The 67,954-nt window shown below is 52.8% G+C and overlaps 4 protein-coding genes across 6 annotated transcripts; 3 read left to right on the top strand and 1 right to left on the bottom strand.

The window, feature by feature from the left end:
• Positions 1-12,589: 12,589 nt before the first annotated feature.
• Positions 12,590-14,826, bottom strand: C1H11orf68 (chromosome 1 C11orf68 homolog). Of its 2 annotated transcripts, none has more exons than XM_066357544.1 (2): positions 14,639-14,826; positions 12,590-13,983 (listed from the first exon to the last, which is right to left on the bottom strand). In XM_066357544.1, the coding sequence occupies exons 1-2, from the start codon at positions 14,752-14,754 to the stop codon at positions 13,224-13,226; spliced, it is 876 nt and encodes a 291-aa protein (XP_066213641.1). In that variant the 5' UTR covers positions 14,755-14,826; the 3' UTR covers positions 12,590-13,223. The 2 variants fall into 2 exon arrangements, with proteins under 2 accessions (XP_066213641.1, XP_066213726.1); XM_066357629.1 differs by having other exon boundaries at positions 12,590-13,980; positions 14,639-14,820.
• Positions 14,827-14,938: 112 nt separating this feature from the next.
• DRAP1 (DR1 associated protein 1) lies at positions 14,939-17,283 on the top strand. Its single transcript, XM_066358321.1, has 7 exons — positions 14,939-15,216; positions 15,453-15,525; positions 15,635-15,728; positions 16,077-16,196; positions 16,305-16,398; positions 16,612-16,700; positions 17,054-17,283. Exons 1-7 carry the CDS (start codon positions 15,175-15,177, stop codon positions 17,157-17,159), a joined length of 618 nt encoding a protein of 205 aa, XP_066214418.1. The 5' UTR covers positions 14,939-15,174; the 3' UTR covers positions 17,160-17,283.
• Positions 17,284-17,420: 137 nt separating this feature from the next.
• Positions 17,421-48,648, top strand: TSGA10IP (testis specific 10 interacting protein). 2 transcript variants are annotated; one of them, XM_066351849.1, is made up of 8 exons: positions 17,421-17,526; positions 40,221-40,354; positions 40,456-41,159; positions 41,272-41,485; positions 43,849-44,019; positions 46,982-47,081; positions 47,288-47,412; positions 48,079-48,648. In XM_066351849.1, exons 1-8 carry the CDS (start codon positions 17,479-17,481, stop codon positions 48,212-48,214), a joined length of 1,632 nt encoding a protein of 543 aa, XP_066207946.1. In that variant the 5' UTR covers positions 17,421-17,478; the 3' UTR covers positions 48,215-48,648. The 2 variants fall into 2 exon arrangements, with proteins under 2 accessions (XP_066207946.1, XP_066207860.1); XM_066351763.1 differs by lacking the exon at positions 17,421-17,526 and adding an exon at positions 39,378-39,527 and having other exon boundaries at positions 41,338-41,485.
• A 2,533-nt stretch (positions 48,649-51,181) lies between these two features.
• SART1 (spliceosome associated factor 1, recruiter of U4/U6.U5 tri-snRNP) lies at positions 51,182-63,981 on the top strand. Its single transcript, XM_066349843.1, has 20 exons — positions 51,182-51,607; positions 53,982-54,039; positions 54,421-54,476; positions 54,968-55,094; positions 55,214-55,319; positions 55,536-55,613; positions 55,719-55,818; positions 55,913-56,055; positions 56,159-56,365; positions 57,002-57,126; positions 57,203-57,342; positions 57,441-57,574; positions 60,235-60,408; positions 60,534-60,644; positions 61,006-61,093; positions 61,638-61,728; positions 61,841-61,976; positions 62,528-62,617; positions 62,724-62,845; positions 62,928-63,981. Exons 1-20 carry the CDS (start codon positions 51,286-51,288, stop codon positions 62,944-62,946), a joined length of 2,427 nt encoding a protein of 808 aa, XP_066205940.1. The 5' UTR covers positions 51,182-51,285; the 3' UTR covers positions 62,947-63,981.
• The last annotated feature ends 3,973 nt before the right edge of the window (positions 63,982-67,954 follow it).

Below are 67,954 nucleotides of genomic sequence, written 5' to 3'. Positions count from 1 at the left end.
CCCCTATTTTTAACTGGATTCTTTGCTTTTGTTGTTGTTATTGAATTTTATGGGTTTTTAAAATGTATTCTGACTACCAAATTCTTATCAGATCTATGAAAATTTACCCCTATGTTTTTGTCTAATAGTTGCATAATTTGGGTTCTTTTATTTAGATTGTTTACTAAATTAAAGTTCAACATACATACAGTAAAAGGCACTCATCCAACATGTTCAGCTCAATGACTTTTTACATATATGTAAACCCATGTATCTACCTCCCTTATCAAGATATAGGACATTTCCAGCAGCTTGGAAGCTCCTTGTGCCCCCCCCCCCCCCAGCACCATAGGTAACCACTAGTCTAACTTCTATCACCATAGATTAGTTCTTTTTTTTAAAGTGGGAAGTGGGAGGCAGAGAGACAGACTCCGCATGCCCCCCCTACACACACCTGGATCCACTGGGCAAGCCCCCTTACCAGGTGATACTCCATCCATTTCCACCTGCTGCTCTGTTGTTCAGCAACAGAGGTATTTTAGCATATGAGGAGAGGCTATGGAGCCATCCTCAGCACCTGTGGCCAACTTGCTCAAACCATTCAAGCCTTGGCTGCGAGAGAGGAAGAGAGATAGAGAGAGAGAGAAAGGGGAGAGGGAGGGGTTGAAAAGCAGATGGTCGCTTCTCTTGTGTGCTCTGACTGGGAATCAAACCCGGAACTTCTACATGCTGGGCCAGCCAACGCTCTACTGCTGAGCCAACCAGCAGGGCCCATCATAGATTAGTTTTTCCTGTTATTGAATTTCATAGAAATGGAACCATAGCCTGACCTGTGGTTGCACAGTGGGTAGAGCATCAACCTGGAATGTTGAGGTCACTGGTTCAAAACCTGGGCTTGCCCAGTCAACGCACATATGAGAAGCAACTACTAAGAGTTGATGCTTCCCATTCCTCTCCCCCCTTTCTCTCTTCCTCTCTACAAAATCAATAAATAAAATCTTATTTAAAAAATGGAACCATACTGGCCCTGGCCGGTTGGCTCAGTGGTAGAGCGTCGGCCTGGCATGCAGGAGTCCCGGGTTCGATTCCCAGCCAGGGCACACAGGAGAAGTGCCCATCTGCTTCTCCACCCCTCCCCCTCTCCTTCCTCTCTGTCTCACTCTTCTCCTCCCACAGCCAAGGCTCCATTGGAGCAAAGTTGGCCCGGGCACTGAGGATGGCTCCATGGCCTCTGCCTCAGGCGCTAGAATGGCTCTGGTTGCAACAGAGCAACGCCCCAGATGGGCAGAGCATCGCCCCCTGGTGGGCATGCCGGGTGGATCCCGGTTGGGCGCATGTGGGAGTCTGTCTGACTGCCTCCCCGCTTCCAACTTCAGGAAAAAAAAAAATGGAACCATACTAAGTTACTCTCTTGGGTTTGGCTTCTTTTATTCAGTCTGTCTGAGGGACTCACCCACACCGTTGGGTGATGCTGAAGCTTTGTCTTCCCTATTGCTGTGGAGTATTCCAATGCATGAATATTCTACAGTCGCTTCTTCCATTCCCCTGATGATGACATTGAGGGCTCTTCCAGTTTGGGGCTGTTATGAATAAAGCCACTGTGAGCACTCTTGATATGTTTGTCCTTAGGTAGCCAACTGCACTCATTTCTTTTGGATCTGTGCCCAGGGGTGAACTTGTTGGGTCACTCACAGGGTACATATTTGGCTTTGATTCTCTCCCACAGTTCTCCAAAGTGGCTGTCGCATTTCACATCCCACCAGCACTGGGTCAGACTTCTCCCAGTAGCCCTACATCTGGAGATGACATTTCAGTTCACTTCAACAAACACCCTCCTCCTGAGCTCTGGCCCCACGCTATCTCTTCTGGATGCCCTCCACAGCCTCCAGCCCCTCCGTCCTTCCCACCGCCCACCCAGCAGCCCGAGGGATACTTAAAATCCTGACAATGTTCACGGAGAATCATTAAAATTCTGACCATTTCACCCTCAGGCTTGGACCCTTCCAAGCTGTGGCACTGTCTGTACGGCTACCCAGGGGGGCTGGAAGCCTGGGAAGGGGTAGGCAGTGCTGGACACACCCTATTTTCTTTTAGGTTGCACATTGATTGGGGGGCTTAGAGGGTCACAAATAACACTAGCATTTTACACTCATGGAGCTCTTATGAACCAGACACAGTTCAAAGTAATTTATTTATCCTCCTCTTTACAACAACCCTATAGAGATAGATAATAATGGTATATTTGTTTTACAGATTAGGGAATGGAAGCACAAAGAAATTAAGCAACTTTGCTAAAAGCCTCCCAGCCAGGATTTGAGCCTACACAGTCAGTCTCCAGAGCCCAAGCTCCTCACTACCTTCTTAATGTGTCTCTCAAAAGAGGCCAGAACCCTTACAATGGCATTCCAGGGTCTTCCAGCCCTGGGCCACCTGCTCAGGGCCCTCCTTCCTCGTCAGCACCTAGTTACCCTCTGTGGCCAGCCCCCTGCCAGACTGGGGGTCCCACCTTCCAACCGGTGAGAGTGCCCAGTGTCCTCCCCCATCCCCTCACCTGGCCAACCCTCTCTCCCTGGCAGGTTTCACTTCCCCCACCACTTCCTCAGCAGGCCTTCCATAAGCTCTCAGCAATCCAGTTCCAGAGCATTACACAGGATCTTACTTAAAAAAAAAAAAAGCCTGACCTGTGGTGGCGCAGTGGATAAAGCGTCGACCTGGAAATGCTGAGGTCGCCAGTTCAAGGCCCTGGGCCTACCTGGTCAGGCACATATGGGAGTGGATGCTTCCTGCTCCTCCCCCCTTCTCTCTCTCTCTCTCCTCTCTAAAATGAATAAATAAAAATTAAAATAATAATAATAATAAAATTAAAAAAAAAAAGCTGACCAGGCGGTGGCGCAGTGGATAGAGCGTTGGACTGGGATGTGAAGGACCCAGGTTTGAGACCCCGAGGTCACCAGCTTGAGCAGGGGCTCATCTGGTTTGAGGAAAGCTCACTAGCTTGAGCCCAAGGTCGCTGGCTTGAGAAAGGGGTCACTCGGTCTGCTGTAGTCACCCCCCTACCCCGGTCAAGGCACATATGAGAAAGCAATTAACGAACAACTAAGGTGCCGCATTGAGGAATTGATGCTTCTCATCTCTCTCCCTTCCTGTCTGTTCCTCACTCTGACTCTGTCTGTCACAAAATAAATAAATTAATTAAATTTTAAAAAAGACCTGCTTAGAGGTCTTTTTTAATTAATTAATTAATTTAATTAATTAAATTTTAAAAAAGTCCTGGCCAGGTAGCTTAGTTGCTTAGAGCTAATTAATTGCCCTAATAACTAATACACCAAGGTGTGGGTTCGATCCCCAATCAGGGCACATACCAGAATCAACCAATGAGTGCATAAATAAGTAGAACAACAAATTTATGTTTCTCTCTTTCCCTTCCTCTCTCTCTAAAAATTAATAAATGCTTTTTTTAAAAAAACCTCCTTAGAATAATTTTTAAAGATTTTGCATTTTGGGGAGATCACATATATAGTGTGGAGAAGAAGAAATTATTTTAAAACATGATTTTTATTTTTTACTTTGCCTTATATTTCTAAATTTGTTATTGCAGTTCTTTTTCAACTATAATCCATTTCTATACTTCAAGATCCAGAAGCTACAAAAAGGTACACAGTGAAAAGCCTCCCTCTTTGTTGTAACCAGTGTCCTATGTATCTTTTTACCCAGAAAGTAGCCTCCTCTACATCCTGTTTCGCTCCTTGCTTCTTTGTTTTCTTATACCTTGGAAATCCTTCTACTGAGTACATATAGATCTACCCCATTAAAAACAAACAAACAAACAGCCTGACCAGGTGGTGGTGCAGTGGATAGAGCGTTGGACTGGGATGCGGAAGGACCCAGGTTCAAGACCCCGAGGTCGCCAGCTTGAGCGCGGGCTCATCTGGCTTGAGCAAAGAGCTCACCAGCTTGGACCCAAGGTCGCTGGCTCCAGCAGGGGGTTACTCAGTCTGCTGAAGGCCCACGGTCAAGGCACATGTGAGAAAGCAATCAATGAACAACTAAGAAGTCGCAACGTGCAACGAGAAACTGATGATTGATGCTTCTCATCTCTCTCCGTTCCTGTCTGTCTGTCCCTCTCTATCTCTGCCTCTGTAAACAAAAACAAACAAACAAATAAACAAAGCAAACCGCCTGACCAGGCGGTGGCTCAGTGGATAGAGTGTTGGACTGGGATGCAGAGGATCCAGGTTTGAAACCCCGAGGTCTCAGGCTTGGGCACGGGCTCATCTGGTTTGAGCAAGGTCACTAGCTTGAGCTTAAGGTCGCTGGCTTGAGCAAGGGGTCACGCGGTCTGCTGTAGCCCCCCCCCCATCAAGGCACATATGAGAAAGAAATCAATGAACAACTAAAGTGCTGCAATGAAGAATTGATGCTTCTCCATCTCTCTCTCTTCCTGTCTGTCCCTATCTGTCCCTCTCTCTGTCTCTCCCTCTGTCTCTGTCACAAAAAACAAACAAACAAACAATCAAACAAACAGCCTGACCTGTGGTGGCACTGTGGATAAAGCATTGACCTGAAATACTGAAGTCGCTGGTTTGAAACCCAGAGCTTGCCCAGTCAAAGCATGTATGGGAGTTGATTCTTCCTGTTCCCCCCTCCCGCCCTTCTCTCTCTCCCCCCCCCCAATTGGCTCTCTAAAATGTATAAATAAAAACAAGCAAACAGGCCTGACCAGGCAGTGGCGCAGTGGATAGAGCGTTGGACTGGGATGTGGAGGACCCAGATTCGAGACCCCGAGGTCGCCAGCTTGAGCGTGGGCTCATCTGGTTTGAGCAAAAGCTCACCAGCTTGGACCCAAGGTTGCTGGCTCCAGCAAGGGGTTACTTGGTCTGCTGAAGGCCCACAGTCAAGGTACATATGAGAAAGCAATCAATGAACAACTAAGGTGTCGGAATGAAAAACTAATGATTGATGCTTCTCATCTCTCCATTCCTGTCTGTCTGTCCCTGTCTATCCCTCTCTCTGACTCTCTCTCTGTCTCTGTAAAAAATAAAATAAAAAAACAAAAAAACAAGCAAACAACAAAAAATATCCAATTACTTTGTTGAGCTATAATTTATTTTATTCTATTTTTATTTTTATTTTTTTTTACAGAGACTAAAAGAGAGTCAGAGAGAGGGATAGACAGGGACAGACAGACAGGAACGGAGAGATGAGAAGCATCAGTCATTAGTTTTTCGTTGTGACACCTTAGTTGTTCATTGATTGCTTTCTCATATGTGCCTTGACCGTGGGCCTTCAGCAGACCGAGTAACCCCTTGCTGGAGCCAGCGACCTTGGGTCCAAGCTGGTGAACTTTTGCTCAAACCAGATGAGCCCACGCTTAAGCTGGAGACCTCGGGGTCTCAAACCTGGGTCTTCCACATCCCAGTCTGATGCTCTATTCACTGCGCCACCACCTGGTCAGGCGAGCTATATTTTATATTCAATAAAACTCACACTTTTTAAATGTACTGTCCATGGTTGGATCTGTGGTGGCACAGTGGATAAAGCATCAACTTGGAATGCTGAGGTCACCGGTTCAAAACCCTGGGCTTGTGGGCTTGTCAGTTCAATGCACATATGACAAGCAATCAATGAACAACTAAAGTGAAACAACTATGAATTGCTCCTTCTCGCACCACACCCCTTTCCTCTCTCTGTAAAATCAATAAATAACATCTTATAAACAAACAAACAAATAAATAAATGTGCTGGCTACATGTGGGACTATTATATACACCGTAGAAGCACGTTCCAATCAAGATACAGTATACTGCCTGACCTGTGGTGGCGCAGTGGATAAGACCTCAACATGGAACTCTGAGGTTGCCGGTTCAAATCCCTGGGGTTACCCAGTCAAGGTACATACAAGGAACAACTACAAGTTGATGATTCCTGATCTCCCCCATCTCCTTTCTCTAAAATCAATCAATAAAGAAAAGATACAGAACACTTCCATCCCCCAGAAAGTTCTCTCAAGCCTCTTTGCAGTGGGGGTGGAGGAGCAGCTTCCTGGCAGAAGAGTATTTGAGGTTGGGGAAACATTCCTGGGGTTGGAGTCAGTGGGCACAAAGGCTGAGGTAGGGGTGAGGGCCTGGGTGTCCCTGTGGTCCAGGGGCGTATGGTAGAATGTGTGCTGGGAGCCTGAGCTGTAGGATGGGCCCTTGAGTGCCAGGCCGAGGTACCTGAGTTGTGCTGGGCGACAAGAGGACCCCTGAGTGGTTTACACAGGTCACCTGTGCTCAGTTTAATGAGGCTGGAGTCTGGAGAGGAGTGGGGGGTGGTGTCTGTGGGAAGGTCTGGGCCTGGCCATGCAGGCCTGGGGGTCAGAGGGAGCCTTTGGGTTGGGCCTATCACCCTGCCCATTCCGTAGATGCCAGCTGAGCACTCACATGTGTCCCTCTGTTGTCCTTGGAGCCACTTGCCACCTTGCTGTGATGGCTGCCCTGTTCCCATGGGGCAGCTGAGCACTCTGAGACCCCCGAGAGGGAAGGGAGCTGCGGTCCTCCCCCTGGAGTGTCCTCCCCTCAGCAGCCACCTCTCCAGCCCAGGGCAGCTGGGGGAATGTCAGAGATACAGCCCCAGCCCTGGCCCACCTCTACTTTGTCAGTTGATCTCAAGTCAGTCCCTTTTCCTCTGGGAGCCTCCGTTTCTGCTTCTGGAAGGCCAGCGGTTTATATACTGTGATTCTTAGACCCAGAGGTTTCAGTGGCGATCCACCCACAGTAGGGCTGGTGCGGTCTGGGGTCCCTCACCCCTGCTCCAACCAGCACAGCTCCGGGAGGCAGTGAAGGACAACAACATGGAGGCTGGAGTTTGATGGCCTTGCTTTGAGTCCCAGCTCTGCCTCTTCCTGGCTGTGTGACCTGGGTCATTCAACTTCTCTGCGTCTCAGTTTCCTCATTTATAAAGAGGCTATGATCATGACTGTGCCTGCTTTGCAGGATCATTGTGGAAGTGGACGAGATAAGGTATGGATGGCACTCAGCATGGGATTGGTACAGTAGAAAGGTAATGTTAGTGAGAATTTTTTTTGTTGCTGCTATGTTTTGTGCCATTACCTCTGAATGGAGGGCATCAAGGGCACGTCTGTCTGTGCCCAGATGGCTCTGCCCGCTCAGCCTGGCCCACAGGTTTCTTGGAGCAACTCCTATTCCCTACAGACCCGGGCCTAGGGCAGTTGGGGCTTGTCACCTAGTTCTTGAGCTCTCCCTAACATCCCAGGCCTGAGGCTCTCCCCCACCCCTGGGCCCAGGGTGCCAGCTCCTGTTCTGGGCCAGGAGGAAGATGAAGTACTCATCCTGGGATGAAAGGCTGACGGGCCTGGGCCGGGCCAGTAAACCACCCCACCCTCACTGGGAGGAACTCCGGGCACCCGTGTAAACTGAGTCATGGGGGGCGAGAAGGTGAGTCATGCTGCTTGTGAGTGGGAGCCAGCTAGGGCAGAATTTGCCTGCGTGGGCTCCTTGGCCATGCCTAATGGAGCCTCAGCTCCCCTCCAACACCCAGCAGGCCCCTGCAGGGCCAGCCTGGCTGAGAATCAGGGGCCTGGAGGCTGAACTCTCAGGGTGCACGCGTACGCCTGAGTGTGCGTGCCTGAGTGTGTGTGGCTTCGGGGTGGGGGGTGGCAGACAGGAAAGGGAGGCTCTGACTAGGGGAGGAAAGGATTGGGGTTTGGAAAGGAGTCAAAGCCCTAGAGAGGAAAATTTTGGCGGGAATGCTTCACTGCCCTCTCCTGGCCTCTGTGGGTTCAGCTGACCCCTCCCCCTCCCCGCCCCCCCAGGAGCCAGCTTTCTCCCTTCAGCCTGGGAGGAGCCAGGGCCAGAGGGTGACAAGTCTGTCCTCTAGGGGTCCCAGGGCCCAGGGACAGAGCTCCCTGTCACAGGGGTGTGTACAAGCGCTCTTGGGAGCTGTGCAGGCTGCTGCCGCATTTCTAGCCTTGACCATGGCCAAGTTCCTTAAGCTCTTTCTGCTGCCACAGACTCCTTTTCCGTAACAGGGGCTGTGAAGACCAAAATGAGGACACACTGTGCCTGGTGTAGAGAGGTCTGGGTTTTTATTTGCTCTTACTATCTTAGCCTGTTTTCTCGGTTAAAAGAATAGGTGAGGGGAGTCTGGTGGAGTAGCTCAGTTGGTCCTCATGTGCCAAAGCTGAGGGTTCAATCCCAGGCCAGGGCACACGCAAGAGTCAACCAATGAATGCATAAATAAGTGGAACAACAAATCAATATTCCCCTCTCTCTCTCAAAAAATATCAATTAAAAAAATTTAAAAACCAAAAAAAAATAAATAAATAAAAACCAAAGGGTGAGGTGCCTGACCAGTGGTGGTACAGTGGACAGAGTGTCAACCTGGGATGCTGAAGACCCAGGTTCAAAACCCCAAGGTCACTGGATTGAGTGTGGACTCATCACCTTGAGCACAGGTTCACCAGCTTAAGTGCGAGGTCTCCAGCTTGAGCGTGGGATCATAGACACGACCATAGGGTCGCTGGCTTGAGGCCCAAAGGTCGCTGGCTTGAGCAAGGGGTCACTGGCTCGGCTGGAGCCCCTGGGTCAAAGCATGTATGAGAAGCAATCAATGAGTAACTAGTGACGCAACTACAAGTTGATGCTTCTCATCTCCCTCCTACCTGCCTGCATGTCTGCCTGTCTCTATCCCTCCCTCTCTCTCTCACTAGAAAAAAAAAAGGAGTGAGGTGTCTCTTGTCCAGCCACCGCTCTGGTTTCAGTCTCTGGTGTTATCTGCAGGGGAGCTGCCCACTGTGCCCTGCCACCCTTCCCGACTCTGTCCCTTTGTTAAGCCTGGGACGTTTCCTTGCCCTGCTGGGAGGCCAGTCATCAAGAAAAGATGGGTTAGCCTGACCTGCGGTGGTGCGGTGGATAAAGCGTTGACCTGGAACACTGAAGTTGGTTTGAATGCCCAGGCTTGCCTGATCAAGGGACATACAAGGAGCAGCTACTACAAGTTGATGCTTCCCACTCCTCCCTTCCTCTTTTCTCTCTCTCTTCTCTCTCTAAAATCAATAAATAAAACCTTAAAAAAAAAAAAAAAAGATGGGCTTGATGGACTTCTGGGCCAGGTGCCCTCAGGTTACTCCTGTGTCTGGAGGATGGATGCACGTCAGAGAAGTGGGGAGTTTCCCTCCTTGGATGAATCAGCTGTGTGACCCAAGCCTTTGTCCCCGCCAGGGCCCCTCCCAGCAGCCAGGAGTGGGGCACAATTGCTCTGCTGGGAAAATCCCCAAAACCTTGCCAAAGCTCTAGCTGAAGCTTTCTCCTGACTCAGCTATTCCTTGTTCTCCCCGATTCAGCGCCCAGCCCCAGAGGGGATCAGGACCCTCCCCATTCCCTGGCCAGCTCCCCCCCAGCCTCCTCCCTGGGACTTGGGGGTTCGCAGAGTGCCAGTGAGAGGTGGTGTGTGGGGGTGTCTCCTCTCTCTGGCCTCAGGCATCCTTCCTGTGGTTTTATAAAAGGGACCAGAGTACAGGGGCTTGTCCAAGTTTACTCAGGCTAGACCACCCTGGACTAGACCACTTCCCTACAACCATGTGGAATGTGCTGTCAGCTTGAGGGGTGGGTCTTGGGGAGCCTTTGGCCTGGCAGGGGAGCGATCTCCATGGCAGGCCTACGAGCGCCTTCCTGTGCAGGCAGGCTTCATCACTGTAATCTCTGTGCTTGTTTTGCCACCAGGAGAATGGGAATCTCAGCCTTGGCTTAGACTCTCTCCCACACGGTTCTGGGGACCCAATCTGTGTGCTTTACAGATCAGATCCTAAGTCTTGTTTGTCTTTGCAGCCCCAAACCCAACAGCATTTTCTTATAGTGAGGGCTCAACAACTCATCAGGTACTCTGGAATTGGATTACCTGGATTCAAATTTTGCCTCTGCCAGTTATGGCTCTGAAACCTTGAACCAATTATTGAACCTCTCTGGGCCTCAGTTTTCTATTCTGCATAATGGGAAGAGAGCCATGCTTAGATGATATAATGCATGTAAATACTTAGCAGTGCCTAGTTCATGTTATGAATAGAATGAGGAAACAGGCTCAGAGACAGGAGTAACTTTCATTCAATCACTCATTTATTCAATAATATTGATTTGGTGCTTGTGCTAGGCCAAGGTCCTATGCTAGACACGGAGGCTACCCTGAGGGATAAAGCGCAGTAACTGTTCTTTTTTTTCTTTAAGTGAGAGAAGGGGAGATAGAGAGACAGACCCCGCATACGCCCTGACAAGGATTCACCCAACTACCCCCATCTGGGATGGATGCTCAAGTCAACAGAGCTATTCTCAGCACCTAGGGCTGATGCTCGAATCAACTGAGCCACTGGAGGGGAAGAGAGAGAGAGGAGAGAGAGGGCAGGGAAGAGAAGCAGATGGTCGCTTCTTATGTGTGCCCTGACCAGGGATTGAACCCAACATTCGCACACTGGGCCAATGCTCTGTCCACCAAGCAAACCGGCCAGAGCCTTGCAGCCACTGTTCTCGAGGGGCCCCAGACACAGATGAGAGCCACAGGTGGGTGGGTATTATGGGAGCCTGGGGTGCACACAGATGGGGAGGAAAAAATTCTGAGAATATGAGCCAGTGTGTGGTAGGTTTAAGTAGACTCAGCCAGGAAAACAGACGAAGGTCAGGTGTACCGGCAGAGGTACAGCGTAAACAGAAGCCCAAGAGTGAGAAAGGCCAGAATGCATGCAGGGAAACCACAGGCAGCTTGATTCTGGAACAAGGGTAAAGCAGGGGTTCAGGGGTTAGAGGATGAGGCGGGAGGGTCTGGCAGGGGCTGGATTCAAGCTGTGCACTCACCTGTTCATTTAATAATTAACGGAGAGGTTGCTCTAGCTAGGCACTGTGCTATGCTCTGGGGACAGGGCTGAGATTTAGACATTGTTTCTGCCTTCACTTAGCCCATATTCTGGGCATGTGGCTTAGGGGCCAATAGGAGATAGATATCAATCAAGTGATTACATAAGTAAACCTTCTCATCCTTGCTGCAGGACAGGTGTTCAAGCACAAGGAACAGCCTGGGGCTCAGGGCTGTGTGCCAGGGGGTGAAGGAAGTGCCAGCTGGCGCCAGTGGGGTGAGCATGAGCAGAAAGGGGTGCCTAGGGGAAGCTGGGACAGTCGGTGGCAGGGCTAGGTCATGGTTGGCTTAGGGGAGTGGACTCTAAATTACAAGCTGGGGAGCCACAGGGCTTTGAGGAGAGGAACACAGGTAGCTCTGTGCAGGAGAGCTGGCAGTAGGGGGACAGAGGGGAAGTGGGGGGGGGGGAACAGGGCAGAGGAGGCCAGTTTCAATGGCTTGGGAGAGTGAGGAATGGGCTAAAAGCAGGGCCATGAGGATGGAGAAGGGATGAGTGTGCAAAATGCTTAGTTATGGAGAGAACCAGGTGGTGCTGACACCACTTGGGGATCTTTGTGGGACCCATGAGGGCCTGGCCAGCAGCCCCACAAGCCTTGGCGCACTTTGGTCAAGTGCAGAACACTGGCAGTATGAGAAAGGCAGGGCACCAGGCTCCAATTCAGAGAGCGCCCAGCAATGGGGACTTCCCGGGGCCGGGCTGAGGGGGGACTCAGACCTGGGGAAGCTGGGGGGGGGGGAGGAAACTGCTGGGAGAGGCAGCTGGGGAGGGGGCCAAGCCAGCATCTCATGACTCATCCACTTCCACCCAGTCAGCCCAGTGGCATCTCCGCTCCCCTGCTCCAAATTCCGATTTGGTGAGGCTGCTGAAGGCTGAGTCAGCTCCGGCACGGCACGAGAGCAGTGTCTCAAGGGGTTTCCTGCCAGACACCCTGGCTTCCAACCACGGCCAAGGCCAGGCACTGGGCTGAGGGTGCAAAGCCAGGCTCTGAAGCTACAAGTCTCAGCCGAGTGCGGTGGCCCAGAGGGATGTGAATGACTGTGCCTGGTGGGTGGGTTGTAAAGGGATCACACTCCACCTGAGGAGGAGACAGGGACTGAGGTGCAAGTCCTAGCTCCGCCTGGCTCACCACATGGCCCTGAGGGAACAGCCTTCCTGTCCTGACTTCAATTTCCTTGACCACAGAATGGTGCCAAAATCTCCTTCTCAACAGGTTGTGACAATTCAACAATGCATCTGGAAGTGGTCTGCAAATGGTCCAGTAGCTCCCATGAGTCAGGGCGGGGGAGAGGTGAGGAGAAACAAGAGGGCTTCCTGGCCACTTACGACTGTGCAGGCTGCTAGCTGCACAAGGACCTCCAGCCCATCATGTTCATCAGACCATGCGCTCTCCCCCAGGAACGTCAGGACCAAGAGGGTGTTCTCTAATAGGCATAAATACACCGTGGGCTGGTAGGAGCCTCTTGGACTTGGGTGGGCCAAGCCCCTGGATTTAGGGGAAATCACCGAGAAACTGATTCTGATTCTTGGGATGGAAGGGAAGCAGGGCTGGCTTTGCAGAGGCTCTCAGAGAGGTTCCTAGCCTTGGCAACGAGGTGCATCTTATTACTGGGGAGAGTGAGGAGGGTCTAGTTAGGGCTGAGGGGCAGTCTTTCCTGGCCTCCCTCAAAGCAGGTGACAACCAACACAGTGTTTTTAAGAAAACACTCAAGACACAGACCCAAGCTGGGTTTTATTGAAATGCCAACAGCAGGCATGTGACACGTAGTGAAGGAAGGGAGGAAGGTGGTGCAGGTAGTGAGGTGACAGGGAGGGGCAGACCCCATGTCCATAGTCCTGGCATCCCCTTTCTTTGCCAGGGACTGAATAGATACAATCACTGCTCCCTCCAAAATAAAGGCATGCTCACGCCGGTAGGGCCTCGCCACCCTGGACTGCAGAAGCTCCAAGAGAGGGACCGGAAGCACTAAGTTTCGTCTCTTGTGAAGGAGAAAGAGAAAAGGGAGGGATGCAGGAGGGGGAGGTACACCCAAGGATGAAGGTGGCTAAGGAAGGTTCTCCTCCTGGGTGTCTGCACCCAGACTGAGGTCCTGGATGGCAGAGGGGAGCAGCAGCAAAGAGAAAGGCTGAGGGGCCGGCCCTCACAGAGTCAGAGCCTCCAGCTGATGGGGACTTGAGTCAGCCCTAACAGAGGGCAGAAGTTCAAGGGGATCGAAGACGCAGGCAGTTCCAGAGTGACCTAGTTCTCAGAGCTGGGGACTTGGCCTCCTTGGGACAGGAAGGAGGAAGAGGAGAGAATCCACCCCTAGCAGGGGGTGCAGAGAGTGGTCTTCTACAAATGGCCCTACTAGGTCAGTTCCACATTGTTGGCGCGGTCTAGCACACGGGAGCCACGAGAACTGCCCCCCAGCTGGAAACGGCTCTCATAGAGAGTGGGGCAGAGGTGCCAACGGTTGGCTCGGTAGATGCCCAAATAGGTGTAGACGTCAGGCTTGTAGGTGAGCAGACACTTAATACCTGCTGCACGGATGGCTGCATCTGCCTCCAGCACACCCAAGCGGTCCGTGAAGTCATCTGTGTAAACACAGATGACCTGGCGCCCACCCTCCTTGGCCCGTGGGCTCACTTTGGCTACCTGAAGCCGGCCCTCGACCACAGCCCGAGCAATGCCAGCCCAGGCATGGTCCAGCTTGAAGCCAGGTGTCAGGTGCATCAGCCACTTGCCCGAGAGCACATGGTGGGTGATGGCCAGCTGGCGTAGGGTACTCGGTGTGATGGACCGCCCACTGGTCTGCAGCGCCTCCCAGGCTGCCTGCAGGCCCTGCACGTCTCCGGAGTTGGGGATGTAGCCCTGCCCATATGCTGCAATCCAGCCCACAGGCTCAGAGTTGGGCGAGCTGGGGTCCCCATAGCGGGTAACTTGGGATGGTGGGTACTTGGCCAACCAGGCATCCAGCTCAGAGGCAGGTGTAGTGCGGGCATCAAACACCAACCAGGGGTCCATGTCAGCTGCCATGGCCTCGGCGGCAAGGTGCTCAGCAGTGTAGCCATCCTCACGGCCGCCTGGAGAGTCCTCCTCCTCCAGCTCCTCACCTGGCTCTATCCTGCTATGAGGGAACCGAATTAGGGTTCATAACCAGGCACCACACTAAACTCTGTGGCCTTGGGTAAGGCTTAACGTCCCTGTGCCTCAGTTGCCTCATCTTCACCATGGATAACATTTGTTCCTGGCGTATAGTGCTGTTGACAGTTAATTGCCCGAGGTGGAAAAGCACTCCCTGAGTGTTGCTGCTAATGTTATTACCACCCCTCTTACAGACAGAAAGATGAAGCTCACAGAGAAGGGACTTACCCAAGGTCACACCAGTAAGACAGGGCCGAAATGTGAATTTAAGTGTGGGAGCAACCGGCCCAGCTACATCTCCTGGCCCCGCCAATGACTGGCAGATATCCCGAAAGCTGGCATTTAATGCAGGAAGGCGCAGGAGCCCTCATTCGTGCAGCACCGAGGCAGGCCCTCCAGGGCCAGGCCTCCTGGGCGGGCGTTACCCGGCCCACTTAAAAATGAGCACACTGAGGCCTAGAGAAGGCAATGACGGGTCCAAGGCCAACGAAATGGGGCGATGCCCGGACTCGGACTCCGGCTAGTTAGAGCCTACCAGAGGGTCAGTTTCCGGCCTCGTCGTACTCCCCGCCATTAGCTCCCACAGCCAGAGCTTGACCCCCGCCCGGCCCTGCTATCTCCCGCCGCCCCACCATCACCTTCGGCCTTCGCTGCGCTCGGCACCGGTCCAGCCCCGGGCCCGGTTCCGTTCCTGCCGGGACTCCGCGCCATCGCCGCGCCCCGCCCCCGCCACGGCTGCAGCCGCCGCCGCCATCTTAGCGCCCCGCCGCCTCAACAACAACTTTATAGACAAGCTGCCGCGCCGGGGGCGGGGCCGGCCAGGGAAGAGGCGGGGCCTGTGGGGGCGGTGCTGACCTCGGGGGCGTGTTCAGAGCGAATCGTGTGGGGCGGGCTTGCCGGGGGCGGGGCTAACGTTCGCTCCTGTGGCCTGAGAGACCCGCGGGAGTAGTGGTGCTGCCCCGACTGAAGCGTACCGCCCGGAAGGCTCCGAGGGAGGGCACTCGGGCCCTGTGGCGTCCCTACCGGCGGCGCTAGGACCCGGTGGGGAGCGGCGGTGGGCGGAGCGGGCGGCGACAGGACCCGGGGGAACCTCGGCGGGCGGGCGGCGAGCAGGCCCGGGGGCCGGGAGGCTGCGGGCGGCGGCTCTGGGCCCGGCGCGGCGAGAGAACCGGAGATGCCGAGCAAGAAGAAGAAGTACAACGCGCGGTTCCCGCCGGTGAGCACGTGGTCGGGTCCGTGAAGAGAGAGCCCGTCTCCCCCGAGGCTCGGGCCCAGGCCCCGCCGGGGGGCGGGCGCATCGCGGTGTTCGGGGGGCCCAGACGCCCCGCCCCCTTCCGTGCCTTCCCCACGTCGGTGCCCCCCGCCCCCTTTCTTTCGGGATACCCCTCGCTTTCCCCGGCATCGTTTTCTGGGACTGAGGCGACGGGACCCGAGATCTCTGCTCCTCCCCAGGCGCGGATCAAGAAGATCATGCAGACGGACGAAGAGATTGGAAAGGTGGCGGCGGCCGTGCCTGTCATCATCTGTATCCTGTCGGGTGCTGGTCGCGTTGAGGGACGTGGGGGAGGGAGGCAGCCGGGGTTGCCTTGTGTGGGCTGGGGCCCCACTCCTGTGTTCTCCTTGACGCCCTTGAGCCCGGGCGCTAGAACTCTTCCTGGAGTCGCTTTTGAAGAAGGCCTGCCAGGTGACCCAGTCCCGAAACGCCAAGACCATGACCACATCCCACCTGTGAGTGGCCGTGGAGTTAGATGGAAGGGCCCCGTGGGGCTCTGCCCTAGGAGTGGACACACTTAAGAGAGGCTGTGGCCTATGTAGGCGGTTGGCAAACAGGTCCTGGGGCCGGGAGACTGCAGGTGGGAAACTGCTGGGAGACCATTAAGGCCTTAGAGGCTGGTAGGTGTGAACTTGGAGAAAAGGGGTCCAGTGTTATAGTAAAGGGACAAGTTCGGATGGTGGAGATGGGGTGGAGGTTTTCAGACTCCATTCTTCTGACATGCAGAGCTTCTTGCCGCCCCCTTCTGAGAGCCCAGATATCTCAGCTTCTGCCAGATGCCAGCCCCTCCCCTCCTCTTTCAGGAAGCAGTGCATTGAGCTGGAGCAGCAGTTTGACTTCTTAAAGGACCTGGTGGCATCCGTGCCTGACATGCAGGGGGATGGGGAAGACAACCACATGGATGGGGACAAGAGTGCCCGCAGGTGGGGAGCCAAGGCCAAGTGTCCAGGTGTAGAGGGCCAAGGCCACTGGGGTTCGAGGTGGCTGGGGGGTGGGGAAGGAGCAGGGAGATGGACTGTACCTTCTCTAAGGGGCCGGAAACCAGGCAGCAGTGGCCGGAAGAACGGTGGGATGGGAAGCAAAGGCAAGGACAAGAAGCTGTCGGGAACAGACTCAGAACAGGAGGTGAGTGAGGCCCCCCAGTCCTTGGTCTTGCCCCTCCAAGCTGGCTGGAGGCCTGACCATCCTCATCTGTGATCTTTTTATATTGCGGCTTCTTTGTTTATAAACGGGGGCTGTGGAGGTCAACCTCCTGTCCCTGCCACTCCCAGGGGTCTAGGCTCTCCAGTGATGGCCCCATGCCTTTCTTGTCATCTCTGACTCCTGCCTTGCTCCCAGGATGAGTCTGAGGACACTGACAGTGACGGGGAAGAGGAGATGCCACAGGCTCCACCTCAGGCCAGCCACCCTGCTGCCCACTTTCAGAGGTGAGCGGCTCAGTGGCCCAGGGGGTGGGGGGGCAGCATACTTGTTCTCCAGGCTTCTCTGCCACTTGCTTCTGTTGATTGTGGCGGATCTGGGGAGTGGGAAGGGAGGAACTGAGGAGGGCTTAAAGATAGGAGACTGTGCTCTCAGAAGGCCCCTTCTTCCCCTGGGGAGGGCAGTGCGTGGGGCCTGGGCGGGGCTGTGGCACCTGCTCCAGACCCTTCCCTTTTCTGGGCTTGGCCCACCTTTGATAGGGAGGGCGGTGGGCCCGGAACTGCCTGCGTTGGGAGCGGGGTGGGGCTCAGTGGGTGCTGGAGAGTGACCTGATCTTCCTCTCCTGCTTTCTGCCCTGCAGCCCCCCAACACCTTTCATGCCCTTCACCTCGACTCTGCCTATGCCCCCAGCACCCCCTGGCCCCTCAGCACCTGATGCAGAGGACGAAGAGGATTATGACTCCTAGCGCCCTCTGCCCCCCAGGCCACACCCCCTTTTAGTTTGTTTTAGTTGTTTTGGGGGGAGGAGAGAGGATAGAGTTGTTCTTAAATTTATTAAAAAAATAATAATAAAAGGGAAGGTCAGTTGTCTGTTCCAGCCTCTGTCCAGGGCTTTGTGGCCACATTCCCACCCATCCACCTGACTTCCCCCTACTAAGTGGTGGGCCACAGTGGTTGAGTGAAGAGAGGGGCTGGAGGCCATGGATTTGCCAGGGCAGGACCAGGGGTGCTGATGGAAGGAAGGTGGGCCTGATGGAAGGAGTGGTATAGAGCCTGAGCCAGCAGATGCCAGCCATGCTGGGGGACAGCCTATATCATGCTGTGCAACCCTGGGTAGGTTCCTACCCTTCTCTGAGCAGCCTCTTGTCTCTCTGATGGATATTGCAGAGGGATAGTTGAGACAAATAATAGGAACTGTAGAGCTATACCTGGTGCTGTGAAGGGCGCAGAAGGGGTGGTGGGAGCAAGGGTAGATGAGATTGTGGAGGACCTCAAAGGCCAGCTTGTGAACAGTGCAGTGACACCGTCCCTCGGTCTGTCCACATCCAAACTGAGCAGACCCCACAAGGCAGATGTGCTTTCAGGGGGTGGTGGCCCGGTGAGGCAGGCAGGGGGCCTGGGGAGCAGTGGGCAGATGACGTCCATGTTGACAATGACGCAAGCACTGATGGCTGACTGGACACGCGCTGAGAGGGAGTGAACCCTCGAGGACTCAGGCTTCTGGCTGCAGCACCTTGGCTCTTTTCTGGCTGGGGACCCAGGAGGAAGAGCAGGATTAATCTGAGCATCACAAGTTTGGCTGTGATGAATTTGGGGTGCCTATGAGGAGAGGTGTGGAGTGGGCGTTTGGACATAGGGGCCCAGAGAGTAGGTGGCCTCGCTTCGGAGAGGGGGCGGTCCACCAGAGGAGACTGAGGAACAGCCAGACCCAGAGCCCACAGGAATGACTGGCAGTGCTCACCCGGGGGTGTCTAGGGGGAGGGAAAGGCCACTGTTGAACGTCAGGACACCTTGCAGGCCTCGGGGAAGCCTTCGCCAAAGCTGCCTCCAAGCTGCCTCTGGGGCTTGGTGGTTGGTGGCCAGGCGGGAGCGCTGGTGGGAGACAGGTGAGCTGAAGCGACACTGCTCGGGACTGTGGAGTCAGGAGAGCAGTCTCTCAGGGGAGATAGAAGTTTTTGTTTCTGATTTCTTTTTTAGATTTTTTTTTTTTTTGTATTTTTCTGAAGCTGGAAACAGGGAGAGACAGTCAGACAGACTCCCGCATGCACCCGACCGGGATCCACCCGGCACGCCCACCAGGGGGCGACGCTCTGCCCACCAGGGGGCGATGCTCTGCTGCGACCAGAGCCACTCTAGCGCCTGAGGCAGAGGCCACAGAGCCATCCCCAGTGCCTGGGCCATCTTTGCTCCAATGGAGCCTCGCTGCGGGAGGGGAAGAGAGAGACAGAGAGGAAGGAGAGGGGGAGGGGTGGAGAAGCAGATGGGCACCTCTCCTGTGTGCCCTGGCAGGGAATCGAACCAGGGACTTCCGCACGGCAGGCCGACGCTCTACCACTGAGCCAACTGGCCAGGGCCTCTTTTTTAGATTTTTATGTATTGATTTTAGAGGGGTGGGGGGAGGAGCAGGAAGTATCAACTCATAGTAGTTCTTTCCTGTATATGCTTTGACCGGGCAGGCCCAGGGATTTGAACTGGTTGCCTCAGCGTTCCAGGTCGAGGCTTTATCCACTGTGTCACCACAGCTCTGACTGTTTCTGTTTTGTTTTGTTTTTTGTTTTTATTTTTTTTAGAGAGAGAGAGAGAGACGGACAGACAGGAAGGGAGAGATGAGAAGCATCAACTCATAGTTTTTGGCACCTTAGTTGTTCATTGATTGCTTTTTCATATGTGCTTTGACCAGGGCACTCCAGCTGAGCCAGTGACCTCTTGTTCAAGCTAGCAATCTTGAGCTCAAGCCAGCGACCTTGTGCTTCAAACCAGTGACCCCTGGGGTCATGTCTAGGCTCCCCTGCTCAAGCTGTAAGAGCCTATTCTCAAGCTGGTGACTTCGGGGTTTTGAACCTGGGTCCTCAGCGTCCCTGGCCCATGGTCTATCCACCGCACCACCGCCTGGTCAAGCTGTTTGTTTTGTAATACGGCAGAAATGCAAGCTTGTAGTGAAGGAGGTATGAAGGGACAGAAGGGGGGAGAATTAGTTGCCTGAGGTGACCCCAGCCTGACTAGGTAGAGTGTGCTGAGTGGGTTTAGATGGGAGGATTGCAGTGTTGCATTTTTATCTGAGCTGTCTGACTTCTGTGGAATAGGAGGCTGCTGGTTGGTGAGGATGGGCCCAGACAGCTGGAGCATGGGGCACGTGGGTCCTGTCTGCCTCTCATCTGCTCGCCCTCTGGGTATAGTGCACCTGCTTTCATTTGGAAAACCATCTCTCTGCAGCGTGTGGAGCAGACCCCACTCCCTGGGATTGAGGGACGGGAACATCACCCTAGCCTGGCAGTTACAGCACCACGTGTTCTGGCCACAGTGACTGGTACAGGCAGGTTGTGACCACTGGGATTTTAACTTCTTTTCTTTTTTTGGTTTTTTTCTGAAGCTGGAAATGGCGAGGCAGTCAAACAGACTCCTGCATGCGCCTGACCGGGATCCACCCGGCATGCCCACCAGGGGCGATGATGCTCTGCCCATCTGGGGCGTTGCTCTGTTGCAACCAGAGCCATTCTAGCACCTGAGGCAGAGGCCATGGAGCCATCCTCAGAGCCCGGGCCAACTCTGCTCCAATGGAGCCTTGGCTGTGAGAGGTGAAGAGAGAGACAGGAGAGGGGGAGGAGTGGAGAAGCAGATGGGCGCCTCTCCTGTGTGCCCTGGCCGGGAATCGAACCCGGGACCCCTCACACCAGGCCGACGCTCTACCACTGAGCCAACTGGGCAGGCCCACCACTGGGATTTTAGATGGGACCATTGAGAAAGGGTTTTGACACAATTGCTGGCTTCCTTGTGGCTTGAGGGACACAGGAAACCCTTTTAAGAGTCCAGGTGAGGGTGACAGTGGCCACACTGGGGTAGCCAGCACCACTGAGTGCAGCTGGAAGCTCCTTCCAAGCCTGAGGGGTGACCTGACTGGAAGCAAGGCCAGCACAATAGCTCTAGGAGGCTCCGAGTCAGTGTCTGATGGCATTTGAGCCCCTGCCTGAAGCCTGTATACCTTGGGCTTCTTAGTCACATGAACCAATAAACAATTTTCCCCCTGAAAGGCAGCTGGGTTTCTGTCACTGGGAACTGACGGAGCTCTAGCTGACAGGGACCACAAGTGGGAGGTGGTTCCTATCAGCCCAGGAGTGGGAGTGGGTTTTTCTAGTCCCAGGGGAGGTGAGCACATGGGCCCGCACAGCTGAGAGCACGTGGTGAGGCCATGAGGAGTTGTGGGGGGAGACCCTGTGAATCTGCTGCTGGGTTCTGTCTAAAAGGTCAGATTCTGAATTGAGAGGGCTTGAATGACAGGGCTGAGTGACAGTTGTGGAAAGTGATGAGGCCAGGGTTCAGGGGGCACCCTGATGCAGGCACAAATCTCAAGGAGGTGTAAAGGCAGGGGTGAGGTTGCCCGGAGCCCCCGCTCCTGGCCCGCTGGTTCACCCTTGGCAGAGTGCTTATGAGCGGAACCTCCAGAACCAGCCCTCCGTTCAACTCCTGGCGTCTTCACTTAAAATAGGTTCTCTAGCTTCTCTGTGTTCAGTTTTCTCATCTGTAAAATGGGGCTAGTTATTACCTATGTTAGTTATACTGTACCGGGAAGACTAGTTATACCTATTAGATAGGGCCAAGAGCTGATGTAACAAACTCAAGATATATGGGCTCAAATACAATGGAAGTTTTTTGTGCTCATACAAGGTTCATAATGGGATTTGTCTGATCACTGGGCAGTGCTTCTTCAAGAGGAACTTAAGGGCTAGGCTTTTTCTATCTTGTGGCCTCATTATCCTCCACTCATAACTTCCAAAGTCACTGTGGAAAGGGAAAGCTCAGAGCCCACGGAGGTTTTTCTGGGCCTCTGTTCCCCTTGTATTGGAACTGCCACAAGATTCTGCCCTGGGGAGGCTAGGAAAAGTGGTTTAGCCAACCTGGGTGACCAACCAGCCAGTTTCTGCTGCAGGACCTCACAGGCCATTGGAAGGGGCCTGGTTTAGCCTCGGCCACATGTTAGGAGTGCAGCCTCCTGAATCAGAGGATGGTGACCCAGGATGGGCCTGGCCTCTGGGTGCCTCCTGGGAGTGAAAAAAGATGGCTCTGCCCTGTGGGCACCTGGGCACTAGGTAGGGGCAGCTTGTGAGCACCCCACCTTACAGAGCTCCACCTGGAAACCAGATGAACTTATTTCTTTATTTTCTATCCATTGAAGAGCCTTGAGCCTCAGCTGCGCCCTAGGATGTAAGTGTGACCAGTGTGTGAAATGAGGCAGCTTCTGAGGCCAGTGTGGGAGTTGGGGACCTTGACCTTCATGTGAAGTGTATCGGCTCCCCGTCCTGCAAAGTGGAGAGCCTCCCTCCCCAGCCCATCTAAGGATTCATGCAGCAAGCATTTATTGAGAACCCAGCATCATTACTCAGCAGGGAAATGACTTGCCACCATCACCCTCCAGAACCCCGAAACGAAGAAGTGTGACATCACCAAGTGCTGGAGAGGAGGTGGCAACTCCCGAACTTACTCTGTTGGTGGGAATGTCATTTGCTGCAGCCATCTTAGAAAGTGATTTCTCATAGAGTCTATTGACATATGCTTCCCTGTGACACAGTAGTCCCACATCCACCACAAGACACGTACAAGGTGCATCTGAAACCTAACATATATGTATAATTTTGTTAACCAGTATCATCCTGATAAATTCAGTTAAAAATATGTTGATTGCCCTCAAATAGAATCAAGCCAAATGCCTATCAACAGGAACATGGGTAAGTCAGTGGTAGAATGCTGTATAAGAGAACAGCAGTAAAGAAGAACGAACCAGTCTTGCTCACAACACCGTGGGTGAACCCTGCACATGTTACATGGAGCAAAAGAAGCCAAACAAGTACAAACTGTTATGTCATTTGTTTACATGAAGTTCTGGGGAGGTGAAACTAATTCACAGTGATGGAAGTCAGTATAAAGATTACTTCAGGGGGCGGAGGTTGCCTGGGATGGGACACAAGAGCCTTCTGGAATGTTCTATAACAGTTTTAAAACTGCCAGTCTATGGATGTCAGCCAGAAATTTCATGCTAGTCCACGAAAGAGTTAACTGATATATGAATTTTTTTTTGATATATGAATATTACAGACCCAATGATCTCAGTCGAATTCACTTATGCTCAGGGTGATTACTGCTTTAGCGGTCCCTGAAATAATTGTTTTCACTGGTTCCCAAATGTAAAAAGGTTGAAAACCACTATTCTATAGCTTTCACTGAGTGGTGGTTTGATACAAAAATATATTAAGCTGCGCACTTAAGAAAAATATATTATGCATGCACTTTTATGAAATCCTTATAAAATTTTTATCTGTCTATTGAGATGCTGTTGCACAGGTGACTCTTCTAAGTGGTGGTGATTATGTGAACAAAATATTCTTGGGGTTTATTTCTGATGGGGAGAGACAGATAATAAAGAAGTATGTTAGATGGTGATACATGACCTGGGAGAAATAACAGTAGGGAGTGGGGAGTCCTGGACATTCTATGCAGGGTTCAGGGGAGACTGATAAGGTGAGGTTGGAGTAAAAACCCCATTAAGGGCCCTGGCTGGTTTGCTCAGTGGTAGAGCATTGGCCTGGCATGCAGGAGTCCTGGGTTCAATTCCTGGCCAGGGCACACAGGAGAAGCACCCATCTGCTTCTCCACCCCTTTCCCTCTCCTTCCTCTCTGTCTCTCTCTTCCCCTCCCGCAGCCAAGGCTCCATTGGAGCAAGTTGGCCCCGGCGCTGAGGATGGCTCTATGGCCTCTGCCTCAGGCGTTAGAATGGCTCTGGTTGTAAAGGAGCACGCCCCAGATGGGCAGAGCATCGCCCCCTGGTGGGCATGCCAGGTGGATCCTGGTCGGGCGCATGTGGGAGTGTCTGACTGCCTCCCCATTTCCAACTTCAGAAAAATACAAAAAACAACAACCCATTAAGGGAGGATGGGCAGTCACAGCTATCTGGGGAGAAGGTGCAGTGGGGTAAAGTCCAGAAGGACTGAGATGTGATTCCATGGGATTTCCTCCCTCTCTCCCACTTCTTCAGGCACCTGACATCCTGCCTTGATGGGGGGTGTCCTGTGGTGCTGGGAGCTTCTCGGGCTTCATGGAGGGGAAGAAGGTAGTCATGTAGGTGTAGGAGGAGCTCCTCCCCCAGACGGGCCCCAGGTGCTGCTAGAGCTGGAGGCCCCAGCGGCTGGGAGAGAAGGGGAGGGGAGGCAGAGGGGAGGGGTGCCATGACCTCCCAGCATCCACTGGCCGGAAGTGTGAGAGCGATCACTGTGTGGTCTCGGTGACCCATGTGGCTTCACCTCTTCACCTCCCCAGGCTTCACCTTCCACAGCCGTGACTGTGTTGTTGATGCCACTCGTGCTTTCTGAGGGTGGGGGGGGGCACAAGCGTGTTGTCCTCTTCTAGGAGAGCTGTTCTCATTACCCACATTCTACAGATGAGGAGACTGAGGCTCTGAAAGTGAGATGAGTGGCCTGAGTTTGCTCATTGGCCCAAAGGGTGTCAAGGGCTTGTACAGGGGTCTGAAGGTGGAGGGTCCAGTGGGTGTGGGTGGGGCAGAGGGTGGAGCTAACAAACTCCCCGCACCTGAGGCTGCACCCCCATCCCTTCTCTTGTATGGTAGGTTTGGCTTCAACACATGGACGGTACCAAGTTCCCACTCTTCTAGGTTGTGAGCTCTGTGGCAGAGGAATGGTACCTGGGTCACAATTGCCTGGCTCCTCCTCTCCTAGGGCACAGCTTTTGGTGCGAGTGACAGGTGGCTCTGGACTCTCTCAGGGGCCTCTTTGTAGCTGGGGAGCGGAGCAGGGGCTGTGTGAAGCTGACTTTCCATCACCAGAGTGAGCTATCTATTGTGAAATCATGTTTTTCCTATTTTGTGTGCATGCACCTGTTCAGATAAGATTCTGCAACCAACCCAGTAATCAGAGAGCTGCAAGGGAATGCACAAGATCCAACAGGACACTCATCAGGTTGCAAGAACAGGAAGTCAGTAGGGAAATGGAAGTCTGGTGTTTGGAGTGGGAATGCAAACTAGCAGGAATGTTTGAAAGGGCAGTTTGGCAGCTAAGTGCCCTGTGGCAATTCTGCTCTTTGGTAAAACCTCTCACAAATAGACATGTCTTAAGCATGGTTTGAGGTGGCAAAAAGTTGGAGGCTGGAGGTATCCGTCATTGGTGAACGCATGACAGATAGCAATGTAGACAAAATATAAAAGCATTGTGTTGAGTGAAAAACAGAAAAAGATCAAGATCTACAGCACAGCAGTGTTTATGGAAACCAAAAACAGATGAACACCACAATCCTGTATATTTCTACTGTTTACTCTATGACCTCAAGCAAATGACTGAACCTCTCTGTGCTTCAGTTTTCTCATCTATAAAATGGGAACAATGCCTGACCTGTGGTGACGCAGTGGTAAAGCATTGACCTGGCACGCTGAGGTTGCTGGTTCGAAACCCTGGGCTTGCCTTGTTAAGGCATGTATGAGAGTTGATGCTTCCTGCTACCCCCTCCAAAATGAATAAATAAAAATCTAAAAAAAAAAACCAACAAACAAAAAAATGGGGACAATAGCAGCACTTCCTTTAGGGACAGGTGATGATGACATGAGATATGACACAAAGTGCTCAGCACAGAGCCTGGCACCCAGTAAGCACCCAGTCAATGGTGCCTCCCATAACTGACAGAAACGGAAAGCAGATGGGAAGGGCGTGTGTAAACACACAAGACGTGGGAGCGGGGGAGCAGGAACAGGATCGGGGAGGGGCTGAAGGGGACAGTCCATATTAAAAGGAGGTATTTTGCCTGGTCTATGGTGGCACAGTGGATAAAGCGTTGACCTCGAATACTGAGGTTGTCCAGTCAAGGCACATATGGTAAGTAACCAGCGAACAACTAAAGTGAAGCAGCTATGAGTTGAAACATCTCGCTTCTCTCCCCTCTCTCTCTGTAAAATCAATCAATAAAAATATTTTTTAAATAAAAGGAAGCTGAGATTTTGATAGGGTTTGAGTTCAACCAATTTGGAAAGCATTCATATCTCTGGGTTTGTTTTCACTGACAGATATTTTCTCTAGGTTCTTAATCACATTTTCCTCTTTTGTGTGTACATTAATTTTTTATTGAGTGCCACATTGTGAATTTTACATTACTGATCTGGATCAATATTGGATTGATCTGGATTTTATTGAATTACTTTAAAGAATGTTGGACCTGTCCTGGCAATTTAGTTTTTTTGTTTGTTTGTTTTTTGTATTTTTCTGAAGCTGGAAATGGGGAGAGGCAGTCAGACAGACTCCCGCATGCGCCCGACCGGGATCCACCCGGCACGCCCACCAGGGGGCGGTGCTCTGCCCATCCGGGGTGTCGCTCTGTCGTGACCAGAGCCACTCTAGCGCCTGGGGCAGAGGCCAAGGAGCCATTCCCAGCGCCCGGGCCATCCTTTGCTCCAATGGAGCCTCGGCTGCAGGAGGGGAAGAGAGAGACAGAGAGGAAGGAGAGGGGGAGGGGTGGAGAAGCAGATGGGCGCATCTCCTGTGTGCCCTGGCCGGGAATCGAACCCGGGACTTCCGTACACCAGGCCGACGCTCTACCACTGAGCCAACCGGCCAGGGCGGCAATTTAGTTTTTTTTTTTTTTTTTTGTATTTTTCTAAAGCTGGAAACGGGGAGAGACAGTCAGACAGACTCCCGCATGCACCTGACCAGGATCCACCCGGCACGCCCACCAGGGGCGAGGCTCTGCCCCTCCGGGGCGTTGCTCTGCCGCGACCAGAGCCACTCTAGCGCCTGGGGCAGAGGCCAAGGGAGCCATCCCCAGCGCCCAGGCCATCTTTGCTCCAATGGAGCCTCGGCTGCGGGAGGGGAAGAGAGAGACAGAGAGGAAGGAAGGGGGCAGGGTGGAGAAGCAAATGGGCGCTTCTCCTGTGTGCCCTGGCCAGGAATCGAACCCGGGTCCCCCGCACGCCAGGCCGACGCTCTACCGCTGAGCCAACCGGCCAGGGCCGGCAATTTAGTTTTTACGTATGTATTAGTTTGATCATTTCAAGGTTTGTTTAAAGCTCTTTTTTTGGGGTGGGGCATTTACACAACAAATTTATTTCCTCACTGTTCTAGAGGTTGGAAGTTCTGGATCAAGGTATTGGCATGGTTGGTTTCTCCCGAGGTCCCTCTCCTTGGCTTGCAAATGGCCACCTTTTCCCTGTGTCCTCTTCATGTGGTCTTTTTTCTGTGTGAGCGCATCTCTGTCGTCTCCTTTAGGATGGGTCTAGAGCAGGGGTCCCCAAACTACGGCCCGCGGGCCGCATGCGGCCCCTGAGGCCATTTATCCGGCCCCCGCCGCACTTCTGGAAGAAGCACCTCTTTCACTGGTGGTCATTGAGAGGAGCACATTGACCATCTCATTAGCCAAAAGCAAACCCATAGTTCCCATTGAAATACTGGTCAGTTTGTTGATTTAAATTTACTTGTTCTTTATTTTAAATATTGTATTTGTTCCTGTTTTGTTTTTTTACTTTAAAATAAGATATGTGCAGTGTGCATAGGGATTTGTTCATAGTTTTTTTCATAGTCCGGCCCTCCAACGGTCTGAGGGACAGTGAACTGGCCCCCTGTGTAAAAAGTTTGGGGACCCCTGTAGAGTAGCCTTTATTTGGGCCTCACTTAGGCCCTCTTCTAGGGCTTGGCTTCCTGGGTTTCCTGCTGGTTTTTCTGTGTATGCAGTGAGAGTTCTCTACTGTGACGGGAGAGAACCTTCTTACAAAGAGTTCTAGTCCCGTGTGAGCTCTGGAAATGATTTGTCTTACAACTCGGCCATCATTGTTCTCCTGACAGGACTCTTGTCCCGCCCTGTGGGGTCTCACCCTCTGCCCGTACAGATTAGATTCCTCCCAGAGCTCAGGGGGAACCCTCCACAAGGCTTGGAGCTTTTTCTCTGTGTAGATTCCTCCTCTTAGAGGTTCTACTCCACAAATTCTAATTGCCTTTCGTCTCTTCAAACTCTGTTCTCCATCTCCTTAACTCTGTTGCTGGTGGCCCTACCAGGTCCTTGTCCCACCCTGAGCACTGCGGGTGGTGGATGGTAATGCCCCAGATGATGGGAGGGGCCACCTCATTTGTTCACTTTCCTTTTCTCGGGTCACAGTCCTGTGCTGCCAGTTTTCTAACATCTGAAAGCAGTTGTTTCTTTTGTTTTGTCTAGTTTCTTAGTTGTCTGTGGCAAAAGGATCATTTCAGTCCAGGTTACCTCCTCGTGGCCAGAATCAGAAACCCCTCTCCTTTGAACTCCCCAATTCCTTGGTCCCTTTTGCAAGGTTCTTCCCATGCTCTGATTTGAATTATAATTGTGAGTGCATGTTGTATCTCCCCCACTGGACTGTGACCATCTCAGGAGTCGGGGGTCTTGTCTTATTCATGTCTGCATCTGCAGGGTGTCTCAGAGAGCCTGGCACATGGTAGAATGTGGCAGGCATGTTTGGTCTGCCCTGCCCCTCTTTCTTCAGGCCACCTCAAATCACCTTCCCGTATTAAAAAAAAAATTATTGATTTTATATAGAGAGGAAGAGACAGAGAGAGAGAGAAAAAGAGATAAGAACATCAATCTGTTTCTATATGTGCCCTGACCAGGGATCGAACCCACAACCCTTGCATATCATGATGACATTCCAACCAAACGAGCTATCTGGCCAGGTTTCACATCCCCATCTTTAGAGAACTGCTACCCCTACTCCAACCAGGTGGTACTGCCAGGACTGCTGTCAAAGACAAAGTCCCCTTGGTGCCAGCTCCTGTGACTGGCCCAGAGGTGGCCACAAGACTCAAAGCAGGACATGTCAGGGTCCTTCTCTGGGGTTTTTCAGCCGAAAATGGGAAGAGTCCTCTCTCCACCCTGGTGGCAAAAGTCCAAGGACAGCAGCTTGGCTCTGCCTGCAGCCAACATCCCCATCAGACAGAATGAAGCAGACACACGGAGATGGAGATAAAATGCGCACGCACGCACGCATGTGCGTGCACACACACAAACACACACACAGAAGCAAAAGGACTCCAGTTCCTCCATCCAGGCAAGAGTGAGGTCAGCAACATCCCTCACCTTTTTATGATTTAGTAAAGTAAGCTAGTCATTTATTTTATTACTTTTTGGCTTAATTCATTGCAAACCAAAGAGACCTGACTACTAGGCATTTTCATACATTTTTGAATGAGTGGAATTAATCTGCTTACCTGCCTCCCGATGCAGGTAAATTTGCTTCCAGTGAGAAAAAGGAAGATAAAGTAAAAATAGAAATGGAGACTCAAGAATATGAAAATATAATTAAAAGGAGAAAATGAAAATCAGGAGAGCACGGCCTGACTGCTTGTGGTGCAGTGGAGAGAGTGTCAACCTGGAATGCTGAGGTCCCAGGTTTGAAACCCTGAAGTCACAGGCTAGAGTGCGGGGTCACCAGCTTTAGTATGGGATCATTGACACGATCCCGGGCTCGCTGGCTTGAGCCCAAAAGGTTGCTGGCTTGAAGCCCAAGGTCACTGGCTTGAGTCCAAGGTCACTGGCTCAGCAGGAGCCCCCCACCCTCAAGGCATATATGAAAAAGCAATCAATGAACAAATAAGGTGCCACAAGTATGAGCTGATACATCTCATCTCTCTTCCTTCCTGTCTCTCTCTTTCTAAAAAAAAAAAAAATCAGGAACAAGAACATAAATATCTAAGGTGCTCTATTGATTGACTATCATTTGGCTATAAGCTTCCTGGCAGCCTAAGCCAGTGGTTCTCAAAGTGTAAGCCAGGGTGCACTGGTGCGTCCTAGAACAGTGGTCCCCAACCCCCGGGCCATGGACCGGTACGGGTCCATGGGCCATTTGGTACCAGTCTGCAGAGAAAGAATAAATAACTTACATTATTTCCATTTTGTTTATATTTAAGTCTGAACAATGTTTTATTTTTTTAAAATGACCAGATTCCCTCTGTTACATCCGTCTAAGACTCACTTTTGACGCTTGTCTCCGTCACGTGATACATTTATCCGTCCCACCCTAAAGGCCGGTCCGTGGCCCAAAAAAGGTTAGGGACCACTGCCCTAGAAGATTTCCAGGTGCACCCTATGGTATTCCAAAGAAATATGTGCCTGTTGGGGACCAAAAACCAGCAAGGTTTTTGGAGTTTAGATTTTTGGGGAACAGAGCTGTGGGGAATTGGCTATAAGCTGACAGTCTGCCCAACCCCTCACCTCATTTGCCTGATTAGGTTGCAAAAGGCTGTTAAGCTGTGGTGCTGGATTGTTTACACTACCCCCCATGTACCCCGGAAAGACTGGAGGCAAGTTTCTTCTATCCTTTGTTTGGTGTAAAGTTAAGATGATGTGTATGGTGGGGGTTTTCTGCACTCAACACAATTAAGAGTAAAAAGAAAGGAATTCTTTAATGTATTGATGAGAAAATGAGAGTTTGCCTATCAAATATCTGCCCAAACATTGAAGAAATCGCTAGGACACATCAGGCTCATGTTTCTCATAAACACAAGAATGAAAAAACAACACACTCGCGCCAGGACCTGCCAAATTTACTAAATCTTACTAAGAATGTATCTATATATATAAAAAGATAACTTTTTGTCATTTTTAATTTTTTAACCCCCTTTTAAAAAAATTATTTATTTATTTATTTACAGAGACAGAGAGTCAGAGAGAGGGATAGTTAGGGACAGACAGGAACAAAGAGAGATGAGAAGCACCAATCATTAGTTTTTCGCTGCGACACCTTAGTTGTTCATTGATTGCTTTCTCATATGTGCCTTGACTGCAGGCCTTCAGCAGACCGAGTAACCCCTTGCTCAAGCCAGCGACCTTGGGTCCAAGCGGGTGAGCCTTGCTCCAACCAGATGAGCCTGTGCTCAAACTGGCGACCTTGGGGTCTCAAACCTGGGTCTTCTGCATCCCAGTCTGATGTCCTATCCACTGCGCCACCGCCTGGTCAGGCTTTTAACCCCTTTTTTACGAATTCTATAAAGCATAACTCAAAAAATGTAACAAAAATGTTTTTTGATGTCAGAATAAACTTAGTTTTGTCGTATTTTATTTCATTTACCATAAAAGCACATTTGGACTTTATATATTTTTTCTTTAATATTTGACTTAATTATTATAACATATTTCTCAGAAATTTGTATATATAGTACACCTACAATTATTTGTAGGATTTTAAATGCACCCCAACTTCAAAAAGTTTGAGAACCACTGGCCTAAGCAAAAAAAAAAGAGACTTAGGGCCTGACCTGTGGTGGCGCAGTGGGATAAAGCGTCGACCTGGAACACTGAGGTCGCTGGTTCGAAACCTTGGGCTTGCCCGGTCAAGGCACATATGGGAGTCGAAGCTTCCTGCTCCTCCCCCTTCTCTCTCTCTCTCTGTCTCTCTCTCTCACTGCTCTCTCTCTAAAAAATCAATAAATAAAATAAAAATAAAAAAAAAAAAAAAAAAAAAAAGAGACTTAGGAACCTCGCCCCTCCTCCCAGCCCCAGGGAAACAGCCTACAAGTTCCCAGGGGGAAGAAAAGTTTTCCTAGACTTCAGGTAAATTTTTTCTAAACTTTTCCTTTGGGTTCCAAAGAAGTTTCAGCCGGGGCTGTGGGACGGTGCCCATTTAGGTGAGGCCGGCCGCAGCCGGCTGCAAGAGCCAGAATCTGTAATGAGCCTCCAATGTCGGATCCCTGGGATTCGGGCCTAAGGAACAACTAACGTTGCCAAAATCAGTTGTTAACTGCCAACCTTGCCTCGACCTCTCCGTAGCTCAGGTCGCTGTCGGTCACTCCCCCTCTTTGAAACATTCTCCTCTCAGCTGGCAGCCTCACCCTCTGGGCTCACTTCTTACCCGCTGGCCTCTCTTATCTGCTCTCCCTGGCAGTGTCTCCCTGACCTCTCCTGACCTCCATGGTGGCAGGCCCGGGCTCCGTCTCCAGACCTCTCTCTCCTCTTTTCTCCTCTCCGCCTCCCTGGCCCATGCCCTGCAGACCCTCGCCTGGGCAACAGCCCCTCTTTTTCCACCCTGGCCTTCCGGTTTAACCTCCACAGCAGCCGGAGGGCTCAGCCCACATCACCCCCTCAGAAATCCTCTGCTGTGATGGCTGCTTGGACTGAACAAGATTCATGGGATATAATAAAATATTACTTTTGTCACCCAATGTCCCTCTAAACTTCCTAAGGGAACTTCTTTCTCTGCCCCTAAATGACATCCTGACTTTCTCTCTCTCCTTTATTAAAGATTTTATTTATTAATTTTTAGAGAGAGAGAGAGAGAGAAAGGCGGTGGGGGAGAAGCAGGAAGCATCAGCTTATAGCTGCTTCTTGTCTGTGCCTTGACCTGGCAAGCCTGCGGTTTCGAACCAGCGACCTCAGTGCTCCAGATCTACTCTCCATCCACTCTGCCACCACAGGCCAGGCAAAATCATGACTTTCGGTGTCCTGTTTCCCCACAGTGCTTTGATTACCTGAAGTCATTGCACAGATCCTGTGAGGATGCCCAGCTTTGTGTAGGAGCTAAACCTCTAAGCTCGATGCCCTAGTGCCACTTCCACAGCAATGTGGCCTCTGAGGCCAGGTCCCCTGCTCCCCAGCAGGAGAGCCCCCTGCTGGGCAGGTGCAGGGTGGCAGCCAGGAAGCGGGTGCACACTTTTCCTTGATCCTGTGTCAGATAGCATCTTGCTTTCTGGGTGGCAACTGTTTAAGGTAGCCCCCTTGATGGGCCACCCCCTTGAGCGCAGCTGCTGGGAAGCATGCAGGGCCTCCCTTTCGGCTGGGCTCTGCTTTTCTTTTGACTTTTCATATTTTTCTTTTGGTGTTTCATATTTTTCTGAGATGGCATTCACTTTGATTAAGTTGTTGAATTTACTAATATACCATTATTTGTAATATATTTTGATATTTTTAAATGTTATGGGGCCTCAGAGGTCAGACCATGTGGGACACGAAGGCGATGGGAAGGACTCTGGGTTTGGCATAAGCAAAATGGGCCGAGTGACGGAGATGGGAAGCTGCAACACAGCTCCAGGATGGAATGCATATGGAGCTCCAAGCCCAGTGGCTGCCGGCCAAGATCCGAATTTTAAAGAAAATAGATAGAAACCATTTGCCACTCTTGAAACCCCTGATCTACTTCAAGTTAAAGGAATGGAGGGTGAATTCTGGACACATGCTGTGGGGCCCCCCTGCCAGATAACAGAAGCCCTCTGGGCAGGACCACTTGCTACCTGCCGCGGGCCAGTTTCCACTCTGATTCTGTGGCCTTTCCGGAGTCCTGTGCACTGCTGACCCTCTGTACTGCTGCGACTTTAGGAAGCCCACCTTGAGCTCTCCAAGTGGCCTCCTCAAAGCACTTTTCCCCTGATTTGGGATTATTTTATCATTATTATTATTATTACTACTACTATTATTATTATTTGTATTTTTCTGAAGTAAGAAGTGGGGAGGCAGAGAGACAGACTCCTGCATATGCCCAACTGAAGTCCACCTGGCATGCCCACCAGGGGGCAATGCTCTGCCCATCTGGGCCATTGCTCCGCTACAACCAGAGCCATTCTAGTGCCTGAGGCAGTGGCCATGGAGCCATCCTTAGCAACCAGGCTAATTTTGCTCTAATGGAGCCTTGGCTGTGGGAGGGGAAGAGAGAGACAGAAAGAAAGGAGAGGGGGAAGGGTGGAGAAGCAGATGGGCGCTTCTACTGCGTGCCCTGGCCAGAAATCAAACATGGTACTTCCACACACGAGGCTGACACTCTACTGCTGAGCTAACCGGCCAGGGCCCAGATTTGGGATTAGAAGGCAGCCCTAGCCCATCCCCTGAGGAGAGTGCTGGAAATCAGTGTGACATCAGCTCTTTCCAAATCAATCTCATCACTAAATTTCCCTTTCAGAATTCACCCTCCATTCCTTTAACTTGAAGTAGATCAGGGGTTTCAAGAGTGGCAAATGGTTTCTATCTATTTTCCTTAAAATTTGGATCTTGGCCGGCAGCCACTGGGCTTGGAGCTCCATATGCATTCCATCCTGGAGCTGTGTTGCAGCTTCCCATCTCCGTCACTCGGCCCATCTTGCTTATGCCAAACCCAGAGTCCTTCCCATCGCCTTCGTGTCCCACATGGTCTGACCTCTGAGGCCCCATAACATTTAAAAATATCAAAATATATTACAAATAATGGTATATTAGTAAATTCAACAACTTAATCAAAGTGAATGCCATCTCAGAAAAATATGAAACACCAAATTTGGCACAGAAATATAAAAAGCTTCAGTAGATCAATACCCAGTATATCAAATTCTGCCTCCTACATGAGAGAGCACCGGCAGAAACACTTTTATGGGGAAGTTCCCCCAGACTTCCGAGAAGCAGATGGTCCTTATCTTACACAAGTTGCTCCAGGAGACAGAGGAGAGGAAGCCGTTCAGTTCCTCACATGCCTCTCCCACCAGAAAAGGACAGTAAGAGGAAAGTACAGAGCATTTCACTCTGAATACAGATGTTACACTATTATCTCAGAGAATAAGTGATAAGAACGTGCCCACGTAGGGGTGGAGAAAGGAGTTAAGACATCCAAGCTACAAACCCCTATTCAAGATGTTTACAGAACGATGTCAGTATTAAGGATTCCTGTTCCACAAAGGCTCTCAGAGCTAATGTTGCCAGACAGGTGGCTGCGATCTAGTGAATAAAGAACTCCTGCAAGTCACTAAGGAAAAGACAAGAGACAGTGGTGGTGCAGTGGATAAACGCTGAGGTTGCCGGTTCAAAACCCTGGGCTTGCCCGGTTAATGCACATATGGGAGTTGATGCTTCCTTCTCCTCTCCCCCCCCCTCTCTCTCCCCCTTCTAAAACAAATAAGTAAAATATTAAAAAAAAAAAAAAAAAGAAGCACAGTAGAGAAATGGTCAAGAATATAAGCAACCAATTCAGATAAGAATTGGCCCAAGTGGGCCCTGGCCGGTTGGCTCAGCGGTAGAGCGTCGGCCTGGCGTGCGGGGGACCCGGGTTCGATTCCCGGCCAGGGCACATAGGAGAAGCGCCCATTTGCTTCTCCACCCCCCCCCCCTCCTTCCTCTCTGTCTCTCTCTTCCCCTCCCGTAGCCAAGGCTCCATTGGAGCAAAGATGGCCCAGGTGCTGGGGATGGCTCCTTGGCCTCTGCCCCAGGCGCTAGAGTGGCTCTGGTCGTGGCAGAGCGATGCCCCGGAGGGGCAGAGCATCGCCCCCTGGTGGGCAGAGCTTCACCCGTGGTGGGCGTGCCGGGTGGATCTCGGTCGGGCGCATGCGGGAGTCTGTCTGACTGTCTCTCCCCGTTTCCAGCTTCAGAAAAATACAAAAAAAAAAAAAAAAGAAAGAAAGAAAGAAAAAAAAAAGAAAAAAAGAAAAGAAAAGAATTGGCCCAAGTGGCAAAAAAGGATGTGCTTAAAGGAGTAATCAGAGGATTTCAATTAAAATTATAGTGAGATCTCTCTCTCTCTCTTTTTGCAGGAGAGAGATAGGAAGGGAGATGAGAAGCATCAACTCCTAGCTGTGGCACTTTAGTTGTTCATTGATTGCTTCTCATATGTGCCTTGACTGGGGGTCTCAAGCCAAGCCAGTGACCCCTTGCTCAAGCCAGCAACCTTATGCTCAAGCTGGATGAGCCGGGTCTCAAGCCAGTGGCCTTGGGGTTTCGAACCTGGGTCCTCAGTGTCCCAGGTTGATGCACTATTCACTACACTACCACCAGTCAGGTGTGAGGTATTATTTCATAACCAGCAGGTGACTAAAAATTCATAAGGTAAATCATAGCAACATATGGTGAGGGTGTGGGCAGATGCAACTCCCTGGTTACCTCTTTAGGCATGTAAACTGTTAAACTATAAACAGCCTCTCTCTTGCCTGAACGGTTGGTGGCGTACTGGATAGAGTGTCAACCTGAGGTCCCAGGTTCAGAACCCTGTGGTTTCGGCCTGAGCTCAGGCTTATCCGGATTAAACCTGGGGTCGCCAGTTTGAGTGTGGGATGGTCGCTGGCTTGAAGCCCAAGGTTGCTGACCTGAGCAAGGGGTCACTGGCTTGGCCGGAGCCCCCCACCCCCCACTCAATCCTTGGTAAGTCAGCCACAGAAATTCTCATGCAGAGGTACAAAGACGCTTTGGCACCCATCCTCAGGGAAATGGATTAGTAAAGGTGATGAAGGTAAACTATGGGACACTGGGCAACAGTCAGTATCAACAGGTAGCTTTTAAAAACACAGTGTTCAAAGAAAAGAGTAAGGGGAAAAAATGAGATCTGTAGCATAATACCATTTATGTAAACTGAAACCACAAAGGCACAAATACAAAACTAGCGATTTGACAAGGATCTGTTTATGTTTAAGTGGGGGTGGGGATCAAAGCTAAAGGAGGCAAAGACTAAACCAAAATGAGAGTGTGGCCTGGCATCCACCCACGATTCCTGCATACTGTGAAATAAGGAATACAGTAAACCTAGCTCTGCTCCTGAGGACCGGAAGAGGCGTGCTTAAAGCACCCAGACAGGAAGTTCACAGAAGAAGGGCAAATGGCCCAGAAACATATGAAAATATGCCAATCTCACAGATAATGAAAGGGATGTGAGTTATAGCAACAATGAAATCATATTTTTTCATTTGTTAGATTAACAACAAAAATTATAATACCCTTTGCTGGTGAAGGTGTAAATACTTTGGATGGAAATCTATATTGATTGAGCATCTGGGGGAAGTGATTGGGCATTATTAAAAGGTATATTGCTTAGCTGGCCTGTGGTGGCGCAGTGGATGCAGGGGTCCCCAAACTTTTTACACAGGGGGCCAGTTCACTGTCCCTCAGACCATTGGAGGGCTCCCACATACAGTGCTCCTCTCACTGACCACCAATGAGAGAGTTGCCCCTTCTGGAAGTGCGGCAGGAGCTGGATAAATGGCCTTAGGGGGCCAAATTGTGGCCCACGGGCCGTAGTTTGGGAACGCCTGGATAGAGCATCTACCTGGAAAGCTAAGGTTGCTGGTTTGAAACCCTGGGCTTGCCCACTCAAGGCACACACAACACAAGGAAACAATAAACAACTAAAGTGAAGTAACTGTGAGTAGATACTCCTCTCCACCCTTCTCTCCTCTCTCTATAAAATCAATGAATTTTTAAAAAAAGATATATTGCTTAGCACATTTGCTTATAGGAACTTATGTTTAAGAAATACCCAGTGTGGATCCTGGCTGGTTGGCTCAGTGGTAGAGCGTCGGCCTGGCATGTGAATGTCCAGGGTTTGATTCTGGATCAGGGCACACAGGAGAAGCACCCATCTGCTTCTACACCCCTCCTCCTCTCCCTTCTCTCTCTCTTTCTTCCCTTCCTGCAGCCATGGCTAGATTGGAGTGAGTTGGCTCCGGGCACTGAGGATGGCTCCATGGCCTCCCTTCAGGCACTAAGAATGGCCCAGTAGGCCCTGGCCGGTTGGCTCAGCGGTAGAGCGTCGGCCTGGCGTGCGGGGGACCTGGGTTCGATTCCCAGCCAGGGCACATAGGAGAAGCGCCCATTTGCTTCTCCACCCCCCCCTTCCTCTCTGTCTCTCTCTTCCCCTCCCACAGCCAAGGCTCCATTGGAGCAAGGATGGCCCGGGCGCTGGGGATGGCTCCTTGGCCTCTGCCCCAGGCGCTAGAGTGACTCTGGTCTCGGCAGAGCGACGCCCCGGAGGGGCAGAGCATCGCCCCCTGGTGGGCATAGCGTCGCCCCTAGTGGGTGTGCCGGGTGGATCCCGGTTGGGCGTGTGCAGGAGTCTGTCTGACTGTCTCTACCTATTTCCAGCTTCAGAAAAATACAAAAAAAAAAAAAAAAAAAAAGAATGGCCCAGTTACTGAGCAACAGAAAAATGCCCCAGATGGTCAGAGCATCACCCCCTAGTGGGCTTGCCAGGTGGATCCAGGTCAGGGCGCATGCGGGAATCTGTCTCTGTGCCTCCCATCCTCTCACTGAATAAAAAAGAGAAAAGAAATACCCAATGTGAAACAGCCATTTACAATGTTGTCTCTGCTGCAATGTCTGTAGTAGGGAAGCTGGTGGAAGTCATGTGCATATTTGACAGAAGGGGACAGGTTTAGTACAGAATGATGGTCAGACTATAACACTCACTGAAGGTGGCTCTGCACATACTGACATGGAAAGCTGAGGACAACTTACTATTAAGCAGAAAATGTATGATCTCATTTCTGTTGAGAAACTATATACAGTCATGCTTTGTTTACTGACAGGGTTACATTCTAAGAAATGCTTCATTAGGTGGTTTTGTTGTTGTTGGAACATCACAGAGTGCACTTACATAAATCTAGGTGGTCTAGTCTACCACACACCTAGGCTATGTGGTGAAGCCTACTGCTCCTTGGCTACTAACCCGTACAGCACATTACTGTACAAATCAAGCACAAGAGAAATTGATGCAATCAAGAGGCACGTTATACACAAGCCACATGAGGCTGCTGCTGTCGTATATGAGTCTGGACTTCATGGAACAGGTCAGGACTGAGAAATGCAAACTTGGGGGTAGCTGGGAGGCAGCAGATGGCTTTTAAGGCTGTCAGACTGGATGAGCTCACTTGAGGGAGAGTGAGTGTGGCTAGAAAATAGCTCTAAATGCTCCTTATGAAAATGGTGACCTGAGAAGCCCAGACTTGTCCTCTGCCAAGGAAGTAGCCCAGACTTTGTCCAGGAAATTGGTTGGGTTGGGTTTGTTTTCTGAAAATGAAACACCTGTGTCTTCTACCTGGGGCTCCCGTGGGTGACATTCAGTAGAGGAGGCAGATGGGGGGATGGGATGACCACCAGAAAGAACAGAGTTTACCTATTTAGAGTGACAATAGATGTTCAGCTGCGGCATTATTTAGGCTGTTACTGGTTGTGCTCACTGCAGAGGTGTTACTGGGATGGAGTCTGAGAGCAGATGAGGATCCACAGGAACAGAGGGCTGGGAAAAATATGCTCCCAGGGCATCTGCTGGGATTTACTTTCAAAACCTGTCTCCCTGGGGCCACGCAGTTGGCTAATGAACAACTATTACATGGTAGTTACAGAGCCATGGAATTTAATCCTTAGCACAGCGCTGGGAGGTAGATACAATTATCGCCAGCCCCACATTGCTCATGAGGAAGCAGGCACGGAGAAGGTCTAGGACAAGCGGAGGAGCTGGGTATGAACGTTAACCCTTCTCCTTTCTGCTCTTAACCATCCTGTCGCACTGCCTCCCAATAACGATTGGCTATTATGGCAGCAGTAAAACGGACATTTACTAAGTGCATTGTCTTTGTGATTTCATCTAATCCTTGCAACAAGCCAGTTTTTGCAGAGGGGAGAAGTGACTTACTTGCTCCAGGTTGTAGAGCTGCAGATGAGGCCACTCCAGGGCCTCAGGCTGGCACCATGTACCTGTACGGCTGGTGGTAGTGGTCAGTGCCAGGTGTCCCATGAGGACTTACCATGTCAAAGCTTTTTGGCGCTACTTAGAAGGTTGAGGTAAGATGTAAATATTCCGACTCCCTCCAGAGCTTTCTGCAGACGCTGCTGGCTTGCCTGCTGCCTCCTCCTGGCCTCCCTGCTGTCAGGCCTCCCTGCCGTCAGGCTCTGGGACGGAAAGTGGTTTGAACAAGATCTTGTGAGGGTTGGTTTGGCTTCCCCAGGGCCTCACCCAGGACTGGGAGCAGAGAGGTAGGGAAACACAGGCCAAGCAAAGGCAGGGGCCTCGTGCCAGGTCCACAAGGAGGCTGTGGAGGCCGGAGCAGGGGCGGGACGTAGCCCTGGGTTTCTGAACTCCCGGGCTCTGACCGTTCCTCAGCATCCTGCTGAACTCTCCTCTCTGGAAACACGTTGGCCTCACATACCCTGGCTGACCCTTCCTGTCCCGCTGTTTGCCAGAGCCCTGGAGACTGGCTGAGGAGTGGTTGCCATAGAGATGGTGGAGAGGACAGTTCCAAGGCTGGCAGATGGGAGTGGGGGGAGGGACAGGCACCACTGTGCTAAACACCCACCAACAGTTGGTCAGGACCACACCTGGGAGACTGGGGCAGGAGCCTGGGCTCCAGGCTCCAGAGATGGCCACAGGGCTGCTCAGGCTTCTGTCAGGCACCCCTCAGGTGAGCAGGTGAGGGAGACCCTGTGGGGGACTCCCAGCTGCCCAGAGGCAGGCTGGCTCTCTGGGGTCAGGGGAGGCCAGGGCTGAGGAACACCCTTCAGAAGCCATGAGACTGGGGCAGAGGCCCAGCTGAGAGTCAGGGAGTCTTGAGGGGGGAAGGGGCCGTGGGGAGGCCTGTAAGGATGGGGATGAAGACGAGGATGATGCCAGGGGATGGCTCCTGGGCTTCCGATGGAGTGATTTAGGGGACACTGCAGAAAGAGCAGAGCTTAGGGAAAGATAATGAGTTTCTTCCACCGTGGGTTAGCGAGTCCAAGGCCCTGTGGGGTGCTCAGGAGACCTGTCCCGGGTCCAGAGGCAGCCAGTGCCATGGTGACAAATCTGGGCTCTGGGGACAGATCCAACATGTTCAGATCTTGGCTGTGTGACCTTCATCAAATGATTTTACCTCTCTGAGCCTCAGTGTTCTCATCTGTGATGGCGAGTACCTACCTCACAGGGTTCTTCGGAAGGTTAAATGAGTGAATGTATGAGAGCCCTGAGCACCTCCTGAGCTGTTGCTATTTTAATATTATGAATTGGGGTAGCCATCAGTCAGTTTTAGGGGGCAGCCAAGTTGCAGAGAAGTGGAGGGCCCCCTGGGGGAGGTGTGAGGTGGGCTAGTAGCTGGGCCTCCTCTCCTGTCTTCTTCCAGAAAAGTTTTGGGAGTGGTGATAGTGTAACCCAGGACCAGCGACACAGGTCTCAGAGCACAGGGCAGATGGCAAAGAAGGACCAGACGTCCGGGGGCTGGAACAAGACGGGACATGGCTCTGCTGAGGCTGAGGAGTAAGCAGCTGTGGGGAGGGCAGGGAGGGATGCTGGGTGTCAGCCCCCCTGGGGCTGGTGTCCCGACCCTGACCTCTGCCCCCTGCCCTCTCCCTCCTCAGTCATGTTCCTTCTCGGAAACCCTCCTTCCCTTTCCAGTGGGCCTGGGAGAGGTTCACCACAGATGGCCGGTCTGGCTCCCACCTGGCCCCTGGCCACCATGCCCGCTTGCCCTCAGCAGTTCCCCAGCACCAGTCCAGCCCCAAGTCCACTGCCAGCCTCCTCGAGGACCGCGGCCTCTGCTGGAAGATGAAGGGGCAGAATCTAGAGAGGGGGCAGCAGCTCAGCACCCGGGGCTGTGTCTTCATCGCTCCCAGCCAAGGGGAGGGCCGCAAGCCGGAGCTGCCCAGTGAGGGGAGCCTCCAGCCCCCCGGGGAGAGGTCGGGATCAGGGTCGGAACCCGAGGAGGCTGCTGAGCTGGAAGCCCCAGGTGCTGAGGTGGCTGAGAGAGGTCTGAGCCCTGGGGAGCTGCCCTGGCTCCCGAGGAGGGGTTCAGTCTTGGGGCAGAAACTGTTTGCAGAGGCGACAGAAGAGGTTGAGGAAGAAAAGCACAGGGCCCCCCACAGAGGGAAGACAGGTTCTCAGAGAAAGGGGCCGAAGTCGTTCGAGGAGGCCTCGCAGGAGGGCACACCGCAGTGCCGAGGGGGCAGTCTCAGCTCCGACAACGCCCGAGAAGCACAGAGGAGGAAGGCAAGGGCCATGAAGCTGGAGGGCACAGGGGACCTGGAAGAGCTGCAGAGGCAGTTACAGCAAAACTGGGACTGTGGTGAGTGCCGGGCTCAATGCCTGCGCTCCCCAGCAAGTTGTATGGTGGGGAGAAAGGTTAGGGAGCCAGTGACCCGGGCCAAGAGTTCCGACCAGCCTGGCCTGTGCTCCAGGTGCTGAGTGGGATTGGCCTGTGGGTCAGGAGAGAGGGTCGTCCCTAATTCTCCCACTGTGGATAGGCCCCAAAAAGCATCCCTGGAAGGCCGTGAGGGCTGCTGTCCAAACCTCCACCAGGAGCGGGAAGGTCCATGCCCTGGGAGACGATGAGATGCCCCCGTTTACCAGCTTTCCTAACCGTACCTTCCACAAACGACAGGAGGCCACCAGGTAAGGGGGAAGAGGAGGGCGGGGAGCCGAAGAGCCAGTTCTCCAGTAGACCCTTAGTCATTCATTCCTTTATTTATCCATGCACCATTCTTCTGATTATCCAATCAACCATTGACCCATCCATTTATTTATTTATTTGTTTGTTTGTTTATTATTGAGAGGTGGGGAGACAGAGACAGACTCCTATATGCGCCCCGACAGGGATCCACCTGGCAAGCCCCCTACGGTTTATGCTCTGCCCGTCTGGGGTGTTGCTCTGCTGCTCAGCAACCAGACTTTTCTTAGTACCTGAGGCAGAAGCCACAGAGCCATCCTCAGCGCCTGGGGCCAACTCACTCCAATTGAGCCATGGCTGCAGGAGGAGAAGAGAGAGAGAGAGAGAGAGAGAGAGAGAGGGAGAGAGGAGAGAGGGAGGGATGCAGAAGCAGATAGGTGCTTCTCCTGTGTGCCCTGACTAGGAATCAAACCCTGGACATCCACATATCAGGCGACACTCTACCACTAAGCCAGACAGACAGGGCCCCATCCATGCATTTATTCATCTATTCATCTCTCTGTCTGTCTGCTTGGCATAAGCAATTTTTCATTCACTTCTCATCTTCTATCCATCCATAATTTATTAATTAAGTGATTCATGCAACATATATTGAGTATATACTCATGTGTCTTCAGAACAGAAAGTAAAAAAATTGATCCAAACCTAAAAAGCCCATGGTCCGCTGGAAAAGAGGCAGGAGGGCAAAGCAACAATAATGGCGGTAGAGTTAGGTCACTGTTGTACTTGGGGCTTGAACAAGAGACAATGGGAGCAGAGGGGGAAAACTGGGTGGGGGTGGGGGCTGTTGGCATTGTCTAGATGAGGGATGATAAGGGCCTGAGCCAGGTGGCCCTGGGAATGGAGGGGGGTCCATTTGGAGGCTGACTCAGTGGACCTTAGTGACCAGTTAGAAGTGGCAGGCAAGAATCCATTCAACACCTCTCAATTCTTACCCATCATCATCAGCTTGACACCCCCCGTGCTTCCTTGTGCCCTTGGGACAATGCCCAAATTCCTTGGTAAGGAGGCTCCTGTCTCCCACGCCAGCTGGTCAGAGCAGCTGGAGTGCCCTGTGTTCTCCCTCCTTCCTCCCCGGGACAGCCCTTGTCCCGCATCCTCTCAGCTAACTACATGCATCTCTGAACTCTCAAGTCAGGGGTCCCTCCAGAAAGTCCTCCTCTGTGCTTGCCTCCATCATAGTTCTGGCCACAGCACATTGCACTGGGGTTCTGGGCTGTCTGTCCATCCCTGTGTAAAGCAGGTGACAGATCTTATTGATCCCGGCCCCTCTGGTGCCCTACACAAGACTTGCCACATAGTTGGTGCTCAATAAATATGTGCTAAATGAATAACTGCAACTACCTCTTTGTCTGTCTGTCCATTTTTCTATCTGACCATGATTCGATCATGCATGAACTCACCAATAGTGAGTTTCTATGTTAGGCACTGTTCTAGGTACATTCACTGGTGGTGAATGAATCAGGACAGACAAGGACCTCTGCTCTCATTAGGCTTACATTCTACTTGGGAAGAAGGATAATTCATAAAGAAGTGAACAAGGCCCTGGCTGGTTGGCTCAGTGGTGGAGCGTCGGCCTGGTGTGCGGGGGACCCGGGTTCGATTCCCGGCCAGGGTACATAGGAGAAGCGCCCATCTGCTTCTCCACCCCCCCCTCCTTCCTCTCTGTCTCTCTCTTCCCCTCCCGCAGCCAAGGCTCCATTGGAGCAGAGATGGCCCGGGTGCTGGGGATGGCTCCTTGGCCTCTGCCCCAGGTGCTGGAGTGGCTCTGGTCGCGGCGGAGCGACGCCCCGGAGGGGCAGAGCATCGCCCCCTGGTGGGCAGAGCATCGCCCCTGGTGGGCGTGCCGAGTGGATCCCAGTCGGGCGCATGCGGGAGTCTGTCTGGCTGTCTCTCCCCATTTCCAGCTTCAGAAAAAAAAAAAAAAAAAAAAAAAAGAAGTGAACAAAATGTAAAGCTAGAGCTGGAAATCCCTGAGAGGTAGATGGGATGGGACAGCAGTCTCCTTCCCTGTCATTCAGCAAAGCCCTGATTGACAAGAAGGAACTGGCCATGAAATCTGGGGGAAGAATGTTTCAGGTCAATCTAGGTGTCGTCTGCTCACCTATTCACACCATTCATCCATTCCTTCTTCCATCTACTGATCACATCACCATTTTTTTTTTCTATGCATTCATCCATCTGCCTGCCCCTTAAGCGAAAACGCGTTAGCCTAGCCCCATACTCCCTGACCTGGCCCCTGACCCTCCATGAGGCTCCTGCTCCCACAGACTTCTTCCATCTCTCTTCTTCCCTCTCCCCACCCAAGAAGCCTGCTGCAGGCCTGGGAGCGGCAGCAGCAGGAGGAGCAGCGGCAGGCTCAGATGCGGCGCGCCCGGGAACAGCGTGTACAGCAGCGGGTGGCCCACTGCCTGGCCACCTACGCACCCAGAGGGAGTCGGGGGCCAGGGGCCACCCAGCACAAGCTGGAGGAGCTGAGGTAGGAAGCTGAGCTGTGGAGAGCCTGATGGGGACAGGGCCGGGAGGCAGAGTGTGTCAGACAGAAGGCCCCATCAGCCCCAGCCCTGCCCTTCCCCAGGGCTGTGCCTTCACTGCTGTCCTCTGGCCTGGCCCAGGAGGTAGGCCGGCCACTTAGCTGCATTTTACAGATAGAGAAGCTGAGGCCCAGGAGAAGGGACTGGTCCAGGGCTGCCCAGTTAATAACAATCTCTGAAGCGTCGGATGCTCAGGTTAAATGTTCTACATGCTCTATCACACTTTCAAATATTGTTTTCATGATTTCAAAAGCCAGGCATACTTACTATAAAAATTCAGATATTGGCCCTGGCCGGTTGGCTCAGTGGTAGAGCGTTGGCCTGGCGTGCGGAAGTCCCGGGTTTGATTCCCGGCCAGGGCACACAGGAGAGACGCCCATCTGCTTCTCCACCCCTCCCCCTCTCCTTCCTCTCTGTTTCTCTCTTCCCCTCCCGCAGCCGAGGCTCCATTGGAGCAAAAGATGGCCCGGGCGCTGGGGATGGCTCCTTGGCCTCTGCCTCAGGCGCTAGAGTGGCTCTGGTCGCAACAGAGCGACGCCCCGGATGGGCAGAGCATCGCCCCCTGGTGGGCAGAGCATCGCCCCCTGGTGGGCAGAGCATCGCCCCCTGGTGGGCGTGCCGGGTGGATCCCGGTCAGGCGCATGCGGGAGTCTGTCTGACTGCCTCCCCATTTCCAGCTTCAGAAAAATACAAAAAAAAAAAAAAAAAAAAAAAAAGATATTACCGAAATAGTTGATGTAGACTGTGAACAGCACTGATGACACCACCCCTGCAGACAGCCATTGTTCACGGTCAGCAAAGAGCCATCTGTTTTAGCCTCTTCCTGTACTGTGACCATTAAAAAACAAAAAAGAATAAACACTCCCTGGCCAGGTAGCTCAGTTGGTTAGAGCATCATCCTGATGATTACAACAGTCAAGATCTGGAAGCAGGCCTGACCTGTGGTGGCGCAGTGGATAAAGCGTCAACCTGGAAACCCTGAGGTTGCCGGTTCAAAACCCTGGGCTTGCCTGGTCAAGGCACATATGGGAGTTGATGCTTCCCGCTCCTCCCCCCTTCTCTCACTCTCTCTCCCCTCTCTATAATGAATAATAATAATAAAAAAGATCTGGAAGCAGCCCAGGTGCCCATCAGTAGATGGATAAAAAAGCTGTAGTACATTTACACAATGGAATACTACGCAGCTGGAAAAAAGAAGAAAATCTTACCCTTTGTGACAGCATGGATGAACCTGAGGATTATCATGCTAAGTGAAACAAGCCAGTCAGAGAAAGACAAGTACCATATGATCTCACTTATATGTGGAGTCTAATGAACTGATTTCACTTTCATGTGGAATCTAAATTAAACTGATGAACAAAATAGAAACAGAGACATGGGTACATGGAACAGACTGACAGCTGTCATTGGGAAAGAGGTTTGGGGGACTGGATGATAGAAAGTAAAGGAATTAAGCAAAAAAAGTATATAACACAGACAGGGACACCAGTGTGATGATAGGCAGAGGGGGAGGGGTGGGGACTGGTGGAGGCGGGCGAAGGGGGGAAGTGGGAGGACAGGGGCTTTGCTTGCGGCGCTAGGCGCACGACGCAGTGTGCAGACGATGTTTTATTGAGTTTTGCACCTGAACCTGTACCCCAGTAAATTCAATGGTAAAAAAAAAAGAATCAAGCAGGAAAATGTACATGACATCACGGGCAAGACAGACTGAATGCCAGCTCCTGTTTCCTCCACATCCTGCCCCTTATAACTGCTGTAAGTTCCCTCCTGAATGGAGAATACCCCTTTTTGCAGTAACTTCTGTTCCTGGCCATGGGTTTTTAAGTCTCTCTCTCTCTTTTTCTAAACTTATTGATTTGAGAGAGAGAGAGAGAGAGAGAGGGAGGGAGGACGGGAGAGGGTAACATCAATTTGTTGTTCCATTTATTTATGCACTCATTGGTGGATTCTTGTATGTGTCCTGACTGGGGATGGAACCCCCAAGCTTGGTGTATCGGAACGACTCTCTAAGCAACTGAGCTACACGGCCAGGGCTCCATCTCTTTTCCTTGAATGGAGGAAGGTTCCGTCGCTGGCTCATAGCCAAGGGTCCAGGCTCAGCAAGGCAGTGTCTTCTACAGGGCCCAGCAGACTTGCTGGAGGTCCCAGCACGAGTCAGAATCTTCTCCCCACCCATACTGTCTGTGGGCGCTGCCACCACACGCTGTGGCCTCTCATGTGTGCCTCGCAGGGTTCCTGGACCTGTGTGGGATGTGGCCAGAGGACCCCTCTTGCTGCCAGGAGGCAGACACATTTCTGATGAGTGCATAAACTGGGTTTTGTAAATGGAACTGTGCTACCCCAGTGGAAACTGGATCTTTTCAGGATGTGTTCTATTCTTTGCAACACATTTTTCAGTTCATCTGTCCCATTTTCTAAGCTGTCTGCTTGTAAGAACCACAGCAAAGGCTGACAAGCTTGTCCAATCCCTGCTACAGCCCAGAGCCCAGCCCAGGGCTTTGCTCAAAGCCACAGCCGACAGCCACGGCTTTCCTCACAGGTCCAGTGTGAGAAGTCCCCAGGTGGAGACTCGGAGGGGAGAGGCTGTGCAGCAGATGCCCCTCTCCCTTGGGGGTGGCTGGGAGGACAGGGGAGCCCTGGCGCACAGCCTGGAGACTTCGGCTCAGGGCTCTCTCTCATGTCCCAGCTGTGCAACCTTAGCCAAGACCCTCCTAGGCCTCAGGTGAGTCATGGGTAGAAGGGGAATACCAGTTCCTCCCCCAGTGACCTCAGGAGGCATCCAGGACGAGGATGGGATGAAACGGTTTGGTAAAGGTAAGAATGGGAGAACAAAGTCCTTAGTGAAGATGAGAGGCTCAGAAGCTGGGTCGGGTTGTCTCCATGGTTAGGAGGCCCGTCTCCCCACAGGCGCCAGGAGCGGCAGCGCTTTGCTGAATACCAGGCAGAGCTGCAGGGCATCCAGCACAGGGTGCAGGCCCGGCCCTACCTATTCCAGCAGGCCATGCAGGTGAGGGTGAGGGTGAGCGCTGGCATCCGCACCAGCAGCAACCCCTGCCTGAGAACACGGCTTCTCACTGGCGGAGTGGGTGGGGAGGCAAGGTGGGAGTGGGCCCTCGTAGTCGGGACCCCAGGCTGGGCCCCCTCAGTAATCAGAGTCCCACGTGTCCTCGGCAGCCCTGGTGCAGAGTGGGACTCCCTCACCTCTCTCCTCAGGCCAATGCCCGGCTCAGCGTGACCCGGCGCTTCGCCCAGGTGATGTCGGCACTGGGGCTGGAGGAGGAGCAGCTGCTGGCTGAGGCAGGAAAGGGGGAGCCAGAGGGCACCTCCAGGAAACCCAGGTGAGGCCATCTAGCTGGCTCTGCCCGGCTGTGGGGGAAGGGTGCCATCACCAGGACTTGGGCCCTGCAGGGTCTCCTCCGACTGTCTCCCTGTCCCCCTTCAACTTGGGCTGGAAGGCCAGGGAAAGGCTGAGGGAACTCCATGGGCAGCCACACTGACCCACCCTGAATCTAATCTTAAGCCCTGCCCTGTCCACCCCCCATCCCCTCTATGACCTGGAAGACTTCACTCTAGCATTCAGCAGATACTTCCCCAGGCTCTGTCCTCTATGTCACCTGAGGAAGATGGAGCCAGGAAACTAAAGACCAGAGAGAGACAAGATCTTTCCCAAGAACACAGGAGTGAATAAGCAGCAGAGCCCGCCTGGGAATCTGTGGCCATCTGAGTGGCCACACACCAAGCCTCCATTATGGGCTGGTGCTATGGCGGTCATCCCATGCATACTGTCCCTTAAGCTTAAGAGCAACCTGTAGCAAAGCAGGGATTATAATACCTAATTCACAAGAAGGGAACTGAAACTCAAAGTCATTTCTTCAGGGTAGGAGCCAGATTTGAACCCATATCATCGACAATGGCCTTTCCCCCTCTTACACTCAGGCCTCCTTGGGTGTGGGGCGGGGGAGCTGCAGCGCCCAGTGGCCTCTATCTTTGCCTTCATCTTTAAGGAGCCACAGGTCAATGAGGAAGAGAATGGAGCATTTTTCTCAGAGCTCCCCAAGGACAGAACCCACCTGCAGCCAGCCTGAGAGAAAGTCCACTCCAAGCCCAGACCAGGAATCCAGTCCCTTAGATAAAAATTAAAGGCTTCATGGAAAACACAGTGTGGGGTCTCTGGCAGTGGTAGTAAGTGGCTGCGGGTTGGGAGTAGGAGGTGGCAGGTGGGTAGGCAGGTGTAGCTTGCCCCAACCCCCAGGGGCTGTGGCTGGTCCAGCTGCCAGCACCCAGACAGTACACACAGCCTCGTGTCTGCTCCTGAGGAGGGGGGGGGCTCTCACAGAGCAACGCTGCGACTTCCCCCACCCCCAGTCTCGCATATGTGCTAGAAATTCAAGAATGAATAGGACAGATGGCCTTTGCCTTTGAGAACTTCCAGTCTGATGGGAGAGTCGGGGTACACTTTTAAAGGGGCACATACATCGTACCACAGCAGATGGACAGCAGAGGGGCGACCAGATGGAGCAACTAGGGCAGGCGTGGCCAACAGTTTTTGCCCCTGGGCCAGATTAGAAAGAAAACTTTTTTCATGGGCTGGATGAAATATTAAAATTAAAAAATGTTAAATACAAAAATGATTCGTTTAAAAAAAGTTTATTATGTAATTTGTTTATGAATAAATGTGAGTGAAGACAAATTTTAATATACAATATTATTTTAATGAAAATATATTTTAATAAAAATATAATTACAGCCTGACCAGGCGGTGGCGCAGTGGACAGAGCATCTGAGATGTGGAGGACCCAGGTTCGAGACCCTGAGGTTGCCAGCTTGAGCACGGGTTTATCTGGTTTGAGCAAGGCTCACCAGCTTGAGCCCAAGGTCACTGGCTTGAACAAGGGGTCACTCAGTCTGCTGTAGCTGCCTGGTCAAGGCACATATGAGAAAGCAATCAATGAACAACTAAGGTGCCGCAACAAAGAATTGATGCTTCTCCTCTCTCTTCCTTCCTGTTTGTCCCTATCTGTCCCTCTCTCTGTCTCTGTCACAAAGATAAGTAAATAAAAGAGCACAGAGCTAGTACAAAATAATAACTTAAAAAATAATTAGCCTGGGCCCTGGCCGGTTGGCTCAGTGGTAGAGCGTTGGCCTGGCGTGCAGAAGTCCCGGGTTCGATTCCCGGCCAGGGCACACAGGAGAAACGCCCATTTGCTTGTCCACCCCTCCCCCTCTCCTTCCTCTCTGTCTCTCTCTTCCCCTCCTGCAGCGAGGCTCCATTGGAGCAAAGATGGCCTGGGCGCTGGGGATGGGTCCTTGGCCTCTGCCCCAGGCGTTAGAATGGCTCACATTGCAACGGAGCAATGCCCCAGAAGGCAGAGCATCGCCCCCTGATGGGCATGCCAGGTGGATACCAGTTGGGCTCATGCAGGAGTCTGTCTGTCTGCCTCCTCCTGCTTCTCCCTTCAGAAAAATACAAAAAAAAAACAAAAAAAAACTTATGCGCACACACACACTTGTGACAAATTTTGCACCTACTTTCAGGGAATTCAGAGACACACAGAAGCTCTTTGGAGCTCCTTAGCAGTTCACAGAACACAGGATAAAACTCCCAATCCAGCTTTGGATGGATGGTTCATTTGGTTAGGACACTTTCCCAGAGCACAGAGGTTGCCAGTTTGATCCCTGATCAGGGCACGTACAGAAACAGACTGATGTTCTTGTGTCTCTAAAATCAGTAAAACAGCCCTGGACGGTTGGCTCAGTGGTAGAGCGTCGGCCTGGCGTGCAGAAGTCCAGGGTTCGATTCCCGGCCAGGGCACACAGGAGAAGCGCCCATCTGCTTCTCCACCCCTCCCCCTCTCCTTCCTCTCTGTTTCTCTCTTCCCCTCCAGCAGCGGAGGCTCCATTGGAGCAAAGATGGCCCAGGCGCTGGGGATGGCTCCTTGGCCTCTGCCCCAGGCGCTAGAGTGGCTCTGGTCGCAGCAGAGCGACGCCCCGGAGGGGCAGAGCATCGCCCCCTGGTGGGCAGAGCGTCACCCCCTGGTGGGCGTGCCGGGTGGATCCCGGTCGGGCGCATGTGGGAGTCTGTCTCTCCCCGTTTCTAGCTTCGGAAAAATACAAAAAAAAATTTTTTTTTAATCAGTAAAACAAACATTAAAAAAAATAAAATAGCCCTGGCCGGTTGGCTCAGCGGTAGAGCGTCGGCCTGGCGTGCAGGAGTCCCAGGTCCGATTCCCCGGCCAGGGCACATAGGAGAAGCGCCCATCTGCTTCTCTACCCCTCCCCCTCTCCTTCCTCTCTGTTTCTCTCTTCTCCTCCCGCAGCCGATGCTCCATTGGAGCAGAGATGGCCCGGGCGCTGGGGATGACTCTGTGGCCTCTGACTCAGGCGCTAGAATGGCTCTGGATGCAACAGAGTGACGCCCCAGATGGGCAGAACATCGCCCCCTGGTGGGCATGCCGGGTGGATCCCGGTCAGGCGCATGCGGGAGACTGACTGCCTCCCCGTTTCCAGCTTCGGAAAAATGAAAAAAACAAACAAAACCCCCCCCCCAAAAACAAAAAAATAAAATAAAATAAATAAAAACGCAATCCAGTCCAATAGCTCGGTTGGTTAGAGCGTCCCCCAAAACGAAGAGGTTGCTGGTTTGATCCCCATCAGGGCACATATAGGAACAGATGGATGTTTCTGTCTCCCTGCCTCTCTCTCTCCCTAAAATGAAATTAAAAACAAAACAAAACCCAGTCCAGAAGGCAGCATTTACTTATAACACTGGTTGGAGGGGCTTGGAGGCTAGGCTGCGGAACTCAGGGGTCTCGAGGAGAGCATGCTGGGTTGTCCAGCACCGAATGGAGCTTGATCCCAGGGAGTCCATTAAGGAGGAATCCTTACTGAGGCGACGGGAGCTATCCACAGAAAGTCAGTGAGATAGTGAGCGTCCCGCGGAGGGGGGTGTGCAAGCAGGCGGAGGCCGGGGAACGCACGCGCAATCGGACCACCGGCTCCCAGACTTCCACCCAGCCCGAGACAACTGCGTTGCGCAGGCGGGGTCCATGCCGGCCTTCCCATGAATCTTTGGGGCGGGCTTCTGAGAGAAGACGGAAGCAGCCGCTCTTGATTTCCGGCAATACGACAGCGGCTGCTGAGCGACCCGGAAGTTTTCCCATCTTACGTCTTCGGGGCTCGGTGGCAGCCGAGCTCGGGGCGCACTTACCACCATGGGGTCGTCAAAGAAGCACCGTGGGGAGAAGGAGGCGGCCGGGACGACGGCAGCGGCCAGCACCGGGGGCGCCACCGAGCAGCCGCCGCGACATCGGGAACACAAAAAACACAAGCACCGGAGTGGCGGCGGCGGCGGCGGCAGCAGCAGCGGGGGCGAACGACGGAAGCGAAGCCGGGAACGAGGGACCGAGCGCGGGGGCGGGCGGCGCGGGACCGAGACCGAGGTCCGCAGCGGTGCGCACGGACGGGAGCGCAGTCAGGCCGAGCCCTCCGAACGGCGCGTGAAGCGGGAGAAACGCGATGATGGCTACGAGGCCGGTGAGGGGCGGGGCTTGCGCAGGGGGCGGGGCGCGTGGCCGGGGGTCCCGGGGAGGCCCAGGGTCCCTGGGAGTGGAGGCAGTGCGGGCCCGGTACTTCAGGCAGAGGCACGCAGGCTGTCTTTGTCAGCACTTATTTAAAAGTCTTCTTGTAAAACAAAACAAAACAAACGAACAATTTTCCTTATGGGTATTTAGGGTTACAGATTGTTTTCTTCTACTAAGCTGTGTGAAGGCAGAGATTTTGTTTTCCTCAATTGGCCCATCACAGGCCTTCAATAAGTGCAATGAGTGAGTGAGTGAGGGAATGAATGAATGGAGCGCTACTGGCGTGTACAGAGGGAAGGTAAAACCTGGTATTGGGCGGGAGACTTGAAGCTGTACAGTGGGAGGTCGAACACGAAGGGCCCTGTAAATCCTGTTAAGAAATTTGAACTTTGTCCTGGGGGTAATAGAGAGGCATGGGTTTGAATTGGGAAGTGAGTGGATTATATTTGCAAAGATCGCTGCATTAAGAACTGGGTCAGGGATAGTCAATACTGGAGACCAGGTGTGGCCTGCCCCAAGGCAGTGGTAGTGAGGTGGAGAGGCTTGGACAGATTAAAGAGGTAGTTTGCAAGAGGAATTAGACTTGAATGAGGGTGGGAAGGAAAAGAAGGACTTGAAGATGACTGGAATTTTGGCTTGAGCAACTAAGTGTGTGGTGGTGTCCACTGAAGTTGAGGCACTTGGAAGAGAAGCAGACTTTTGAGGCAAGGATTCAGTTTTGGAGAGTGTGGATGTGACATGCATAAGAAACCTGGGAGAAATCCAGGGTTTGGGCTGGATGGAACAGTTTTAGAAAGACAAGTATTTTTAAAAATTGATTTTTAGTCCATGGCCATTTATCTCAGTTGGTTAAGAGCATCATCCCCAAACAACAAAGTTACGGGTTCGATTCCTAGTTAGGGTATGCACAGGAAGCAACCAAAATTTTTTTGCATGAATGAGTGGAACAACAAATGCTTCCCTTTCCCTTCCCCTCTCCCTTCCTCTCTCTGTCTCTCTAAAAATCAATAATAGTTAGCCTGGCTGGATGGCTTGGTTGGTTGGAGTATCCTTTTGGAGCACAGAGGTTGCTGGTTCGAATCCCCAGTCAGGACACATACAGGAGCAGCTTGATGTTCCTGTTTCTCTCTAAAGCTTCTTTTAGAGAGGAAGGAAGAGAGAGAGAAACATCGACTTGTTCCACTTATTCATACTGTTTGTCATTGGTTGTTTCTTGTATGTGCCCTGACCAGGGTTTGAACCCACAATCTTGGTGTGTCAGGACCACGATGCTATAATGAACTGAGCTGCCTGGCCAGGACCAAGATGAGTATTTAGGTGATAAATGAAATCCCCTGAAATAGTGTGGAGTTAGAAGCCAGGATCAGGAATAGAGCCTGAGAAATACTAATGTTTTACTAATAGTTGGAGCAAAACAGTACAGAAAAGGAGATATAATAGCCAAAAAAGCAGGAAAACCGTAGAATCTTGTGTTGTGGGATCTGTGGGCAAAGAGTATTGTTAGAAGAAGGAAGTGATCAAAAGTGTCCCACACCACAGAAGATCAAACAAAACCAGAGCTGGGAAGAATCCATTGGATTAAGAATAAGTAGGTTCTTGACTTTGGAGAGAGCCTGGAAGGGTAGGAATCCAGGGTCCAGGTGGAAATAAAAAAAGAGGAGGCAGGCTATGTGGTAGCGGCGGGTTGGGGGAGCTCCATCTGAGGGTGCCTAGCTTCTGTCTGTGTAGTCAGTGAGGTTAATGGATTGTTTGTGAAGTGGATGAAGGAAGTTTGCAATGCTTCTTTATCTCTGTGTCCCCAACATCCAATACAGAGCAGGCGCCAATAAGCATTTCTTGACTACGTGAATCACAGAGGACACAGTCATGCTGCCACACGGTTTCTGCCTTGTAGGGAGTAACAGACCCGGAAACGACTGACCCTGCTGGGGAGTTTGGGGCAGAGCAGTTCATTCTGATCAATAATTGATCAGGACTTCATGAAAGAGGTGGCATTTGGATAGGACTTTGTCAGCCAGGGTGATGCTAGAGAGGGCGGTGTGGGTCGAAAATAGAATACATGAAACGGAAGAGGTAGCAAAGTGTGTGATGCAGGAAGTTGGGCATTTGGGGTCAGGAAAGGAAGGGATGCAGGAGAGGTGGGCTTCCCAGAGACTGGGACTCACAAGGAAGGAGTTAGTGGGGTGGCAGGAGGCTGCTGTTTTCCGGTGTCTCAGCAAGGCCTGGTGCTGGTGAGGGGCCCTCGTCTTTGGCCCTAAAGCTGGGGCCAAGGCTATGACTTCTTGGCTTTGTGTTCAGCACCTGAGCCGTACTTCTTGTTGTTCCAGCTGCCAGTTCCAAAACTAGCTCAGGAGATGCCTCGTCGCTTAGCATCGAGGAGACCAAGTAAGTACTGGGTCCTTTGTCTCCTCTTTTTCTTCTGAAACAGGCAGGTCGGGAGCTGCTGCTGAGGGGGGCTTTCACACACTGAGGCATTCTGGTTGGAATTCGAAATGCCACATAAATCACACTAGCCAACCATCTGAGTGACAGGAGAGGACACGAAGTCCCAAGACGAAGGATGGCATCCACTGGTTAGGGGCAGGCCATGCCTAGCACCATTTTCCCTGATTTAGGGGATAGTGCCCTTCCCAGTACCCTGGACTGCCTGGGACAGGTCCTGTGTTTGGGACCCAGCGCATCCTGTTTTCACCCCAGTGTATCTAGAAATGCATTTGGTGCCCCGTTTTTTTGACAGCTCCTAACACTGATTTCTCTTGTCCTCAGTAAACTCCGGGCCAAGTTGGGGCTGAAACCCCTGGAGGTCAATGCCGTCAAGAAGGGTGAGTGCGTGGCTGAGGGTGTGGGTGAGGGAGGGCGTTTGGGTGGAAGACAGTGGGCTAGAGCGCAGGCTCAGGACATTAGTGAACTTGTGTGTGTGTATGTGCTCGCTGATGGGCGTGGAGTGTCTTGCTTTCAGAACGTCACTCAGTTTATTCTTTAAGTTTGACAGTCGGCATTGCCTCCTCACTCTGCTTGTGAGGTAGCATTAAGTGGGCTGAGATATGTGCTCTTGCTAAAAACTGATGGGGCTGTGTGGGTGTTGCATTTTTTTACAGCAGGAGTTGAGGGTCTTTGGAAAGCATGGAGGGTCCCATTGTGCCGTGTGGGGACGTGGGAGTGTGGGGTAAAGTGGGAGTAAGGAGGTGAAGGGTCCTTCCCCCTCTCCGGGCCCCATCTGGCCCCCTGAGCTGGAAGGGGCAGGGTGAGTGGCTTCCTCCTCTCCCCACCAGCCATGGGCAGGCATAGCCTCACATCTGGGCCCCCCTTCCAGAGGCGGGCACCAAGGAGGAGCCTGTGGCAGCCGATGTCATCAACCCCATGGCCTTGCGACAGCGAGAGGAGCTACGAGAAAAGCTGGCGGCTGCCAAAGAAAAGCGCCTCCTCAACCAAAAACTGGGGTGAGGGGTCCCCGATAGAGTGGGCAGCGAACGGGCCCAAGGAGGCTGCCGTGAGCTCTGAGGTCGGGGTCGGGGAGCAGGAGTAGGACTTCTGAAGGTCACTTGTTCTCTCTCTTCAGCAAGATAAAGACTCTGGGGGAGGACGACCCCTGGCTGGATGACACTGCGGCCTGGATCGAGAGGAGCCGGCAGCTGCAGAAGGAGAAGGACTTGGCAGAGAAGAGGGTGAGCATGTGGGTGGCCGGGCGTTGCTCCGTGCCTCCAGGGGCCTGGCGAGGGCTAGGTTCAGAGGGCCAGTTCTGTGGACAGTGGTGTCTGCTCTCAGTCCTTAGCGGCTTGCCTGCAAGGCCTGCCCTGTGCACTCCCAGTTGATAAAGCCCTGTGTGTCTTCGGGTGGTCCTGAGTGGCCCGAGGTCATAGGCCGTCGCCCTTGTCCCACAGGCCAAGCTGCTGGAGGAGATGGACCAAGAGTTTGGTGTCAGCACTCTGGTGGAGGAGGAGTTCGGGCACAGGCGCCAGGTGAGGCTGCTGGGGCGGTGGGGTGGCGGCAGCACTGCTGTCCGTGGTGCTGGAGTCCCCAGGTCCGGGCTCCTGACTCAGCTGGCCCTTCCCCCGCCCTTCTAGGACCGGTACAGCGCTGGGGACCTGCAGGGCCTCACGGTGGAGCATGCCATTGACTCCTTCCGAGAAGGGGAGACCATGATCCTTACCCTCAAGGACAAAGGTGGGCTGACCTGGGGTTCCCTGGGTGGGGCCGCAGGCGCCCCGAGCGAGCCAGGAGCATGTGTGAGCGGGTGCTGCTTCTGCCCTGCCCCCAGGTGTGCTGCAGGAGGAGGAGGACGTGCTGGTGAACGTGAACCTGGTGGATAAGGAGCGGGCAGAGAAAAACGTGGAGTTGCGGAAGAAAAAGCCTGACTACCTGCCCTATGCAGAGGACGAGAGTGTGGACGACTTGGCACAGGCAGGCGGGCAGCGCGGTGGCTGGGGCGGGCACCTTGGCAGCGGGGGCTCTGTGGCCTTTCACGAGCCAGGCTGGCTCCCAATCTGTACCTCTCGCCTTGCAGCAAAAACCCCGCTCCATCCTGTCAAAGTACGACGAGGAGCTGGAGGGCGAGCGGCCGCACTCCTTCCGACTGGAGCAGGGTGGCATGGCCGACGGCCTGCGGGAGCGGGAGCTGCAGGAGATCCGGGCCAGGCTGCGGCTGCAGGCGCAGTCCCTGAGCACGGTCGGGCCCCGGCTCGCCTCCGAGTACCTCACGCAGGAGGAGATGGTGAGCCCCGGGGCCACTCCCCTCGCTTGTCAGGGCAGTGGTGCCTCCCTCCTGTCGCAGTGAACTGAGGAGGGAGATCTAGTCTTCAGCGATGTTCAGTCCTTGTGGAGGCACCGGGAGGCAGCGGGTGTGCGCAGAACGGGCTCTGTGAGTCACAGGGACCCGTGTTTCTGTCCAGGCTCTTCCACGGAGCCAGCCTGTGCTCTGTGGGAGTCATTTAACTATGAGTCTGAGGTGCCCCTTGTGAAATGGGGAGGGCAGGAGCCACCTCATAAGGGCCATTTCAAGGGTTAGTGATAGTTTGATAAGTGGTGACCTTATAGCTCGTATGGGGATTTTGCATTTGGCATGACTGAATACAGAAGTAGACAGCTGCCTTAGGAGATTACGTGGCTCAAGTGGCTGAGAGCAGGACTGTGGGGACACACTACCGAGATTCGCAGTCCCAGCTCTCCTCAGTTGCCGGGTGACTCTAGGCAAAGGTACTTAACCTCTGTCTCAGACTTCTGCATCTCACTGGTGGGATGGTGCACACATCTCACGTCTTATTTCTGTGTAAGAAGGGTTCATTTGGGGGGCTTGTGGCTGTCCACCTTTCCCCTTCTTCCTTCATGTCTCCTGCCCTCCTCCCCGCAGGTGACCTTTAAAAAGACCAAGCGGAGGGTGAAGAAGGTCCGCAAGAAGGAGAAAGAGGTGGCGGTGCGGGCCGACGACTTGCTGCCTCTTGGGGACCAGACTCAAGATGGGGACTTTGGCTCCAGGTGGGCTCGGACACGGGTGGGTGGTGGCTGGGCTGGCCTCGGGGCCCCTGCTCACTGCAGAGGTCTCTGTCCCCAGGATGCGTGGCCGGGGTCGACGCCGAGTGCCCGAGGGAGATGAGGAGGCCCTGGAGGAGGAGGAGGAGGAGAAGGAGCCCGCACCTCAGCCCCCACAGTCAGATGACACTCGAGTGGAGAACATGGACATCAGTGATGAGGGTGAGGGGACCCCAGCCTGCTGAGGGTCGGCAGAAGGGGCAAGGAGAAGAGCCCGGGGTCCCGTGTGTGACCTGAGCCGGCATGTTCTTTTCCACCAGAGGAGGGTGGAGGCCCACCGCCTGGGGACCCGGCAGTGCTGGAGGAGGACGAGGCGGAGCTGGAGCTGCAGAAGCAGCTGGAGAAGGGGCGCCGGCTGCGGCAGCTGCAGCAGCTGCGAGATAGCGGCGAGAAGGTGAGGGCCTTGGGGCTGCGTGCGGGCACGGTGGGGGGGGCTCAGCGGGATGGGACAGACGCCTGTGGTGACTGTGCTTGTGAGCACGTGCCTCTGTGCCCTTGTAAACTGCACTGACACTACAGTCTCGACTTTTTGTTTTGTATCACGTTATTTGTGGAATTCTGCAGTGTTTACACTATGATAATTTTTTTTTAACATTTTATTGATTTTAGAGAGGAAGGGAGAGAGAGAAACAGGAACATCAATTTTTTTCCTGTTTGTGCCCTGACTGGGGTTTGAACTAGCAATCTCTGCACTTCAGGACAATGCTCTAACCAACCGATCTATCTGGCCAGGGCCAGATACTATTATTTTAAATGACATATGCAGCCTGGCTAGATAGCTTGGGTGGTTAAAATGTCCCAGTGCACAGGGGTTGCTGGTTCTCTTCCTGCTCAGGACACATACAGGAACAGGTTGATGTTCCTCTTCCCCTCTCCACAGCCCCCTTCTTCTCTGACTCTAAAAAAAAATCAATAAAAGAAAAGACATGTATTGTTAGCTATAACTCTTTTGGGTTAATGATGATATTCATTAAAAAATAGGCCCTGGCCGGTTGGCTCAGTGGTAGAGCGTCGGCCTGGCGTGCAGATGTCCCGGGTTCAATTCTTGGCCAGGGCACACAGGAGAGGCGCCCATCTGCTTCTCCACCCCTCCCCCTCTCCTCTCTCTTCCCCTCCCGCAGCCAAGGCTCCATTGGAGCAAAGTTGGCCCGGGCGCTAGGGTGGCTCCGTGGCCTCTGCCTCAGGCACTAGAATGGCTCTGTTTGCAACAGAGCAACGCCCCAGATGGGCAGAGCATCGCCCCCTGGTGGGCATGCCGGGTGGATCCTGGTCGGGCGCATGCGGGAGTCTGTCTGACTGCCTCCTCGTTTCCAGCTTCGGAAAAATACAAAAATAAATAAATAATAAAGGTAGTCTGACCAGGCAGTGGCATAGTAGATAGAGCATTGGACTAGGATACAGAGGACCCAGGTTTGAAACCCCAAGGTCTTCAGTTTGACCGAGGGCTCATCCGGCTTGATTGTGGGCTCACCAGCTTGAGCACAGGGTTGCTGGCTTGAGCATGGGATCATAAACATGACCCTATGGTCGCTGGCTAGAGCCCAAGGTCACTGGCTTGAGCAAGGGGTCACTTACTCTGCTCTGCTCCTCCCCCTCCCGTCAAGGCACATATGAGAGGGCAATCAATGAACAGATAAGGGGTTGCAACAAAGAATTGATGCTTCTTATCTCTCTCCCTTCCTATTTGTCTGTCCTTATCTGTCCCTCTCTCTGTCACCAAAATAAATAAATAAATATTGTATTCCTGAAACCTATATACTCATATTGATCAATATGACCCCATTAAATTTAATTTTTAAATAAAAAAAAAAAGTGATGTAAGTGCAGGCTCCCTCTGGAGCATGCTCACACCTTCCCCTTTCTCTCAGACATGAACTTCCTTCTAAATTCTGAGGGTCCCATGAGACTTGCAACCCGGGAAGCAGTGGGCTGTGACAGCTTGTCCTGGGCTCAGCCTCTGATCCCGTCTCCAGGCCCCTTTTCTCTGGACTTTTCAGTGAGCCCACAGCAACTCAGCTTTAGCTCACTTCTGTCTGTTACTTCTCAGTGAGTCCATTGAGCCTACCGCGTGGCTCACTTCTGTCTGTTACTTCTCAGTGAGTCCATTGAGCCTACCGCGTGGCTCACTTCTTTCCTGTTTCTAGAGGCCAAAGCAGCCTCTCTCCTGCCCACGCTCTCTCCTGTTGCTTCTTCTATCCTAAGCCCTTCCTTTGTTTTACTGTTCCCAGGTTTAATAAATGTACTTTCATAAAGAAAGCAATGTAATGAAATGGAAGGATAGGGATGCAGAAGTGCATGTGTTGACAAGAAACTTTTCTGAAGAGCTTGCTGTCGAGGGTGGAGCAGTAGGGTTATGGGGTTGAGAATTCTTTTCGAAGAGGAGAGGTCCCAGATAATCCTTGTGTGCTGAGGACAGTGACGCAATAGAGGAGACAGAGGGGGTGCACTCGGGAGCGGTGTTGCAGGGCCTCAGCCATGTCAGGGAGGAGGGTGGCCAGAGGAGCCGGGCTAGGCGTCTGCAGCAGGAGGGAAGCAGGGTTTGCGCGCGGTTGGGGCGTTCGGTGCTGGAATCACGTGGAAGTTCTATAGGGAGTCTGAGCACTCTGTGGAGTCAGGGAGGGGCTTCCAGAGGTGATGTTTACACTGACTCCTGAAATGGCAGTTTGTCAAGAGACAGGTGGGTGGCAAGGACGTGGCAAGAGAATCCCTGGTGTGCTCCAGTCCTGGAGGAGGGTGTGAGGCTGAGGTGGTGAGTTGAGGGCCTTTGGAAAAAGGGTTGGCACAGGCCTGCTCCTAAGGGTCATGCAGGGTTTTTGGATATTGATTCAGATGGCAGTAGGGAGCCATTGATGGCTTTGGAGCAGAGGAGTGACCTGGTGAGATTGGTGCAGGTGCAGAGTGGAGAGCAGACTCGGGGAGGACACGGACTGAGAGGGACTGCTGGCAGTAGGAATGGCTTGTCTTGCTGCCACCAGGGAGGCTCTTGGGTTCCTGGGTCTCAATGGAACCCTCCCAGAAACTTCTGGGTTTGCCCACAGCTGCTCCCTCCTCCAGGTGGTGGAGATTGTGAAGAAGCTGGAGTCCCGCCAGCGGGGCTGGGAGGAGGACGAGGACCCGGAGCGGAAGGGGACCATCGTGTTCAATGCCACATCGGAGTTCTGCCGCACCTTGGGGGAGATCCCCACCTACGGGCTGGCTGGCAACCGGGAGGAGCAGGAGGAGCTCATGGTGGGTTTTCAGGCAGGGCCCCCCGGGGGCTGGCTGTGAGCAGCAGTGTTGGCCCCAGTAGTTCTCACTGATGAACCCATGTCCAGATAGGCTGCCTGGGCTGACAATGGCCTTCTCTCCTCCAGGACTTCGAACGGGATGAGGAGCGCTCGGCCAATGGCGGCTCCGAGTCTGACGGGGAGGAGAACATTGGCTGGAGCACAGTCAACCTGGATGAGGAAAAGCAGCATCAGGATGTGAGGAGGGGGAGGCCCAAGACTGGCGGCTGAGGGGCTGGAAGGGCGGGAAGCGCACAGCCTGGTGGGGCTGGGGCTGGGGGCAGATCACGTGGCTCTGGCTCCAGCTCTTCCCCTTCTTAGCTCGGGGACCTCGGGGGCAAGTTACTCGGTGTCTCAGGCCTCGGTCTCCTCGTCCATAAATGGGGACCATCAAGATCATAGGGCTATCCTGGGGATTAAATAGGACATCTTGACACACGGGGCCTGGGCAAGGACAGGACCGCAGTTGGGTATGGCTGGCGGTGGCGGGTGGGTAGGGGTGAGAGGAGTCCGTGGGGCCCACTGCCCACCTTCCTCACCGCCCTGTGCCGTCCCTCAGTTCTCGGCCTCCTCCACCACCATCCTGGACGAGGAGCCCATCGTGAACAGAGGGCTGGCCGCCGCGCTGCTCCTGTGTCAGAACAAAGGTAAGGGGCTCCAGCCGCCGTGAGCCTTGCCGGCCCTGGGTGCCCTGCCAGCGAGGTGCCAGCACGTCTTCCTCCGGTCCCCTCTGCTGTCTTTCCCTCGTTCCCAGTGCTGTGGGCCGCTCCCCCAGGACCCACGAGCAGCTCCTGTCGCACCTGGTTTGGGGGCAGTCACGGGAACTTACGGACTGCTCGCCGTCACCCCGTTTTTCACGGCTTTGCTCACATGTCTTCCTACAAAGCACCATTTATCCCTCAGGGCTGTGTCTCCTGATGAGCGGGGGGACTTGAGCAGTCCAGGCTGTGGCACAGACTCCCTGGCATTAGGATACCAACTCTACCATTTACTTGGTTAGTGGCCGTTGAAGGGCCGATTTCTCTGATCTTTTTCCTTTGTCTGCAAAGTAGGCCTGATGACTTTACTCCCACAGTGTGGCTGTGAGGGTCCCACAGTACCTTCTCTGCTGTTGGGGTATCAGTCCACCCTGAGGCTATGGCTCTGTGTTGGGGTGGGCAGCCTGAAATCTCACCCCCTACCCCTTTCCAGGTCTGCTGGAGACGACAGTGCAGAAGGTGGCTCGGGTGAAGGCGCCCAACAAGTCCCTGCCATCAGCGGTGTACTGCATTGAGGACAAGATGTGAGTGTGGCAGGGGTGGGCAGAAGGCCAGGGCACTGGCGCCAGCTCAGGACTGCCTGGAACCCAGGCAGGGTGGGCAGTGGCCAGCCCTGAGGCTTCTGTTTTGGGCTAGGGCCATCGACGACAAGTACAGCCGGCGGGAGGAGTACCGCGGCTTCACCCAGGATTTTAAGGAGAAGGACGGCTACAAGCCCGATGTTAAGATCGAGTATGTGGACGAGACAGGTCGGAAACTGACACCCAAGGAGGTGAGGGGGCCTCTGAGACCGGGGGGGGGGGGGGTACCACAGGGCCGGGGCTCAGTTTGCCATTGGCTGAGGCCCCTGGGGACATGTTAGAACCTCTGTGCCCCCGTCTCCTCCTCTCTGGTGAGCACAGCAGTCCCCCTCACAGGGTAGGAGGGTCAGACAGGTGCTTCGGCTCCCTTGCTCGCCTTCCCCCTCGGTTTGATCTGCCCTCAGGGCCACCATCCTGGCAGGCAGTGTCCAGGCCCCAGACTGACTCCTGCACTCTCACAGACACCCCCGCTTCGCTGGTGGCCCTTGTCCGCCTTTCCCGCCTCCCATCTCCCATCTGCACACTCCGTGGTGTGGCTGGCCTCCCCACCCTGGGTCCTGGCCTGGCCTCGGCTCAGCAGGTCATCTTCGAATCCTGAGCCCCCAGAGCAGCACATCCACCTCCTGAGCCTGTCTCGCCCTTGTTTGGTCCCCTTCCCACTGCCCGGGTCAGGTGGGTCACCACTGCCCCCTGCCCTGAGGGGCACGGTGGCTCTAATGCTGTTCCTGTCCCGTGTCCCCAGGCTTTTCGGCAGCTGTCCCACCGCTTCCATGGGAAAGGCTCAGGCAAGATGAAGACGGAGCGGCGGATGAAGAAGCTGGACGAGGAGGCGGTAGGTGGCCCATAGGGGCCTGGGGGTGGCTTCCACGTCCGCTGGGGCTGAGGTGGCTGATGGGCCAGGGCTACCCCTGCTGTGCTGACTGGCCCTGACCCCACAGCTTCTGAAGAAGATGAGCTCCAGCGACACGCCCCTGGGCACTGTGGCCTTGCTCCAGGAAAAGCAGAAGGCCCAGAAGACCCCGTACATCGTGCTCAGTGGCAGTGGCAAGAGCATGAACGCGTGAGTGGGCCAGCGCGTGTGGGCAGGTGGGCCGGGGCGGGCGTGCCCGTGCTCCAGCCTCACACCCTTCTTCTCTCTGCAGGAACACCATCACCAAGTGAAGCCGACCTCCCTTCCGGTCCTCTCCCCAGCTTTAATATTAAATAAAGTTCCCTCCTTATTTTTTCCTTCCTGGTCATGATGCACATTCCAGGGTTAGCCCTGGGAGGAGAGGCCGTGTGCTGGGAGGAACGCCAACACCACCCTCAGGCAGGCTCGCTGGCCAGCTGTGTCACCGCAGGCAAGTCACTGAACCTCTCTGAGCCTCTGCCGTTTGTACAGGATGCACTGTGTAGATTAAATGAGCTCCTTCGTTCACTCCCTTGGAATTCAGAGGTGGGCAAGACCTCTCCTGAGGTGGCGTAGTCTGGCCTGTGCTAGGGAGACCTGGTCACCACATGACTGAAGAACCCAGACGAAGGGCAAGAACTAGCCTGGACCCTCCGAGACAGTCTGCCACCCCCAGCCTGGGCAGCAGCCAGCCAGAAGCCAGGGGCGTATCTTCTCAACCACCCCGCCCCCACCACACCTGCCGGTAGCACAGGCCTTGCCCCTTTTTGAAGGTTACACCTTATCCTCTGCGAGGCTGGCTTTCTGGTAGAAAGGAAAGCTGTTTCAGAGACTCAGGGACCTGCTCTCTCCCACCTCCCAGTGCTGCCCGAGTCACTGCCTCCAGGGCAAGGACTGGGCTCTGCCCTGGGCTGTGGCGCCCCATGCCCCTTGCTCCCCAGTACCCCCTCGGTCTGTGTGGAGAAGAGCCCAGGTGCCCTCAGGACGGGCGTGCCTTAGAGCAGCTCGCAGGAGACGTGTCCCAGGAGCAGTTGCCGCCATGAGAATGACAGTCCGTGGTGTGACCTTGGGGGCACTGATGCGCGGCCGAGGGAGGGGCCGGAGCCTGAAAGGAGAAGGCACCGAGGGGCTCCCGTGGGAGTCAGGGCAGAACGCGGCCTGCCCTCTCCTAGGCCTAATTACCTTCCAGGTGGTTCGGATGTTTTTAAAAATGAAACCAAGAAATGTGAGAAAAAAGTGAATTTTAAAAAATAATCTTGGGATGGAAAAATGGAAGCAAAGAACAAAATACAGTTGCCTTAACCGACTGCTTTGATGAGTTTTCGCTTGCCACACTCCCTGGCACGGCCACCGTCTTGAGTTCATCGTCTGCCATTTTGAGGTCTGGTTCTGACTTCATTTTCACTTTTCCCTCAGGGAGGTGCCCATGGGTAGGGGGTAGCTAGACTGACTGGGTTTATGTTTGGGGAATCGCAGACCCACGACCAAGCTTGTGTCAAAGCTAACAGTGTGTTCTCTGCAGGAAATGGCCCGCCAGGACAGGGATTTTCAACCGTTTTCATCTTGTGGCACACAAAAAGTCATTACTAAAATTCTACGGCACACAAAAATAATTTTTTGCTGATAAAAAAAAAAAAATAGGTATAATTTTGACTCATTTAGACTAGGGGGCTATTGTGTTGGCTGTTGATTTTATTTGGTGATCTAAGGGAAAAGAGGTGAATGCTCCTGACTGACTAGGTATTGCACGTTGAAAATTCTTGAGGCATACTGGTTGAAAATGGCATTAGGAGACTCCCCATTGTCAGACCCAGAGCAGGGGTCAGGAACCTATGGCTCGCGAGCCAGATGTGGCTCTTTTGATAGCTGCATCTGGCTCGCAGACAAATCTTTAATAAAAATAATAATGTTAAAAATATAAAACATTCTCATGTATTACAATCCATTTCCTACCACTCATGTTCATGGTTGCGGGTGGCTGGAGCCAATCACAGCTGTCCTCCGGGACAACACCAAATTTTGATTGGATAATGCGTAAGGTACACAGGTCTTTGTATGGCTCTCACAGAATTACATTTTAAAATATGTGGCATTCATGGCTCTCAGCCAAAAAGGTTCTTGGCCCCTGGCTAGAGTCACAGTGACCAGGGTTGAACTAAACAGGTTTGGCCCAGGATTCCTTTTAACTTGGATTTTAACAACTCTGTAGATAGTAAATGGTGAACCAGGGACTTGGAAAGTCTTCCAGAGATGGGCCTCCTCCAGGAAGCTTCCCTGGTTGAGACTATCTGCCTGCTCCCTCTTCTGTCTTGTGGCTGCTGCCGCCCAGGCCAGGTGTTCACCCTTTCGGCCCCAGATTGTCTACCCACCTGGGTGGGGAGGCAGCCACAAGTTAGCTAGGGCCCCTAGGAGGTGGGAGGAGTCGGGACCACCAAATCCTTTGAGGCCTGAGCCCCCAGGGAGGGTGCGTTCAGCTCCGCTGCTCAGTGGTGGGGCCCCACCAGCAATACTTACCGGACCCTTGGGAACTGGGGCAGCCATGCCTCCGAGCAGGCTGGTGTGAAAGTCAGTGAGCTTTCAGCCGGGGCCTAGGGCCAGCCAGCTGGGTCCTAACTCATCAGGGTGCTTTTCCATTTACTTGCTGCTGACCGGGCAACAACTTCCCATTGAGTCCTGGTGTTCTTGTCTGTGAAATGGGGGAAGTGATCTCAGACTTGTGGATCTGGTGTAAAGCCTAGTTGAGAATGTTCATTCTTTCATTACTTCAAAAATATTCACTGAGCATCTGCTGGCTGGGTCTGGGGATAAGGAGCAGAGGCAGACAGGCTGCCAGGACCCATGGGGCTCCGATGGGGGGCTGCCGTTGAACAAGGACACCGCTGAACGTGAAGGGGTTGGAAGGGGGTCCGGCCTTTGGCCTTCCGTGTGGCACCTGGCCCCTCAAGGGTGTCAGAGAGAACCCAGCTGTAGTTCACAGAAGCCCCTTCATTTTGCCACCAGGGCAAAGGGGACCCTTGCTGAGAAGGCATTTTCTCCACGCCCTGCCCTGCCTTCTCCACCCAGGGCCTGGTGATGGATCCTCAGTGCAAAGGCCACTGTCCCAAGCACGCATGGCCTGGGCCTTGACCAGGGGCAGGACGGGTCCCCTCTTCACTCTGGCAGTCTCGCTCCCTCTATCTGTGCCCACCCTTCCAGACCTCCAGACCCCTTCAAGCCCCAGGGGCCACACCCAGCTTGTGGTTCCACCTGTCCACGAATGGTCCCTCCCCGTGGTATAGTGAGGACTCTCAGCCCACAAGACCGGAAACCTGCTCCTCCCTTCCCCCTTCTCCAGAGCTGGCTGGATTTAAGACACCTGCTCTTCACTTCGGGTCCTGGGGTATCCTAGGTACCCTGGAGCAACAGGGAAAAGGCGCCCCTCTTGGCCGCCAGACACAAACCCTTGGAGCATGGTTGTTGGGCTGAATTTTCACCCATCTGCACCCAAGGTGCTATTCTCGGTGCCAAAGCCATGAGTGCCACTGGGACTAAGGCCCCATCTCATTTTCCCTGGCTGGTCCTGTCATTGTCCCATGGCAACCTCAGGAAGAGGTCAGCCGAGTGCTGACCGGGAGTGACTGCAGCAGCCAAGCAAGTGGAGGGGTCACTTTGCAGGGTCAGGCTCCTGGGGCTTGAATGTCACGGGTGTGGAGGGGACTATTCCCCAGAGGAGGGGGTGGTAGCTGCTTCTTCCAGTTGCTTGGTGATATCTCAGTGTTCACTTTTTGCCTTTACAATTCTAAAACATTGTGTTGACGATTCCTTAGATAAAATCCCCACTATTAAAGTAATGGATAGAGTTTTAGTCTCCTGACTAGGCTCTCACTGATGCAGGCACCGACTTTTTATGCTGAAATTTTAAAAAGTTTTAAAAGGTTTAAAAAGAAGGAAAAAAAATCAAGAATTTTCTTGCCTCTCCTGTACTGATTGTATTTTAGAGTGACTAAATAGCTGATAATGAAAAGCTTTTCCTTGTAGAAAAATTCCTGCTAAGAATACAGAACTAATGATAAAATTAAGAAATCGCCACTTTGGCCTGACCAGGTGGTGGCGCAGTGGATAGAGCGTTGTCGGACTGGGATACAGAGGACCCACTTTTGAGACCTTGAGGTCGCCAGCTTGAGCGCGGGCTCATCTGGTTTGAGCAAAGCCCACCAGCTTCAACCCAAGGTCACTGGCTCCAGCAAGGGGTTACTCGGTCTGCTGAAGGCCCACGGTTAAGGCACATATGAGAAAGCAATCAATGAACTAAGGTGTTGCAATGCGCAACGAAAAACTAATGATTGATGCTTCTCATCTCTTTCCATTCCTGTCTGTCTGTCCCTGTCTATCCCTCTCTCTGACTCACTGTCTCTGAAATAAATAAATAAATAAATAAATAAATAAAATTTTTTTAAAAAAATCGCCTTTGCAATGCCTAACTAATGAAGGATGTAGGCAATGATGACCAACAACTGCTAAACCTTCAGGTAAAAATTGGTAAGAAACTTTATAACAAATGCATCTTGCTGTTATCAAATTCTATAGCATTAAAAGCAGACCAGGGCCTGATCTGTGGTGGCGCAGTGGATAAAGCGTCGAACTAGGATGAAATCAGCCAAATCAGGCTTGTGGGAGATGCTACAGGCAAATGAGCTGGTTTCATCACAATTAAAAGGCATGAGAAAAGGCGAGAGATTAAAAAGATGCAAGAGACATCTACAGAAACACAATGGAGACTTGAGCCTGGTTCAAACAGACACAAAAGCTCTTTTAGATAATTGGGGAAACTTGAACAGATTGGTTATTAGATGATATCAAGTAGTTATGAATTTTGTTAGGTATGATACCGGCATAGTGGTTAAGAAAAAATCTTGGCCTGACCTGCGGTGGCGCAGTGGATAAAGCATCGACCTGAAACACTGAGGTCAACGGTTCAAAACCCCAGGCTTGCCTGGTCAAGGCACATATGGGAGTTGATGCTTCCTGCTCCTTCCCCTCCTCTCTCTCTCTCTCTCTAAAATGAATAAGTTTAAAAAAAAAATCCTTACCTGTTAGGGATACATATATATGAATGTAATCTACATGTTACATAGATATGTATATGATAGTACAGTATATACAAATAGATATAATAAGATCTGGGACTTGCTTTAAGTTACTCCAACATTAAAAAATGAAAAAAATATGGGAAGTGGGCATATATATATGAGGCAGGTCTAGCAAGATGTTGATAGTTACTGAAGCTGGGTGATGGGTACA

This window comes from Saccopteryx leptura, chromosome 1 (genome assembly GCF_036850995.1).
Source record: "Saccopteryx leptura isolate mSacLep1 chromosome 1, mSacLep1_pri_phased_curated, whole genome shotgun sequence".
Lineage (NCBI taxonomy): Eukaryota > Metazoa > Chordata > Mammalia > Chiroptera > Emballonuridae > Saccopteryx > Saccopteryx leptura.
This window is presented reverse-complemented; position numbering and strand designations above follow the sequence as displayed.

Bases quoted from the DNA above. Each gene is read 5' to 3' on its own strand.
- C1H11orf68 (XM_066357544.1), bottom strand. From the start codon at position 14,754: ATGGCGGCGGCGGCTGCAGCCGTGGCGGGGGCGGGGCGCGGCGATGGC. The intron at 13,984-14,638 runs GTGATGGTGGGG...GTTCCCTCATAG, and splicing joins GAGCGCAGCGAAGGCCGAAG to CAGGATAGAGCCAGGTGAGG.
- DRAP1 (XM_066358321.1), top strand. From the start codon at position 15,175: ATGCCGAGCAAGAAGAAGAAGTACAACGCGCGGTTCCCGCCG. The intron at 15,526-15,634 runs GTATCCTGTCGG...GACGCCCTTGAG, and splicing joins GGCCGTGCCTGTCATCATCT to CCCGGGCGCTAGAACTCTTC. The intron at 15,729-16,076 runs GTGAGTGGCCGT...CTCCTCTTTCAG, and splicing joins ACCATGACCACATCCCACCT to GAAGCAGTGCATTGAGCTGG.
- TSGA10IP (XM_066351763.1), top strand. From the start codon at position 39,378: ATGGGAGTGGGGGGAGGGACAGGCACCACTGTGCTAAACACCCACCAA. The intron at 41,486-43,848 runs GTAAGGGGGAAG...TCCCCACCCAAG, and splicing joins AAACGACAGGAGGCCACCAG to AAGCCTGCTGCAGGCCTGGG. The intron at 47,413-48,078 runs GTGAGGCCATCT...TTCATCTTTAAG, and splicing joins GGCACCTCCAGGAAACCCAG to GAGCCACAGGTCAATGAGGA.
- SART1 (XM_066349843.1), top strand. From the start codon at position 51,286: ATGGGGTCGTCAAAGAAGCACCGTGGGGAGAAGGAGGCGGCCGGGACG. The intron at 55,320-55,535 runs GTGAGCATGTGG...CTTGTCCCACAG, and splicing joins AGGACTTGGCAGAGAAGAGG to GCCAAGCTGCTGGAGGAGAT. The intron at 62,618-62,723 runs GTAGGTGGCCCA...CTGACCCCACAG, and splicing joins AGAAGCTGGACGAGGAGGCG to CTTCTGAAGAAGATGAGCTC.